This window comes from Monodon monoceros, unplaced genomic scaffold (assembly GCF_005190385.1).
Source record: "Monodon monoceros isolate NGI ecotype Baffin Bay Population unplaced genomic scaffold, NGI_Narwhal_1 Super_Scaffold_20, whole genome shotgun sequence".
Classification (NCBI taxonomy): domain Eukaryota; kingdom Metazoa; phylum Chordata; class Mammalia; order Artiodactyla; family Monodontidae; genus Monodon; species Monodon monoceros.
In genome coordinates, this window is record NW_021703777.1 from 48,992,439 (window position 1) to 49,064,527 (window position 72,089).

The window sequence follows — 72,089 nt, forward strand, 5'->3', positions numbered from 1 at the left end:
TTGAAACTACTTTCCGTGTGTAGTATTGTTGAACAATAATTATGTAGTCGATACTATATATTGTAGTAAGGAGAGCCAGGTTTCCTACTGTCAGAGAAAGAAGTTAGAAATGAGTGAAGAAGGAATGCTAGAACGCTGGAATGAACACTATGGTTTTGGATTGGAATGAGTATGAATAGATATAGATATATAGATACTGTTAAAAGATAAATTGAGGCTCATTAAGTTTTCAAGACTATTTAAGCAAACATCAATTTGAATTGAGCAGTGCCAAGGTGAACATGGTTAGGAGCATTTTATCAACAGTAGCAGGAGACAGGTTTTTATAGAGCAGACATGGAAGAAAAGCAAGGAAATTATTTGACTGGCAAGAGCTTAAGTGGTGTCTTATTTGGGAAAGCCTAGCTGGCTGTTTTTTATTCTTTTTTTAACTGAAGTATAGTTGATTTACAATGTTGTGTTAGTTTCAGTTGTACAGAAAAGAGATTTGGAGATATATATATATATATTATATATATATATTCTTTTACAGATCCTATTTGGCTGTTTATGATTGGTTGTTCTTAAGCTTCATTTTCTCAGATTTGAGTGCATTGATTCCGGCTTAAGTTTTGGTTTACTTACGTAATGGCCTCCTTGCTTAGCTAGTTTAACATTATGTGTGTGTGTGTATACATATATATATATATATAAATATATATATATATATATACATATATGGCTTAAAACAACCCAAATAGGTTATCTTATTGTTCTGTAGGTTTGAAGACCAATACTGGTACCACTGGACTGAAATCTAGGTGTCCGCAGGCATTCCTTTCTAGAGGCTCAAGGAGTAAAACCATTTTCTTGCTTTTTCCAGCTTCTCGACTCCTCTCTCTGGGTCTTGCACATAGTCCCCTACATTTTTTTTTTTTTAATTTTTGAATTTTATTTTATTTATTTTTTTATACAGCAGGTTCTTATTAGTCATCAATTTTATACACATCAGTGTATACATGTCAATCCCAATCTCCCAATTCATCACACCACCACCACCACCCCCTGCCGCTTTCCCCCCTTGGTGTCCATACATTTGTTCTCCACATCTGTGTCTCAGTTTCTGCCCTGCAAACTGGTTCATCTGTACCATTTTTCTAGGTTCCACATATATGCGTTAATATACGATATTTGTTTTCTCTTTCTGACTTATTTCACTCTGTATGACAGTCTCTAGATCCATCCACGTCTCAACAAATGGCCCAATTTTGTTCTTTTTATGGCTGAGTAATATTCCATTGTATACATGTCCCACATCATCTTCATCCATGTGTTGATGGGCATTTAGGTTGCTTCCATGACCTGGCTATTGTAAATATTGCTGCAGTGAACATTGGGGTGCATGTGTCTTTTTGAATCATTGTTTTCTCTGGGTATATGACCAGTAGTGGGATTTCTGGGTCATATGGTAATTCTATTTTTAGTTTTTTAAGGAACCTCCATACTGTTCTCCATAGTGGCTGTATCAATTTGCATTTCCACCAACAGTGCAAGAGGGTTCCCTTTTCTCCGCACCCTCTACAGCATTTGTTGTTTGTAGATTTTCTGAAGATGCCCATTCGAACTGGTATGAGGTGATGCCTCATTGTAGGTTTGATTCGCATTTCTCTAATAATTAATGATGTTGAGCAGCTTTTCATGTGCTTCTTGGCCATCTGTATATCTTCTTTGGAGAAATGTCTATTTAGGTCTTCTGCCCATTTTTCGAATGGGTTTTTTTTTTTTAATATTGACCTGCATGAGCTGTTTATATATTTTGGAGATTAATCCTGTGTCGATTCATTTGCAAATATTTTCTCGCATTCTGAGGGTTGTCTTTTCGTCTTGTTTATGGTTTCCTTTGCTGTGCAAAAGCTTTGAAGTTTCATTAGGTCCCATTTGTTTATTTTTGTTTTTATTTCCATTACTCTAGGAGGTGGATCAAAAAAGATCTTGCTGTGATTTATGTCAAAGAGAGTTCTTCCTGTGTCTTCCTCTAAGAGTTTTATAGTGTCCGGTCTTACATTTAGGTCTCTAACCATTTTGAGTTTATTTTTGGTGTTAGGGAGTGTTCTAATTTCATTCTTTTACATGTAGCTGTCCAGTTTTCCCAGCACCACTTATTGAAGAGACTGCCTTTTCTCCATTGTATATCCTTGGCTCCTTTGTCATAGATTAGTTGACCATAGGTGCGTGGGTTTATCTCTGGGCTTTCTATCTTGTTCCATTGATCATTGTTTCTGTTTTTGTGCCAGTACCATATTGTCTTGATTACTGTAGCTTTGTAATATAGTCTGACGCCAGGGAGTCTGATTCCTCCAGCTCCATTTTTTTCCCTCAAGACTGCTTTGGCTATTCGGGGTCTTTTGTGTCTCCATACAAATTTTAGAGATTTTTTTGTTCTAGTTCTGTAAAAAATGCCATTGGTAATTTGATAGGGATTGCACTGAATCTGTAGATTGCTTTGGGTAGTAGAATCATTTTCACAATGTTGATTCTTCCAATCCAAGAACATGGTATATCTCTCCATCTGTTGGTATCATCTTTAATTTCTTTCATCAGTGTCTTATAGTTTTCTGCATATAGGCCTTTTGTCTCCCTAGGTAGGTTTATTCCTAGGTATTTTATTCTTTTTGTTGCAGTGGTAAATGGGAGTGTTTCCTTAATTTCTCTTTCAGATTTTTCATCATTAGTATATAGGAATGCAAGGGATTTATGTGCATTACTTTTGTATCCTGCAACATTACCTAATTCATTGATTAGCTCTAGTAGTTTTCTGGTGGCATCTTTAGGATTCTCTGTGTATAGTATCATGTCATCTGCAAACAGTGACAGTTTTACTTCTCTTTTCCAAGTTGTATTCCTTTTATTTCTTTTTCTTTTCTGATTGCTGGGGCTAGGACTTCCAAAACTATGTTGAATAATAGTGGTGAGAGTGGACGTCCTTGTCTTGTTCCTGATCTTAGAGGAAATGCTTTCGGTTTTTCACCATTGAGAATGATGTTGCTGTGGGTTTGTCATATATGGCCTTTATTATGTTGAGGTAGGTTCCCTCTATGCCCACTTTCTGGAGAGTTTTTATCATAAATAGGTGTTGAATTTTGTCAAAAGCTTTTTCTGCATCTATTGAGATATGGTTTTTATTCTTCAATTTGTTAATATGGTGGATCAAATTGATTGATTTGCATATATTGAAGAATCCTTGCATCCCTAGGATAAATCCTACTTGATCATGGTGTATGATCCTTTTAATGTGTTGTTGGATTCTGTTTGCTAGTATTTTGTTGAGGATTTTTGCGTCTATATTCATCAGTGATATTGGTCTGTAATTTTCTTTTTTTGTAGTATCTTTGTCTTGTTTTGGTATCTGGGTGATGGTGACCTCATAGAATGAGTTTGGGAGTGTTCCTTCCTCTGCAATTTTTTGGAAAAGTTTGAGAAGGATGGGTGTTAGCTCTTCTCTAAATGTTTGATAGAATTCACCTGTGAAGCCAACTGGTCCTGGACTGTTGTTTGTTGGAAGATTTTTAATCACAGTTTCAATTTCAGTGCTTGTGGTTGGTCTGTTCATATTTTCTATTTCTTCCTGGTTCAGTCTTAGTAGGTTATACCTTTCTACGAATTTGTCGATTTCTTCTAGGTTGTCCATTTTATTGGCATAGAGTTGCTTGTAGTAGTCACTTAGGATGCTTTGTATTTCTGTGGTGTCTGTTGTAACTTCCTTTTTTCATTTCTATTTTTATTGATTTGAGTCCTCTCCCTCTTTTTCTTGATGAGTCTGGCTAATGGTTTACCAATTTTGTTGATCTTCTCAAAGAACCAGCTTTTAGTTTTATTGATCTTTGCTATTGTTTTCCTTGTTTCTATTTCATTTATTTCTACTCTGATCTTTATGATTTCTTTCCTTCTGCTAATGTTGGGTTTTGTTTGTTCTCTTTTCTCTAGTTCCTTTAGGTGTAAGTTAGATTTTTTTTTTTTTTTTTTTTTTTTTTTTTTTTACGCGGGCCTCTCACTGTTGTGGCCTCTCCTATTGTGGAGCACAGGCTCCAGACGTGCAGGCACAGCGGCCATGCTCCACAGCATGTGGGATCTTCCCGGACCAGGGCACGAACCCGTGTCCCCTGCATCGGCAGGCGGACTCTCAACCACTGCGCCACCAGGGAAGCCCGAGGTTAGATTTCTTATTTGAGATTTTTCTTGTTTCTTGAGGTAGGCTTGGATAGCTATAAACTTCCCTCTTAGAACTGCTTTTGCTGCATCCCATAGGTTTTGGATCATCATGTTTTCATTGTCATTTGTCTCTAAGTATTTTTTGATTTCTTCTTTGATTTCTTCAGTGATCTCTTGGTTATTTAGTAATGTATTGTTTAGCCTCCACATGTTTGTGTTTTTTACGGTTTTTTCCCTGTAATTGATTTCTAATCTCATAACATTGTGGTCGGAAAAGATGCTTAATATGATTTCAATTTTTTTTAATTTACTGAGGCTTAATTTGTGACCCAAGCTGTGATCTATCCTGGAGAATGGTCCATGCACACTTGAGAAGAAAGTGTAATCTGCTGTTTTTGGATGGAATGTCCTATAAATACCAATTAAATCTCTCTGGCCTATTGTGTCATTTAAAGCTTGTGTTTCCTTATTTATTTTCATTTTGGATGATCTGTCCGTTGGTGTAAGTGAGGTGTTAAAGTCCCGCACTCTTATTGTGTTACTGTCGATTTCCTCTTTTAGAGCTGTTACGGTTGCCTTATGTGTTGAGGTGCTCCTATGTTGGGTGCATATATATTTATAATTGTTATATCTTCTTCTTGGATTGATCCATTGATCATTATGTAGTGTCTTTCCTTGTCTCTTGTAACATTCTTTATTTTAAAGTCTATTTTATCTGATATGAGTATTGCTACTCCAGCTTTCTTTTGATTTCCATTTGCATGGAATATCTTTTTCCATCCCCTCACTTTCACTGTGTATGCGTCCCTAGGTCTGAAGTGGGTCTCTTGTAGACAGCATATGTATGGGTCTTGTGTTTGTATCCATTGAGCAAGCCTGTGCCTTTTGGTTGGAGCATCTAATCCGTTCACATTTAAGGTAATTATCAGTATGTATGTTCCTATTACCATTATCTTAATTGTTTTGGGTTTGTTTTTGTAGGTCCTTTTCTTCTCTTGTTTCCCACTTAGAGAAGTTCCTTTATTTGTTGTAGATCTGGTTTGGTGGTGCTGAATTCCCTTAGCTTTTGCTTGTCTACTGTAAAGCTTTTGATTTCTCCATCGAATCCGAATGAGATCCTTTCCAGGTAGAGTAATCTTGGTTTTAGGTTCTTTCCTTTCATCACTTTAAGTATATCATGCCACTCCCTTCTGCCTTGTAGAGTTTCTGCTGAGAAATCAGCTGTTAACCTTATGGGAGTTCCCTTGTATGTTATTTTTCCTTTGCTGTTTTCAGTAATTTTTCTTTGTCTTTAATTTTTGCCAGTTTGATTACTATGTGTCTCAGCGTGTTTCTCTTTGGGTTTATCCTGTATGGGACTTTCTGCGCTTCCTGGACTTGGCTGGTTATTTCCTTTCCCATGTTAGGAAAGTTTTCAACTATAATCTCTTCAAATATTTTCTCTGGTCCTTTCTCTCTCTCCTCTCCTTCTGGGACCCCTATAATGTGAATGTTGTTGTGTTTAATGTTGTCCCAGAGGCCTCTTAGGCTGTCTTCATTTCTTTTCATTCTTTTTTCTTTATTCTGTTCCCCAGGAGTGAATTCACCATTCTGTTGTCCAGGTCACTTATCCGTTCTTCTGCCTCAGTTATTCTGCTATTGATTCCTTCTTGTGTCATTTTCATTTCAGTTATTGTATTGTTCATCTCTGTTTGTTTGTTCTTTAATTCTTCTAGGTCTTTGTTAAACATTTCTTGCATCTTTTCGATCTTTGCCTCAATTCTTTTTCCGAGGTCCTGGATCATCTTCACTATCATTATTCTGAATTACTTTTCCGGGAGGTTGCCTATCTCCACTTCATTTAGTTGTTTTTCTGGGGTTTTATCTTGTTCCTTTATCTGGTACATATCCCTCTGCCTTTTCATCTTGTCTATCTTTCTGTCTCCCCTACATTTTATAACCAGCAATGGGGCAGTATCAAATCTTTCTCATGCTACCAGCTTTCTTTGACAACAGCAGGAAAACATCCTCTGCTTTTAAGGACTCATGTGATTATATTGGGCCCACCTGTATTAATCCAGATGGTCTCCTCATTTCACAGTCCATAAGATAATCACACATGCAGCGGCCCTTTAGACATGTAAGGTAACATATTCACCAGTTCTGAGGATTATAGTATAGAGATCTGCATATGTCAGTATATGCTTTATATATTTGGGGGCTATCTTGTCATCTGCTTATACTTACGTGTCAGATCAGAATTTTTTTACTTGTCTTATGAAATACAACTTTTCTCATTATGTAATTACTGATTTTATTGTTAGTAATGCTATTTATGTCTCAACACTTAATTTGTCTCATGTTAAAATAGCTGTAGCAGCAAACTGTCAATGGTAACTGCAAAGAGGAGGAAAATTACAGGAGTGATGGAAAAAATACATGATATAAAATGTGGATCAAATCTTAGAAAGCAGGTACTCCCAAGAAGATTTAAGGAAAAAAATGAAGCAAAAGTAGTAATGAGATCTATGACATAGGAAAATTTTTCCAATTAAAAAATAAACATGTAAACACAGCCTTGAGCCTGAACACTGCAAGAATTCTGTATATTCTCATTAAAAATAATGAAAACATCATCCTTGAAATTTAAAAACAAACAAACAAAACCCTCACCTGGGATTCAGTTTAAAAATATAAACCATAATAAAGCAAATTCCAAATAAGCAACCTTGTGGCAGAAGTCAGTCTGATTAAATTTTCCCGTTCGGTGCTAACTATTGGAAATGCCGTGCTGAGGGGAAATTTACGAGGTCGTAATTTCATACCCAGTCAAGCTTTCACTCATGTGTGAAGAGAAGAAGTCCGAGATATGTAAAGTACAGCTGTTTTAGAAATCTTGACTTAACCCAGAGTAACTCCTTTTATTCCCCACCTTCTCCTTAATTATTTGATTCTTTATAAAGTGATGAGGAATGGAATTCAGAATATCAAAAAAGAGATTTTACCAAAGAAGAAAGACTTCCACTCAAGATGATATAAACAATACTGGGTGACTACCAGGTCTTGTGAAGGCTGGTTGCCCAGGCCCATTCCTGCTTTAGATTAAATGCTCATGGAGTCAGCTCCCTCCTTAGGGACAGAAAGCCACTGTTGCTCACAGTTGACAGTGCCTGTCAAATGCTTCCAGTGGAGAAGTTGTCCTAACCACCCATTTGTAATCCAAATGACTGACAGTGATTATTTCTGAGCATATATATATATATATATTTTTTTCCAGTAGGGCATTAAAAGCCAGGCCCTCTCTACTACCTAGTAGACATGTCACAAAATAGCAAGAGGCATCATTTTTTGGGGACCTAGAAGAAAAATTTGAATTTTGGAAATAATTACCCTTGGATTCTTCCATCTGTCTTTCAAAAGCTGTCTTGCAAGATTTATAAATTTGCTCCTGGGTGGGATTCCTCAGGGCCTTGTATTGTCCTTGCTGTAGAGTCATGTGGTGTCAAGAGCAAGAGCTTATCAATTCCATCTCTTCTCAGAGAAGGAAGAATAGCATCATGGTAAAAGCCCAGAGGCTCCATCAGCTTGCAAAGAGAATTTTTCAAGGCTTCCTGAAATTACCACTTACGTAAACTTCTTTTAAAAGAATACAAGATATCATTCAGCTAAGAGTTGAGTAAAGTAATGTTAAAAAAGAATGGGAAATTATTTATAAGAAATTAGTGAATAAATGAAACCAGGAAAGTAATAAATCATATTCTTAATATATGAAAAATTTTCTTATGAATTGATTTAGTAAAGTAGTAATATCTTAAAAGATGTGTCTAAAACATAAATTATGGGCTAATAGACATAGTAAGTATTGTCTCACTAATAATAAAAAATACAATTTAAAATGGTTGTTGTATCATTTTTTTGTCTGGTAACATAGAAAATACTCAAAAAATAAGAATACTTGCTGGCACGAAGGGAATGTGTTAAAGATACAGTGCAGATGGGCATACCAGCCAGTAACCCAACCAGTTCACAAAAGTTTACTTGCTGGTGAATAAGGGGCCTTTTGGGAGATAACTCAAGCTTGTTTGCTCTGTCTGACACATGGACCAGATAGGCCAAGGAGGAATCGATGTGTAGGGTATTCAGGACACTTCTGTGAGTGAGAAAACTCAGTGAGCTGACCCAGAACTTGTGATTAGCATGGCTGCTAACACTACAGATCCACGTCAGCACAAAAGGCTGGAGGAGACACTGATAGATGGAAAACTTTGCGAACCACTGAGGACCAAGCAGATCTCTCAGGGGTCTCCTCATTTACCCATTCATTCAGCCAAGGAAGTGTCCCCTACTTTCATGAGCTTATTTACTGTGCACCTTTGACAATTTGAGGGATCTAAAATACCAGTGGTGACACATGGTAGGGTGGCAGTGGTGGCCAGTGGAGACCACAGTGACCAGTGGAAAGAAGTGACATCCAAATTATATGGGGTTTTTTGAGTAGCATTCTATATGTTTTTATTTGTCCTTGCTTTACTCTCAGTTCCAAAAAGACAGTGATTTATGATAGCAATAGCATTAAACTTTATTATAGAGAACCTGATTTCTAGACCTGACTTGATTACATAATATCTGTGTGATTTTGAGAAAGTCTTTAGCTGTAAAATGAAGGCTAATTTTGATCATTATTTCTATAAAAATTTAGCCATATTGTTTTAAAGGGTTGTTAGTAATTATCAGTATACGACTGGGCCCTAACACTGTTTCTAGCTACATAGTTCTGAGCATGGCATCACTTTGCAGAGTCTTAGTTTATGTCTTGACAAAATGGACAACTATGAATCAGTGAACGCATCATCACTAAGCCTTCTATATTGTAGCAGTGCTACAAGCAGCAGTAATCAGGCAACACAAAATGAATCATGATTGAAAATAATTCCACAGTGCTCTTTCTGGGACTCAGAATCACTTATGGAACGATGCCATGTTCTGCTGCTTGTAGCACTGCTCTGTGATGGAAGGCATAGGTCACAAAGGTTTGGTTTGAGGATTGAATGGAGACAGACATGTAGAATCATTTGGCACAATGCCTGGTATGTAGTAGGTGCTCAGTAGTTGTTAGTTTTGTTCCCTCTGTGGCCTCCTTTCTCTACTACGATTATTTGGCATATTACTACTCCAGTAATTTAAAAAGTTATCTTTAAAAATAGCAACTGTCAGATCACTGGAAAGAGCATAGGTTTTAAATCCAAAGACAAGTGTTCAACTCCCAACTTGACTAATAAAGTTCTAATAGAGTTAATTTGGTTAAAACACAAAAATCCTGGAGCCTTATTCTGCTCATACTTAATAATAATTATTCTTCATAAGGGAATAACATGTAAAAATGCATTGAAATTATAAGTCCTATGCAACAATACATTTAAACCCAATTATATGAATATTATTTTCTCTCAAGTTATAGTAGCACACATGATATTTACATGTTTTACATGATTATAGTATATAGTGCATATATGATAAAGCTTTATATGTTTTCACATACAGTATCTAAATTGAAACCCATTATTAATAGTCTTGTGAGACTGGAAAGAGACAGAAAAGAGTACACACACATACACACACACACAAGCAGTATTGCATACAGGGCTACACATTTCCATTATTATTAGGAATTCTCAATTTCTGGGTGCTGATTGATCATATATTGTATAACTACCACTGGTACAAGATGTTTCAAGGGAAAAAAATTTGCAACGGAAGTGGAAACAAAGTACAAAATGAATTTTCAGTGGTAACACTCATAGGTTGATATAGGACTATTTTGCTGAGTGACAAGCTAAAGAAATTTAGTTTTATTCCAATAACATACTAAAATCATGCTAAATTTACAATCATATACTAAAATTACAGTATACCACCATACATTTTTCAACCTTATTCATTCAATCAGGAAACATTTAGCAAACACCTATTATGTGCCATGTATTCTAACTTGGAGATCAGAACATGGTTTGTCCTGAAGGAACTCTCAATCGGAAAGGGTAATGATAATAGCCCCTACTTATGTAGGGTTTAGTATATGGCTGGGCCGACTCTAAGTCCTTCACATATATTCACATATTTAATTCTCTGTAGAATGCGAATAATACCCATGTTACTGTTTTGATTGGGAATTAAATGTATATAAAGCTCTACCACATACCGAGGGATATATAAATAAGTATTGTTTTAGAATTTTTTGAATACTAGTAATAGGAAATGATTTGAACTAGGTTAAGCAAGAAAGGATGATTTTTGAAAGGATACTGTGGGTTCTCTTGGAAACCTCAGAGCAGGAATGCAGAGGGACCTCAGGAAGAGTCTGCAGAAGATAAACCAGAGCCAGAATCTCCTTCTGTTCCCTCTCTTTGCTGCCCACTGGGCATCTGGCACATCCGTCTTCTTTTGCAGACCAGCTTTCTCTTTTTTTCCTTTTATTTTCTCTGCTCCACTGTGCCCAAGATGAGTAGGTGGTGGCCACCTCACATTTTCTTTCATCCTTATCTTCTCCCCTTATTAATCCACATTGAGTCAAGGTGTACAACCCTGACCCACCCAATTATTTCCAGAAATGCAGGATCCTATGGTATAAATAGGGATGCTGGGGGCTACACCTGTGCTAAGAGTTTTTAAAAATATGGGTGTGAATTGAATAGACTCTTCAAAAGATGCCCTAAATTTTCCACGAGATACCACAGTATCCTTATTTAAAAGGCCTTAAAAATTACCATTCACAGAATAGAATCAGAAGAAAAATTGAAGTAGATTCTTAAACGTGGGTAAGGCCTGTACCACATTATGAAGCTCAAATAGGATTTACACACTCTAGTGACCGCTACAAACCATTTACTAAATTGCTTATGCTTAATCACGACATACCACCTGAAGCAAGTGAATGGCTGTGTACTATCTGTATATGGTTTTTGTGCCTAAATCAGTAAGTTGAGATTTTAGGAGTACCTAGTTCTGTAATTGTCGGCTTGTGAAAGAGACTCGACATGCTTAATGATGAACACACAGAGGAAGTAACTTTAAAATCCTGTATTTACAATTAACTGTTCTCAGATGTAGTTAAAATAGTTTAGCGCACTTCTCTCCAAGGTAGTACTGAAAGAGTGCAGAAATAAAGGAGTAGTCGCTAATTTGCATGTTAAGAATGGCAGAAAATAATTGCTTATCACAGAGTAGTAAAATTTACCATGGTGAGTTAGGATATCTCTTTATAAACATTATACTGTCAAAAAATTAAATAGGGGGCTTCCCTGGTGGCGCAGTGGTTGAGAGTCCGCCTGCCGATTCAGGGGACACGGGTTCGTGCCCCGGTCCGGGAAGATCCCACATGCCGTGGAGCGGCTGGGCCCGTGAGCCATGGCCGCTGAGCCTGCGCATCCGGAGCCGGTGCTCTGCAACGGGAGAGGCCACAACAGTGAGAGGCCCGCGTACTGAAAAAAAAAAAAAAAAAAAAAATTAAATTGGTAGTTTGTCCACAAAATTATTTAGAATTCCCTGGAGTTATTTATCTTTCACAGATGCCATATTTTTATATTAATAATGATCTTCAGAGGGAGAAAGACATCTGTACTGAATAGTTAATCATAAATTATAGAAAGACATAAAATCTTTTCTGACAATTAACATTTCTTCTTTTCTGTTAAATGTTATCCCTATTGTGTTCTGATCTTCAGAGGTATTAATAACTATACTTACATCTACATTGCCTCTAAAGTTATGTAAAGTTTCAAATAGATTTTTTAACTAAACAAAATAGGTTTCTGTGGAGATTGACTATTATTTTGCTTACATAACTTTTTCTGTATTAGAATGAAATATAGACTATCAGAAAAAGGGCTTTAGCATTCCATCATTTCCAACTTCCCTCACAAGTCAGAAAGTTATTTCTGTTTTTGTCTGAAGAGCTCTAATTACTTGAAAAGTTTTTCCTTGTTTCTGAGGTGAAATCTTCTTCTGTTAACTTCCATGCCTAATTCTTGCTTTTGTCCTTTGAGAGAAACAAACATAAGGAAGAGTTTTATAACCCACTTTGGTCTTGTATTTCCCAGATTAACTAATCTCAAAGTCCCCAAATGTGCTTCATATAATGTGGTCTCACTGTTCTCCTTGCTTTCTTTTGGATGTTCTAAAATGTGTCCATGGGACTCTTACAGTCACTGTGTGAAGTATACGTGAATCTGTTACTTTCCTTGATTGGACACTATACAGCCTCAAGTTAGTACATATTTCTTTATGGTTGAAGAAAACCTGGTCTCAACTATCCTATAGTCATGTAATTTATGTTTTCAGCATAAACCCGTCTTCCCATTCTGTCAAGTTTTTCAGTTACTCTTCAGTCATTTGAATAACAAAGCACACTAATTCTTTATTCCATGCATTATACATTCCAGCTTTTTGACTTTGTCATGCACGTATTTGGTGAACATGTTTTTCTATATTGAATCCTGGAAATGTTTTTTAAACTTGACTGATCATCTGACTTTTATATTTCCGGGGTTTATAACTGGAGATTACAATTTAATGGATCTGAGGTGGTGTGGGACACAGGGATTTTAACAAAAACTTTCCTAGATAAATATGATAATCAGTTATATTTGTCATCACAGCTACATATCAATAATGAAAGTACTGAAGACTTGTATAAAAACAATCTAGTGATCATTAATTCATTCCTTTTATGTAATAAAGGAGAAAACTGCAGTAAAGAGAAACATTGTAACTTGTCCTAGAACTGATATGAGAGGAGTGAAACTAGAGCTCAGGATCCCTCCCTTGGTCCATGGCCCTCGTCACCACATCACCTGGACTCTCATATTAGCCACTGCCTTCGTATATGGTTTGTTTAACTAGATATCCATCTATAGTATCAAAAAGGCTAATCTTGTTCACAATGATATTATGATACATCTACATATTTTTGGCTCACAAATAAAATTTCCCTATCTCCAAGCATTATTGGATGACTTCAACTAACAGATTTAGGATGACATACAGGTTTATGCTAATGCACACTTTCAGAATCATAGACTTAGATTAGAGGGATAAGAAGGAAATGGGTAAGCAACAAATTTGCAATCCATTTTCTCCCTTACCTAGAGAAACACTCAAGGAAAGAAACAAGGTAGTCTGATCAAATTTTCCTGTAAACGTGCTAATGTCAGATATGCAGGTAAACAGTCTAAAGTCATTGCCAACAGGAGAATCTTTCTGTGGAATCCTTCTACCAATATGACCATGGCTATTTGGGATCACTTACTCTAAAGAAAGCTAGGGATTTCAGATTTATAGTGCATCATTCCCTGGAAAATGTCACCTAGGCTACGTACATGTCTGAGTATACATGGAGACATTGTATGACCTAAATGGCTCCTCTGTGTAAGTGATATGACTACAAACATTGCTTAGAGAGCTGTATTCTAACCTTCAGCTGGAGCAGCAAGAAAGGACCCAGGGAGCTGCAATAGAGACCCTGGATTTCTCCCTGCTCCACCTGTGCTTCTTAATTATTATGCCCTTGAAATAATTAGTAATTCTTGATTCTCATCAAGGTTTCTGATTAGTGGGTATCTGATTGAACTGTCCAATCCTTTCAGTTAAATCAGATTGTCACTGTGGCACTATTGTCTTTTGGACAATCATAAATCATAATGATTTATAAATCAATCATAGTGGCTAACACACTTGTGGTAAGAAATAAAAGGATGAGATGTGTTATGGACTCAACGTTTGTGCCTCCCTCACCAAAAAAAAATTCATATATTGAAGCCTTAACCCTCAATGTGATAGTACTAGGATGCAGGGCACCTGGAAGAAAATTAGGTTTAGATGAGGTTGTGAGGGTGGAGCCCCCATGGTGGGATTAGTGACCTTCTTATAAGAAGAGGAAGAGACTAGAGCTCTCTCCATCATGTGAGGACACAGTGAGAAAGTCTGCAAGCCAGGAAGAGGACCTTCACCAAGAACCAAATCTTCCAGCACCTTGATCTTGGATTTCCCAGCCTCCAGCTCTGTGAGAAATACATGTCTGTTGTTTAAGCCTCCCAGGCTAGGTATTTTGTTATATAGCCCAAGCTGACTAAGACAGGATGTAAAAACATGATGATAACTAGCTATCAGGATGGCTGCCTACCCATCCCTGGACTGAAGTAGGAAAAGCCTTGGGGAGAAAAATCTTACTCATGGAAGTTGAAGGAAATAGACTTAGATCTGGGTGAAATACCTAAGGAGAGAAAGAGAGTGGCAGGCAGAAAAAAATCAATGAAAAATTTAATAGCCCTTTTTAAAGCAAGTCCACTAAAAGATGCAGCAGTTGGAGAAAAAAAATCAGTAATATCATTTTTTCCCTGTTACTGGGAAGCCTTCTAATGCTTTTCTGGCAACCTGGGAAGATGTTATATTTACTTACCAAGTAATTCAAGTGATTGATCAAACTCTAAACAGGTAGGTGGAGGCCAAGACTAGATGACTACAGAATCCAAGCGTGTTCTGTTAAGATGAGGTCACTTTCCAGAGATTACCAGCAGAAGGCTGGCAAATCATTACTGGCCTGTTGTAATGATGGATACTGAAGAAGAGAAGAAATTGTGTTTGATGACTGATCTCCAAATGGCTAAGAACTTTTATGAGGAGACATTTCCAGATGGTATGACGCCTGACTGCCTACGTTTGATGAAGGTGGGAGATTGGCCAAATTACTCTGAAAAAGGTATCTGACACATCTCCATCTCAACCCACAAATTAAATACTCTTCCTGAAGCGGTAGGCATTGTCTGTGTGTATGGGAAAATATAATTAAAAATAAAATCTCCTGCTAAACCAGAAAATCTCTCAAAAAAGGTAGAAGAGAAAGAAAACAGTTTTATTACTGAATAAACATTAAATCAGAATGTGATATGTGTTACAGGTAATTCGCTCCAGAGATTGCAAAGACAGAAAGAAATCTCACCCTCTTATATAGCCAAGCAGATAGAACTTGTTTCAGACATACCCTCAAGAGGAACGATACCTAGTTCTCAAGTAAGAGGATTCGACAGCACTATTTGTCATAGATAGTTCATCTTAAATACACTTGTTAATTGGGGTGGCCATCTGGGTTTGGGTTAGCTAACTGGCTTTATCCAAAAAATAAACAAACTTCTTACATTTTTATGACAAACTTTTGGATTTGGACTCTTATGAAGCAAAGGATTGTATTAGAGCCAAAATATCCATTTTGCATTGCTCTCTAGTTTCTGCCGCACTGGCAAATCATTTGCATTTTTAATACTTTTACATCTTTTGGGTGAGACCAATTTCTCTACTTTTTTTTTAATAACGAGAAAAAATACTAGAAGAGTCGTGAAACCCTTGAGGAATCCTTTGACCTAAATATTGGACACCATAAGGAAAAGGAAACAAAAATTTAAACTCATCTGCTAGAGGAAGAGAAAGTAAAAAAGAGAGAGAGAGAGAGAAAGAAAAAGAAAATGCAGAACATAGGTCAGTTACAGAGAAACAACTTTGCAGATAAGTGTACTGAAGTTAGAACAGTTGCATGGTTAGGAACTACAGGGATTAATGGCTAAAATCTTGTACAAATCTATAAAATGGATGACCATGTTTATCAAGTTTACCTCTTTCATTACTGGCACTGTGGGAGTGTTAAGGGGGATTTTTCCCTTGCCATAAACCGAATGTGTCCCCCCAGATTCATATGTTGAAATCTAACCCTCATATGATGATATTTGGAGGTGGGACATTTGGGAGGTGCTTAGGTCATGAGAGTGGAGTCCTCGTGAGTGAGATTAGTGCTCTTACAAAAGAGATGCTAAGAGAGCCCTTACCCCTCCCACCTTGTGAAGTCGCAGCAAAAAGACCACTGTCTGACCCAGGAAGTGGGTTCTTACCAGACACCTCATCTGCTGGAGCCTTGACCTTGGGCTTCCCAACCTCCAGAACTGTGAGAAATAAGTTTCTATATTTATAAGCTACCTGGTCTATGATATTCTGTTATAGCAGTCTAAATGGACCAAAACACCCTTTTAACAATTATTTATTTTTCTAATTCTTTTATAACTGGTTTTATTCCTTTTAATTGGCGCTTGACAAAGGATACTGTTTTACACAAGGGCATGGATTATCTCTCTGGTAAACAATTATTATTGGTTCTATTACCTTGAATTAAACCAGCATCATTATTCCCTAGGGCTCTAAGTGATGCATCAATTTGTTTCAGCTCAGGGTGCTTGTCTAGTAAGACTGCCACTCTTTCCTATACTCCTTTTTACCAGAAAGCACAGAGTAACCAACTCAGGGGGTCTTTTCCAAGGAGCTCCACAGACAGTCCATCCAGAATAGACTATGGTAGATTTTAAATTGTACAGCATGTCTCTCCCCAACAGGAGAATCAGGAGAAAATGAGAACACGTGTTCCTAGTAAGAGGCTCTGCCTGAATGATGGAGGGAAAGGAACAAGTAGAGAGCTGACCTAAGATACCAACAACCTGTATTGATCTATCATCAAATAGAAAATGAGAACTTCCCAAGGAAACTACAGAATAAGTAGCAAAAGTATCTATCAGAAAAGGCAAGATTGATTACCCTGAGGAAAAGGTATTGACACATATGGTTCACTGATTTCCACCTCTAAGATTTCCCCAGTTGAGCTATTTTGCCGAGTATTTTCTCAGAGTTTTGTCCTCCAAGACTCTCCTGATTCTCCTGTCCCTGCAATTCCTGCATCCTGCAGGTGAATCTTCTCACAGAGGCTCTCTGCCATCCCGTCTTCTCGCAATAAGGACATCATCTCCCTTCTTCCTTTTATGGGCTGTCCAGAATAGGGGTTATTCCCTTTCAGTAAACAGTTCTAACTGGTTTCTCTTCCATGTTGACATCCATCAGCTTAATGTTTGTTTGCCTTTTCCCAAATAACTAGTGCAGCTACTACTTACCCTGTTGCCTTCATCTGGGGGCACAGTGTTTTATCGAAGTTCTCAGTTATTCCAGATCAAGTCACTTTTTCATGTCTGCTTTTCTAGCTACAGGGTGTGTGACTGTGTGATGAGAAGAGGTTCCTGGAGGTGGAATGTGGGCTGAGACAGGAAGGGGACCTAGGGGTGAGTCATGAGGTACACAATCCCTTGTCCTCCAACAGAGCAGCGAATTTGTTAACTGATTAAAGAGGTTGTACCCTCCTCCCTCTTTGCTAGGAAATCCACTAATCAAGGGAACGACTAGTCTAAAAGATCATCACACCTTTCCAGGAGTCAGTGTGAGGCAGAAAAGAATAATGAGATGCAGTGAGAAGCAGAGGAAGCAGGGACAGTAAAGAAAGGAGTTTCTGTGAAAGGGACCATGCCTTTAATTCTTCCATTTTTCTTCATTTTTTTTTCTGGCTACCCAAATGAATTCATTTATTTTTTTCCTTAGACTAATATTTATCTCATAAATTCCAGAAATTTATTTGCTTGCAATGAGGTCTGTCTAATACCCCAGCAAATTCATAATTTAGCCACATCAAAAGAAGTATCCTCAGGCAACAGCAAGACTGGATTCTTATATACCCCCATTCCAAATATGACAAAGATTTTAGCTTTGTAAGAGAGATACCTGCAGGCAACATTCCTTGCTTCCCATATTTTCCAACCATATAGTGATCCTGAATGGGATTCTATCAATGCTTATTCAATTTAAAAAACCCTTAAGTTTGGAGAGGGTGTTTTTTGTTTGTTTTGTTTTTTAGTATTATTTTAAAAGAGGAAACAACTAGAAGGGAAACTTTATTATTCAGGGTCTCAGATCTGATTGTTGTGTGGCCATGAGACTGTTCTGGTGGCCCATTGAATTCAAGAACTTCGGGACTCATTCCCCTTACCAGAATTGTCGAGGAAATGTAATCAAAACTAAAATCTCCTGCCAAACCAGAAAACCTCTCCAAAATGGTAGAAGGGAAAGAAAACAGTTTTATTATTGAATAAGTATTAAACCAGAATGTTATTTGGTCGCAAGTAATTCACTAAAGACACTGCAAAAACAGGAAGAAATTTCAGCCTTTTATGTAGCCAAGCACATATAATCCATGACATACATGTTCTCACAATAAACATTATCTAGTCCTCAATTAGGAGGACTTAACAACACCTTTTGTCACACAGTTCATCCTAAATTCTCTTGGTAATTGGGGTGCCCAACTGGGTTAGCTAATTAGCTTTATCCGGTGGAAGAAGCAGCTTCTCATACCTTCATGATAGGAGGCAGTATTGAGTGAGGCACCTGCATAAGTTCAGCCCCTGCCCTACCACAGAAACTGGGAGATAGGGGCCCTTTCTTCCTTGATGGTTACATTTCAAAGAGATGACTCCCAGGCCCTTGAAAAAGACATTCCTTAGTTATAAAGCAGACAAGAAGTTAATTAACTTTTAAAGTGATTTGGGTACGTTTCAAAGAGACAGAGAAAGAATTTTCATTGTAAAGTTTTCTAAAGGAAATGCTCTAAGAAAAGAAAGTGGGGAGAAGTCTCTTCTCTTATCTTCTACAAGGAGGATTAAGCCTCTTATTTTAAATTTGTATTTGCTCTTCTATTTGCAAGAAGCCCTAGAGGAGATAAGCTTTATAACGGTCAGGGGGATACAATTTAATCTTGGGTGCTTTATGTAATAATGTTCTAGGGAAGCTAAAATAATATTTAGGAGGCAATGACTGACCTGCTGGCTCATGTGGACAAAAAAAAAATGTTGTCTGCCATTCTGGTAAATGACAAATGTTGCCTGCCATCAAGCCATCAACCACTGTAGCTGCCCCTACTGGTGCACCCCGGGGGAATTCAGGATGGAGAAAAGTAGAATACTGGCCCTAGATAGTTAAGATGCTAAAGGATCTTAACGATCTTAAGATGCTAAGAGATAGTAAAGGAATAATTTCAGTAGGCCCAGACTCTTGCATCTTCCCATACATAGAAGAGTACTAAAATCATTAATTGGAGGTGTCTGTTTTTTCGTGATTAGCAATTATATTTTGATGTTCAACCACATGGTTTTTAAAAATTTTTTGTTTGGTTTTTCAGCAAAAACTCCTATATCCTGGCTACTCCCTTACCTCTTTGGAACATTTATAGTTCTGAGAACATGCACAGTTTTAATCAGCCATGCTAAATCTTGGAATTGTCTGAGTCTTCTTTGTAGTAAACATTAAGAATCCCAAAAGAGCAAGTTATATAGAGATTTAGGGAAATAATTAAAAGGATCAAGTAAATGCTGCTTAGAGGGAGATTGGAGGGATGAGTCAGATGCTTTGGTCAGACCCCTAAATCACTGCTCTGATTAAGGAAATGAGTGAGGCTAGAGTTTGATTCCCACTAATTCCCTTTTTAATAGCCTGTCTGGTCATACCTCAGGTAACTCTCAGTATCTCCTGGAGATTAACAATGGAACATACCGGGTGATTCGTCCTATTGCTCCAGCAATATCTGATATGGTAAAGACTGTAGAAGTACAGCATGTTATGGGTCGGGGGGGGGGCGGTGGAGGGAGAAGTGTGGTCCTATAGACTCTAGGGCCTTCTTTGTGACCCCAGTATTGGAGTGCAGCCAAATATTATTTGCAACCAGCAGGTACAGGTAGAAAGCAAATGACTACACATGGAGACCACCGGGTTCACACTCAGAGGCTGCCTGAGACATCTGCTCCTTATAGCCCATTGGAAAGACAATTTCTAGCTTGATTCCTGGATATTTGTGGAAACCTTCCCCACTACGGAAGACTATCAGAGAATCTGAGGCCAGAAAAACTGAACATATCTTGGGTGATATCAGAAGGACATTTGAATATTGATAGAGCAGCAGAGCAAAGTTCACTCAGTAGAAACAAAATAATCAGCAGCACAGTGGGGAGGGGTAACTGGGAGGAAGGGGTCTACCACAAACAGGAATGTAACCGAGCAGGACCCTTGGGGTCTTCCTGGGACAGACCCCTCCTCCGTATCCTCTGCTGTAGCTCCTCTCTGAAGTACCCAGATCGCAGATAATGGTATCTCATGCCTAGTTCCTGAGTTTTTCAGATGCTAAAACCCACCACCAAATGGAAGAATTTAACTACTTGATGATCAAGAACATGTAGCTCCCAGACCTTGTGGTGCCTAAGGATTGTTGATGTTAACTGCCCTGTTACCTCACCATCAACCAGTCAGAGAATTGTGCATGAGCTGATCATATACCCTGGAACACCCTGCCCCCTCTGCCCCCCCCACCCACCCCCGGCCTTCAAAAATGCTTTGCTGAAACCCTTCAGGGAGTTCAGAGCTTTTGAACACGAGCCGCCAGGATCTCCTTGCATGGCCCTGCAATAAAACTTTCTCTGCCCCAAACTCTGACATTTCGGTTGGTTTGGCCTCGCTGTGTGTCAGGCACACAAACTTGTGTTTGGTAACAGGAACAGTTTGCTTCACTGCCCGAAGAGCTGAAACTAGACCCCTCTGTTTTCCTACCAATCTCATTGTTCTGTAGGCTGTACCTTATGATCCCTCACAGCTGAGGCGAAGCTGGCTCCTGGTTCACAGATGGGAGTTCTCAGATTGGGGGTTATATTGCTGTTTGGAAATCAATAGCATACATCCCACAAATGGGAAAACCTTAACAGGAGAAGGCAAGGCCACGTCTACACAATGCTGAGAACTGCTTGCGGAAGGTACTTCTGGCTCCAACTCTCAGAAGAGTAATTACATATTCATGGTATCTTGGGCTGTAGCCAATGGCCTTGCTTTAAAGTCAAGTAAATGGGCCCTAGATGACTTAATAAGCCATTAAAGAACACCTCCAGATGAGCATTCAGCTATGGAAATTCCTGTGAAGATTTAGGGAAGGAATTAAAGTGGGTCCAGGAGATACTGGCTCAGAAAAAGATGGGAACAATAAGCAAATGCTTTGGGCAGAACCCTAGAGCTCACTGCCTGGATTCACAAAATAAGCAGAAAATGTGTGTTCTCAGGCCATGAGCTAATGGGCAGAGAGGGAACATGTTCCCTTTGCACCTGATAGAGGGACTAATGTGATAAGAAAGTGGACACAGTATGGGTAGAAAAAAAAATTGCTTGAAAACGGATATGGGAAAAGTTCTTCAAGGACAAGTGCCAGTGTTTAAGTGGATTAAACTAAACCTTTACCACAGCCCCAGGGGTCTGCAGTGCTCTTCTATTCTACTTGAAGCTTTCTTTTCCTGCAATAGAAGTAACCTCAGAGATTATAACCTAAATTTTGGAAGAGTGGATTTCCTTTTAATTTACCCACCTTCAGATGTCTTCTATAAAGTATGCATTTCTGAACAAAGTTCAAAATACAGAGTACAGAGATAGGTGAAGAAACAAAATAATATATGAGCATACCGTATTCTTTACCATCTTCAAGGCAGTGGTCTCACTGAAAATTGGAATGCATAATTAAAACACTTACTCAAAAAAAGTGACATAAAAGTTTTTAAGGTTGGCTGAGCTATTTAAATGATCATGTCAGATTAAAAATGAGAGTAGATAAGGTAGGAGCCCAACTGGAAAGGTTTCAGGGATCAACAGTAGGAATTGGGAGATGAACAGTAGGAACTGGGGGATAGGTTAGAGGATGAGAAAGGATTTATCTTTCCTACACAACAAAGCTTTTGTTTTGCCTCATCCTGTTGTCCTAGGCCAGGGTTTAAATTTACATAGCCCCCAAAAGATTATATAAATACAAAAGATCCAATATCCATATCACTAACTTTGATGGTATATATTCCCCAAGATACCCCAATTATAGAATTGGTCATAAATTCACCCCATGTTGCCAAATTATGGCTAAACTGAATATGGCGCCATTACTAAGTGGTAGAAGTTCTGTGTTTCTCTGCCTGTTTAACCTACAACTGCTGTAAGTAGGGCCAAGGAAAAGCATTAGTAAGAATGATACTATAGCTGGTTCTATGGCTAAACAGTACCATGGAGGAAAAGATATTTCAGGACGTGTTATAACTGGACACTAAAGATTATAGCTAATGGAAGGGTGCTCATAAGTAGATCAGTGGATCATGCCAGATGGTGGGGCGAAACAAAGTCAGGAAATTCCAAGAGAGCACCTCAGAACAAGAGATCATACTAGTATCTTTATTTAATGATTGATAGGTAATTTACTTATTTATTGGTATAATTAAATAATAATATATATTTAGTTAACATTTGCTGTATATTAATAAATGTAGTTTGCATAAGATTGTTGTATTTATTTGTAACAAATCTGAATGGCGACCAATGGCTAGTGTGGAGGAAATCTCTGAAACTGTTTTCTCCAGCGAAAACTTTTAAAGCTCTATCTATAGTTTCCATCTCAATTATCTGGATAAATGTAGTGACATGAGGCTGCCTCATGGCTCATCATTTTGATAGTCGACCCTGTGAATAAATGGACCAAGTGCTGGGAGAGGGCTTGTACCCTCACAGACGATAGGCTATTCTGAACACTGTGGAATCTGATGTCTTTAAAATTTAATGGCTAGGAGTCTAGAAGGCCAGGCTACTAGGTATATATATAGGAACCCTACAGTAAGCCTAAATTTTGACAGGATATCACTGAACAGTGAGGCCTCTAGGATTTTTAACTAGTAGCCTAAGTAATACAAAGTTGCTACCTTTGTGGTTAACAGACAAATGAAGGGCTGACAATGATGCTTCTATGATATGTATAGTTATGTCTACAAAAAACATATGAGTATAGAAATTACTGAACAATGGCTTCAGGTTGCTACTCTAGTCACTGTGGATATGTGATACGTGGAACTTGTTTATTTTGGGAAGGAATGGGTACTTTTAATTGATGTATGGTACCTAAAGTATTATTTTAATCTCTCTGCTACAGCTCTATAGTGAAACAGAAGCTTGATAAGCTCACAGGTGAATAAAGAAAGAGACAACTCCCAAGAAAAGACAAAATTTAGGGAAGTTGATTTGAAGTTTCAGTGCATGTAATACCCATAGAAACTAGTCAGAAACAGAAGTGAATTTCGTATTGAAAAAGTTACACAGATGATAAGCCATCTCCAACACACATGTAAAAAATTTTCAATTACTGTGGATCATGAAGGAAAAAGAATTATTGAGCTAAGAGAATATCAAAAGATTTGTGAAGAGATATGGCCATGGTTATGCTTTGTAGAGGGAATCTAATTGTAATAAAATATTGTAGAAGATGTTGTAAGAGAAATAACAAAAATATACCTGAGAAATGTGTAGCAAAGAGATATTTACACAGGTCAGAGTATGAACTGGGAATTAGATGGTTAAGAGGCAAGTCTGAATTCCATTTTCTCCCATTATTAAGTGTACTGGATGGAATAGCGTCAACCCAAAATTCATGTTTAATTGGAACCCGTGAATATGCCCAGATTTGGAAATAGGGTCTTTGCAGATGTATTTAAGATGTAAGTTAAGATGACGTCCTACGGAATTTGGGTAAGCCTCAAAACCAGTCGTTGGTGTTTTTATAATGAGAGACACAGAGACACACAGAGAGGAGAATGCCACATGAAGACGGAGGCAGGTATTGGAATTATATTGTCACAGCCAAGGAATGCCAAGGAGTGCCAACAAACACCAGAAGCTAGAAGAGAGGCATGGAACAGATTCAGCTTAGAGCATCCAGAAGAAGCCAACCTCACCAACACCTTGATTTCAGACTTCTAGTCTCCAGAACTGTGAGGCAATAAATTTCTGTTGTTTTAAGCCACTCAGTTTGTGGTAATGTGTTGTGGCACCCTAATACACCATGAGACACATCAAGGGAAAATGAAGGTAAACTTGTTAAGTCTCCTTGTACATATAGTAATGACAGATGTCCTCTTGAATGAATGCTAGCTAATGAGAGATTTCTTCACTATAGAATGTTTTAGCAGGATGTGCCTGATTGTCTAGGATTGCTTATGGTTAACAAACCTGAAATCTATGGATTTATGGGGCATGGAAAATGTTATATAAGACATGCAAGTCTCTGGTTATAAAATGGAGATGTTTCATGACTTAAATAGCTCCCTCTGTGTAAGTGATATGGTTGCCCACATCATTTAGTGGTCTTATGTGTTTATCTGGGGCCATGGCATACCCAGATATTGCATTGGAGGTTCCAGACCTTTCTTGCTTCACCTGGGTCTCATAATTACTTTCATTTTTGAAACTCTTTGTAAAGCCTGATACTGGAGATCTCTGATTCACAGGTAGCTGATTTGACAGTCTAGCCCTTTGTTATCTGATATCATGTCTCAGAAATTACTAACTCATTTACTTTGTTACAGATGAAGAAATAGAGCAATAAGTTTTTTTTGTTTTATTAGCAATTTTACTTTCTTAACCATTACTTATTGTTGCATGTGAATAATTTTATTCATTATGAACAACCTACTTTTGATCAATGATCATATTGCCATTTTAATACCAGTATTACCATCTCAGTGATGCCAATGACCTATTTGTCACCAGGAGTAACATTTCAAGTTCAGGTTTGTTTATCACCCACATTCTATAAACTGGCATATAGACCTTTAGATTCTAAATTGTTGCTCATGATTCTTGGCTCCTTTGATGTGCACTGAGAATTACTTGGAATCTTTTTTCCCCTGTGCTGTACTTGTTGTTCTCTATATTCGTCAAAGTTCTGCAGAGAAATAAAACCAACAGGGTGCGTGTGTGTGTGTGTGTGTGTGTGTGTGTGTGTCTGTTTGCGTGTGTTTGTTTTAAGGAATTGGCTCACGTGATTATGGAGGCTAGCAAGTCCAAAATCTTTTGGATGGGCTGCCAGGCTGAAGACCCAGGGAAGAGCTGATATTACAGTTTAAGCCGGAAAGCCATCTGCTGGCAAGAATTTGTGATTGCTCAGGGGAGGTCAGTCTTTTGTTCTATTCAGGCCTTCAACTAACTGGGTAAGGCCAACCCACTTGGTGGGCAACTGCTTTACTCAAAATCCACAAATTTGAATGATAATCTCATCCAAAAATACCCTCACAAATACACACAATAACGTTTGACCACATATCTGGGCACTGTGGCTCTGCCTAGTTAACCCCTAAATTAGCTATCACGTTCTCCAAAGTGCCCATCTTACAGTTTTGCTTGGATATTTTCATCTCTTTTTTAAAGATTTCATTTTGTACCTTTATTGATCATTTTGATAATTCTCCAAACAAATGTATTTGTTAAGCAAACACTGGAGATCACACACATCCAGTCCTATGGAATATACTTTTGTGAGGAAATGTGCAGAGAGTAGCAATATCAGATGTGTGTGGGTATACTGTTGCTCATAGAATTCTGAAATAGTGCACAGGGATCTAGTCACACAAGACATCAGACTTGAGGGATAGGGATCCTGTCTTCCATGATGTGGAATTTTAGCTGCAAGATCAGAGAAGCAAGAGTCCCTGCCCTGTTGTAACTATGGGTTAGGATCAAGTCCAACTCTGCCACTTTACATTCACTGGTTGAAAGGTCACCAACTCCTCTTCTGGTGTGAGGAAAAGTCTAGGATTTGTCTTGCTTATTTAGCTATATAGCATTGTGGGCCAGTGGCCTGATCTGCCACCTCAATGTTCTTCTTGAATTAATTGCCTAAAGGATTTGGCTATAGTTGGTTTCCATGGAGCTCTGTTGGAAGCCAACATCTTCTCTGAGTCAACAATGTGGACAAATTAACCCTTACCTAACTTAAAAATTTTTTTTTCATTTATGAGATGCACTTTGTGAGATGCACTTATCTATGGCTAACAGTGAGTGCATTTGTTTTCATAATCTATGATCTAAAAATTAAAATCCTTTGAAACTGTCTTAATAAGCCATCTATATCTTCATTTTTCATAGTTAATGTTTTTATATCTCTGTCTCCACAAGACTCAGCCATCCATTTGTCAGGTGAGGTTTGTCATCTTCAGATACTTGCTTCGGAATGCCAGCACACATACCTTTGAGGGTTGTCAGATCACTGATAAGTGACATGTACCCCTTTCAGCAGAGTGTCTCAGTCATTAATCACAATGCGTGGCTCTTCCCGTGGAGGCTGGATTGAAACATGTCTTCTGTTTGGTTATGTCTGGGAGATTTTCCTAGTTTCTTGAGTAGGGTTCTACTATTTACTTAGAATTGTGTTTTTCACCCCTAGCTGCATATTTAAATTACCTGGAAGCTATAAAACTAACAATGTCCCACTACAGACCAATTAAAAGAGAATGGGGATGGTGATCAAGTATCAGTGTTTCTTTAAAACTTGCCTGGTGATTCTGATGGACAGCCAGAGTTGAAAGTCATTGCATCAGCAGAGTGCTCCTCAAACGCTAAGATAAAATGGGTCATCTATCCATCTTGCTAAAATTCAGATTCTGATTCAGTATGTTTGGGGCAGGGCCTGAGATCCTGTATTTCCTGCTGGTGCAGCTCTGGGGACCATACTTTGAACTGCAAGGTGAAGTTCTTGGTTTCCTCTTAATGGTTTTAACCTCACGTTGAAACCTGTCTTTTCTTTATTAATCAGCATTAATCAAGTGCAGATGTTATGGACAATATTTTTTTCTTTCTTTCATGTTAAACAGCAGCAATCCCTTGTGAGCTGCAACTTTGGGCTTCCTGTTTCTGTTCCATCTGAATGTTACAGCCAAAAAGAACCTTAGAGAAGATCTAGTCTGGTAGTTTCAGAAACGCTTCCAGAGCCGGGGGGCCTGATGGACACACTTGGGAAGTGTGGAGGAAAAGGGGGTGGGTGCAGAGGAGCCTGAAAGTCTTGTATCCATTCCAGTGAGGAAATTCCACTTTTTTGACTTGTTTTATCTTCAATGTGTTATTTCAGTTGAAAGGTTTTTCAGTTGAAAAAATAGAAAACCACTCACTCTGTCATTTCAAAGATTAAAAACCTGAGGCACAGATGGTAAGTTATGTACTTAAGTTCATTAAATATTCAATAACAAATTCATGAAGTTTCTGAGAATGAAAAAAATCACTTGCAACACTAAGTTATAGCACCTGTTAACTTTACAGTGTGAAATGGGATAAAACTATCTCATGGTAATTTTGCTTTTCATGTCTATTAATATTGCATGTCACATTGGTGTTTATGCACAGGTGAGTCATCAAATATACAATGGAAGAAATTCACAATAATACTTGCATGGCTCCAAGCATAAAGGAGATAATACAATAAACCAGGGAATGAAAGGACTAAATCATCTATAAATACCCAACAGCTCAGCTAATGAGCACAAAACAGAGCACATATTGTCATTCCCTTCCCATTATTTCTCCCAGCTGTTCTAAGAACTTACTTGTATAGTAATCAGACGTTACTGTATACAGCATTTTTCTTAAACTTATAATTAACCTTGATTTTCTCTTCTTTTTGGAGGGGAGGAAAAAAATAAGACATAGAACTGCACAGTAGGGGCAAAGAGATGGCTTTGTCATCATCTTTCTGTACTTACCCCCTGTAGTGGTGGAGAGCATCATGCAGCATGGCCATTGGGCAGCACCCAGAAATGCCATACCTGAGTAAATACCATAAGCAAAGGAAACCTACCACAGTATTAGCAGGGGAAGATTTGGTATATGCTCCTCCTTGATGCCAGTCATAGGCTTTGCTTGTATTCATGTTTGGAGAAAAGGGGAAGCAAGTGCTATCTGCTGACACCTAGAACAATTCATTTGGAACCATGGTGTCAGAAGATGTATGCGTGACTTTCTAGGGAGTAGCAAATCCAGGGCAGAGTGGGCACAGGTGTGTCTACCTTCTGTGGTCCATGTTATCATTTCACATGCTATGGAATTCCAACAATTTTATGTTTCTTTTAAAAATCAGATTTTATATTTGAATTTATAAGGCATTAATCTTAAATTATCTCATTTCAACACATTTAAAACTAAAACATAATGCAATTATAGTTTAGCTGATAGGCAAATGCTTCTGGATTTGGAGGTAGGAGAGGATACGAAATATGATGAGTGGGTTGGCAGGACGTGTAAACCTTGCTTCTTCAGGAAAAACATTTCTCACTTCTCTTCAGTCTTCCTCTATGTATGTTCTGTATTCTTTTGTGGTTCATCCATCAATGTGATTCTATCTACTTCCCATCTTCTATATATGTGCAAAAATACCTTATATGCTAATTACCACTTCGTGTCCTCAGCAATGTTATGTACTTATCGCTTTTTGCATGTTTTGTATTAAAATTTCAATGTTATATGAGATACAAGGAAAATAATCAGATTTGTTCCTTCAAATACTTTAAACACTTAACGTATTTTCAATTTTTAAAAAATACATTACACATCCTTGTTTCATGTCACATGTTACATCAGCTTCCCAAGCATGAGTATTAAACAACAGCAAACTAATCACAAAATTATTTAGAATTTAAACTCAGGTTTTTACAACCTTGAAATGAATGGCGAAATGCTGTAGACATAAGTCATAAGGACAGAAGGACATAAAACTTTAAGACATTAGTGTTCCTGTAGTTTATTAGATTCTCAAGGACAAAAAAAGTTCTGGAGGATGAATAGTAGTCCAGCAAGTAGCAGTTTAACATATATTACTCTTAATTTTGAACATTGGGTCTGATCAAGAGGCAGCCCAATTATCTCACTCTTCATCTATAATCTTGCTTGGGGTGTAGTTTCTAAATCGCTGACCTTGATCAGAAGGCCCCAGGCAAACTCTTTCCTTAATTGCCCCATTTTACTTGTTTATGCCTCACAGTGAGTTCTACTTACAGCCCTTGTCTTAGACCTGCCAGCCTGAGCAACTTTGACTTGAGCACATAATTTCAAGGCTCTTCATATGCATCAAATGTTTTTCTTATGTGAAATCAGACTCCTGATAAACTCCTGTGGTTTTATGACATTTATTTAACCTAACCTTAGGAAAATTAAAAATTTCATTCCGTAGGAAACCTAATTCTCATTCTCCATCTTTCACAACAATGGATATTATTACATTGAAGAAAACACCCCAGAGAGGATATGCACAGAGAAGTTTGCATTTCTCTGATTTTAGCAGATCCAGTTCTGAAATTAGCTGTTAGGCATAATTCAATTCAGCGCATCTTGATTCCATGCTAGATACTGGTCATGGGATGGAGGAATAGGGCTGCACAAACTGTATATGCCATAAGCATTAAATCAACAAGCTTACGATTTCTCTAAGGAAAAGAAGAAAAACTCATAGAATGGTTAGGAAACAATTTAGGACAGCATATGATTAGATTCTAATATATCTGATACAATACATGCCGTAAGAATGCATAAAATGGAAGGATTGTTTGTCTCTGGGTTTCCCAGGAAACATCTCTGCCTCCTGCAGAGAGCTCTTTCCTGCCAAAAGCTGCTTACAAAATGACAGTGGTAGTAACAATACCAAATGCACCTGTTTTCCTAAAAAGGCAATGTGGGCTTCTATGAAAGTATGTATCTTTCCTTTTTAATCCAATTTATTAACAGTGTCTTCCACAAAAAATATTTCAATCCGTTTCTTCCACAAACCACCATATGCCAAGGCGCATTTGTAACTTTGATCCTGTTTGACCAAGAGATGTTCTCTTACAGATTATTTGCCCTGATCATTGTTTTATGTATTTAACGTAATAGAACATTTTCTAAAAATATTCTAAATCATGCAAAGATACTCTCAAAATAACAATTTAAATATTTCAAATTGTTTTCTCTTTTTCCTCCCACTGCCTTTCAATTTCCAAATATTATGGATTTTTCTGTCAGCTTTCAACTATTTCTTTCTCCATTTTAATAACAGTCCCCACAAAAACAATTTAGAATGCCTTTTTTTTTTCTGGCTTGAGCATTTGTCTGTTACTGTTACTGTCATATAAACGTGAAATAATCTTCATCTTCTAATCACATCATGTCCAGAGTCTACCATATCACTCTGTTAACTACCAAATAAATTTTCTTTCATTTGGCATCTGAAATTTTAGTCTCAGCAGAAATATCTGAGTTTCTGATCTCTAACAGGAGAAAGGTCCCAGAAAGGACAATGAGAACATGTAAGTACGGTAGGAGATGAACTCCTTGGGAGTAATAATCCAAAAGCTAAATGAAGAAAGTTTTCAGAAGGAAGGAATGAATGATCAGTTGGCAAAAATACTGTTGAGAGTTCTGGTAAAATCAGGCCTGATCATGACCTTATCATAGCCATTGGATAGCAACATGGTGGTCAATGGTGACCTTGACCAGAGCACTTTTGGTGGAGTGGGAGTGATAAGAGATTGATTGAAGTGGTCTCAGTGGAGATTGACTAAAGGAAGTAGAGACATTGACTTTAATAAACCTCTTGAGAATTTTTCTGTAAAGTGAAGCAGAAGGATTTGGAAAGAGGTGAGAGCTCAGGAGAAAGTTTCTGTGTTTGTTTTTAGGATTGTAGACACTAGAGTATTTTTGATTCTCAAGACATGACCCAGTAAAGAATAAGGCAGGGAATTTATGATGCATAATCGTGGGAGGAAAGCCTGTGAATAAATGAGAAGGATGACAACCAGTACACAAGTGGAAAGTTTGCCTTTAGATAGGGGAGCAGTAAATGGCAGTAAAATTGGTAAATTCTGTGGTTATTGCAGATGGAAGATATTTTCTGACCCTCTCAATTTTGCCTGTAAAATGAAAAGTAAGATTACTAGCAGAATTACTAGTCTTCAAGTATTCTAATATTTAAAAAAAACCACTTTATTATTTTTTTAAACATTTTTTGCTTGCTTGTCTGTTTGCCTGTTTGTTAGCAGAGATCACATCATGAGCAAAAATACAGGGATGAAAAAGGGCTCAAGAATGTTCAGAGAATAGATACAATGGAATATTACTCAGCCATAAAAAGGAATGAAATTGGGTCATTTGTAGAGACGTGGATGAATCTAGAGACTGTCATACAAAGTGAAGTAAGTCAGAAAGAGAAAAACAACTATCGTATATTAATGCATATATATGGAACCTAGAAAAATGGTACAGATGAACTGGTTTGCAAGGCAGAAATAAAGACACAGATGTAGAGAACAAACATATGGACACCAAGGGGAGAATGTGTGTGTGTCGGGGGTGGGGGCAGGTGAGATGAATTGGGAGATTGGGATTGACATATATACACTAATATGTATAAAAGAGATAACTAATAAGAACCTGCTGTATAAAAAAAATTAAATTAAAAAATTAAAAAAGAAAGATTGTTCAGAGAAAAGTTTATAGACTTTGGGGCAGGACTAATCTGGTACACGGCAGGAAACAGCAAGAGGTGATCTTTGGAAAGTAGGTCAGTGATGGAACAAGAGTTGCCTTTACATTTGAATGTGTGCAGAACTAGGGCTTCATTATGCAGATTATGGGGAATTATCATTAATCATTAAGCAGGGGAATAGCCTGATTAAATATATGTCTTCAAAAGGGATTTGTAGAAGATGCTTGGAAGGAAATCAGAAAGCAAATCAGATTTAATGTCTTTGATAATCTCACATTAAAGCCTTTTCAGACATAAATCACAGCAAGATCCTTTTTGACCCACCTCCTAGAGAAATGGAAATAAAAACAAAAATAAACAAATGGGACCTAATGAAACTTCAAAGCTTTTGCACAGCAAAGGAAACCATAAACAAGACCAAAAGACAACCCTCAGAATGGGAGAAAATATTTGCAAATGAATCAACAGACAAAGGATTAATCTCCAAAATTTATAAGCAGCTCATGCAGCTCAATAACAAAAAAACAAACAACCCAATCCAAAAATGGGCAGAAGACCTAAATAGACATTTCTCCAAAGAAGATATACAGACTGCCAACAAACACATGAAAGAATGCTCAACATCATTAATCATTAGAGAAATGCAAATCAAAAATACAATGAGATATCATCTCACACCAGTCAGAATGGCCATCATCAAAAAATCTAGAAACAATAAATGCTGGAGAGGGCGTGGAGAAAAGGGAACACTCTAGCACTGCTGGTGGGAATGTGAATTGGTACAGCCACTATGGAGAACAGTATGGAGGTTCCTTAAAAAACTACAAATAGAACTACCATATGACCCAGCAATCCCACTACTGGGCATATACCCTGAGAAAACCGTAATTCAAAAAGAGTCATGTACCAAAATGTTCATTGCAGCTCTATTTACAGTAGCCAGGAGATGGAGACAACCTAAGTGTCCATCATCGGATGAATGGATAAAGAAGATGTGGCACATATATACAATGGAATATTACTCAGCCATAAAAAGAAACGAAATTGAGCTATTTGTAATGAGGTGGATGGACCTAGAGTCTGTGATACAGAGTGAAGTAAGTCAGAAAGAGAAAGACAAATACCGTATGCTAACAAATATATATGGAATTTAAGAAAAAGATGTCATGAAGAACCTAGGGATAAGGCAGGAATAAAGACACAGATCTACTAGAGAATGGGCTTGAGGATATGGGGAGGGGGAAGGGTAAGCTGTGACAAAGTGAGAGAGTGGCATGGACATATATACACTACCAAACGTAAAATAGATAGCTAGTGGGAAGCAGCCGCATAGCACAGGGAGATCAGCTAGGTGGTTTGTGACCGCCTGGAGGGGTGGGATAGGGAGGGTGGGAGGGAGGGAGACGCAAGCGGGAAGAGATATGGGAACATATGTATATGTATAACTGATTCACTTTGTTATAAAGCAGAAACTAACACACTATTGTAAAGCAATTATACTCCAATAAAGATGTAAAAAAAAAAAAGCCTTTTCACATTGTGAAAATCAATGGATTTTTTTTTCTCCCTGGGAAGATGTGATAAATCCATTTTGTTCTAAATGTTTTCTTCTAGCAAAGATACCAGTAGATATTTGGGAGTTTTACAAACAACAGCAACAACAACAAAATGCATGCAAATACAAACACACACACACAACACTCTGTGTGTAATTTTGAATCAACTGGGTTCAATGAAATTGATATAATTAACTCAGCTTGTTCTGTTACAGATTCTCTGCTAGGCACAATATTTTAAAACAAAGATCTCTTTTAGTGTTTTAGCACAAGTTTGTACCTTTCCATTTCATCCAAATGTGCAGAATAGTAAAGTCAGTTTCTTGTACCATTCCTTTGAAATCTTCACTGAATGATTTTGGTTTATTGTATGACAAGAGTATGACAGAGAGAATATATACATCACCACAAAATCGGTCAAAAACTTGTAAACGCTTTTTACAATTTATTTTAAAAGCAAAATTATTTCTTTCCCAGTTCTGTTAACATTTGTTTGTGGAAGGAAAACTTGGTTTACATTATTTATTTATTCATATGTATCAAGTGCTCATTATCCTGGCACTGCTGCAGGACTGTAGTGATGGATATGCCAATAAATGATTGAAAACTAACACTTTGGAGAGGAGGAAATTGGTCCCCAGATTACTGGTTGGGGAAAGAGTATTTAATGAGGGCCAGTAAGGGGCTGGCATACCAAGATCTCTCAAGTTCCTAGTACTTTAGTAAATTTAGTTGATTAGGATAGGTTTTTGTTTTTTGTTTTTTGTTTTAATAAGTGTTATTACTCTACTTTTTTTGTAATTAATTAATTTATTTATTTTTGGCTGCATTGGGTTTTTGCCGCTGCACGTGGGCTTTCTCTAGTTGCGGTGAGCGTGGGCTACTCCTCTTTGCGGTGCGCGGGCTTCTCATTGCGGTGGCTTCTCATGTTGCAGAGCACGGGCTCTAGGCACGTGGGCTTCAGTAGTTGTGGCTCGCAGGCTCAGTAGTTGTAGCTTGTGGGCTCTAGAGCGCAGGCTGAGTAGTTGTGGTGCATGGGCTTAGTTGCTCTGCGGCATGTGGGATTTTCCCAGACCAGGGATCCAACCTGTGTCCCCTGCATTGGCAGGCGGATTCTTAACCACTGTGCCACCTGGGAAGTCCCTGGTTAGGATAGTTGTAATGAAACATAGAATGCAGTTTTGATATCTCCCAGGTAAGACCTGTGAGAGAATTCTCCTTAAAAGGCAGGGGACCAAGGCAAAGGCAAGAGTCTGGATATTTTTATCCTTTTAGTCCATAAACATAGGTTTATAACAGCAAACAGTGTATCTCATTCTGATTCAACGAATGTCTACTGAATGGCATAATGCCAAGAGGACTTTCTCCCAGTAGCAAGGCAACCTCAGAATGAAAGAGGCTGTATGTGCAGGATCAAATGCAGAAACTGAGAGTAAAAGTGCCCAGACTTTAGCCAGGGAACCGTCATCTATATTCCATGAAGAATGAGTTAGCCTCTAACTGCACATCTGTCATACAGAAGGCCCATGAAGCCAGAATACAGTAAGAACTTTTCACACATCAAGTAAGAAATTTCCTGCTTCCCCACCTCCTCTCCATCTCTAATGTGTCAATTTCCCCACGCCTGCTCCTGCAGGAGCCACAAATGGTGGGTGAAGAAGATGAAAGGAGAAATTAAGAGGCTGATCACGCTTCTCTGCCCCCTGTATGTTTCTCTGCCTTGAGTGTACGTGAGCTGGAAGGGGAGCAGTTTAATTTAAGATGGTTTTAAAATTATACTTGATTAGACTAACATTTTAATACCCAGGAAAATAGATTATTTATTAACTGAGAATAAGCAAAAAGGCCGGGGGACCTATTAGAGACACTCTCAGAGCCAAGAGGAGAATGGATCCACAGATTCGAGCCTGGAGGGCAACGAGAGAACAAACAAGATTTCTTTTATTTGAGCCCAGCTCAGTGGTTAAATGTATTCATTTTTGTTTAACTGTTGTCAGTTGGTACAGACCATGGTGATTAGCTATATAGCTAAATACATCACAAGCTCCAGCTGAGAAGGGGTTTACCTCTAATGGCTATGCCAAGGCAGCAATGTTACTTTTATTTAATCAAATCCATTCTGTAAGAAGGGTCAAAGTAAACAAAATACTGTGATTAAAAGTAGCCGTGCTTTTCTCTGAGAAGATCTCAAGAAGAAAAGGAAAGAAGGTTAGAGGAGAAACAAAGATGCTATGTATGAAAATAAGAAAAAAGAATGGAATCCTAAGACTATACTAGGAAGACCTATATGTCTTAGCATGTTATAGACAACCATCCAAATCTGGTTCCAGCTTCTTTCATCATACAAATTTCTCCCTCTTCCTGTCATGTTCCTGCCACAGTGCCTTTCTCTCTCTTGCCCAAACGTACCGGGTTCCTTTCCAGCAGTCCTGCATCCAATTCCTTGTTTAGCCTGGAATGGCTTCTCCTTCAACCTGATCATGCCTCTGCCGGTTCTGCCGTTAGCATCTGAGTTAAACGTCACCTTTTCAGTGAAAATGTCTGTATCTCCCTCAGGCTGAGTTGGACATTCTGGACTCTGCCCTCTCTGAGTTGTTATTCTTTGTCTACTTCACTGTAGATGCATCTTCCCCCACTGCGCCACAGCTATTTGTTGGCATGCTTATCTCCTCCACTAAACTCTGAGTTGCTTGGAGATAGCTCTGAATCATTTATTTTTATCCCCAGGATCTGGTAAGTTCCTCACACATATTAGATGATCTGAGGTGTTCACTTAGGTAATTAACATGATCATTAGGCAGCTGACTAATGACAGGATAAGGAAGAAATCACACTGTTGGTATATATCCTTAAGTACCAACCTCTATTTATTTATTTATTTTTCTTTTATTTTTCTTTTTTTAAATTTATTTATTTATTTTTGGCTGCGTTGGGTCTTCGTTTCTGTGCGAGGGCTTTCTCTAGTTGTGGTGAACAGGGGCCCCTCTTCATCGCGGTGGGCGAGCCTCTCACTGCCGCGGCCTCTCTTGTCGCGGAGCACAAGCTCCAGTCGCGCAGGCTCAGTATTTGTGGCTCACGGGCCTAGTTGCTCCGCGGCATGTGGGATCTTCCCAGACCAGGGCTCGAACCCGTGTCCCTTGCATTGGCAGGCAGATTCTCAACCACTGCGCCACCAGGGAAGCCCCCTATTTATTATTTTTTTAAAGGGCTCTCAGCAATAGGAATAAAGAAGAGAGTGGGATTTCCAGCCCAGAATTAGACAGTGGCACTGAGCCGTTCCCCTGCTGTCTTTCCCAGCACTGAAGACTTCCTCCAGGCAGTGAGCCTCGAGGCAGGGCAGTGCTTTAGTAAGAACAGTACGGACTAGACAACTCATAGTTGAGGAAGTGCTCTATCCCCATTAACGGGGCGACTAGAAGGTAAAGATGCAGAAATAATGAAGATGCAGTGCTGATGAAGTGGCCGCCCAGTGTGCAGCTGAAGACTATCTGCTTTGCGAGTTACTCTTTAACTATGGGAGCAGGTGCTGTCTATGCAAAGCCTTAATTATGGTCAAGGAAATCCTTAGTTTTCTAAAATTTCTCCTTAAAGGAATGCTTCTACCATTCTCTTCCTCTTCCTGTCTTCCCTCATCTATAGAATTTATCTTTCTCTGTCATTGCTTTACTCTCCTTCAAAATAAAAACTACTTTTCCCTAAAGGATATAGGTGCATTAGCTCAGATTCAGGTCTGTAAACAATTTTACACCAGCCTTGGATGTTTTTGACACTAAGTCAAATTTTTTTTGGAGTTATAAGGACATACTTGCTGTCTATGCTTCCTGCAGATTCCTATATTCTGTGACTCTTTGAAGGAAAAAAATTGCATGTCCTTATAATTAGAAAAGATTTTCTTAGGACATGCAGTTTTTTCTCCTAGACAGACTAGGTATTTGTTTTTTAGTATTTTAAATCACAAAATTAGAATAATTTATGTGTATTTTATTTCTGTATAGTTTGATGTCATTTTATTTCCATAACTTAAAATTTATTTTAAAATGCTTATACAACAGTGTGTTTTCTAGAGCAACAGAACTTCATGGAGGTGACTTGTAATTGTCCAGGCTTCCTCAAAATTGTCTTCATAAAGAGTGCGTTGGAATATTTATCTAATGACATATACTACCTACTTCCTATAGCTCATGAACTACACCATGACAATGCAATACACTCAGTCCAACTCATCTGAACATACAAAGCATCATTTCCTTTAAAGAACTGAAATCTCATAAATAGAAAGATGTAACACTTCTTTGAACGTTACAAGAAGAGATGATGAACATGGCTGATTTTAAGTACTTAAGACTGAAAAACATTTACTTAATGTTTCAGTAAGTCTACCTAAGAATTTTAAATATTGATAAACTTGATGGATTATCTTTGCACTATTGTCTCTTGTCCCTGGGCTTAAATAATGAGTTGTTACAGTCTTATGCACATACGATATCAAATATCTTGAAATTATTTGCTAATTACACTGAAATTATTTGCTACTTACACTGAAATTATTTGCCACAGTTTTCCATATGTACCCGATACTGCATTACTCCCTATAAATAATGTGATAAATACATTATTTCCCTTTCATCAATAAGGAAAGTGAGTCTTAGAATACCTTAGTAAATTTCCTTGCTAGTTATGTAGTTAGCAAATTGCAGAGTTAAAATTCCAATGCCTCAAACTCCAGTCTGTGCTGTTTATCTACATCAAAGTGCCTTGAATGAGCAATGCTATTTTTACTTAATATTTACCTGCAAATAATTCATAAAAGGGTTTTTTAAACAAATTGATTATTTTTATGGGTTTTGGCATTTGACACTCCTGAATTTAAATACTGGTTTCAAAATTATTTGTTGAGTAACCTTATTTGGCCTCTCTGGGCTTCATTTTTCTCATGTGAAATGTGGGTAGTATATACTTTGCAGTCATAGTGAGGATTAAATGCAGTAGTGAATGTAAAGTACTTGTCATGTAGTAAGATCTTAGTACAAGGTGACTATCATTATCTCAGGCTGGCCTTTCAGATTTTCTAACAGCATTAACAACGTGGCATCCTTTGAAATTTCTGTCGTCTGTTATACATTATCAAGCATTTAGAAAATACTCTTTCAAACTGGGTAATAGCCCTCACAGAATAGTATTTCCTAAGTACCATTGTCGGACTAAAATTCAATGAATACAGTTTACTAATTGCTTCAAATATGCTACCTAGTGGGATTCAGACTATCTAAACTGGTTGGGTTGGAATCTTTGGAATGGCAACAGGAATCCTGCATAGTTTGCTAAAGAATTTCTCCCTCTGAAAAGTCAAAAGCATTTCAGTTTGGGTTGCTTTGCCCATCGGTTATCAGCTTAGATTTTTGTCACCGTCATTCTAGTTAGCATTCTTCCAAAATTTCTAATAATTCCTCCCCCAAAATAAGTATCCTCTGGAAAGAGGGAAGTAGGACCATGTACATGGGTCTGCTGGCATTTCATAAGGCAGAAGACACATCAGCGCTATCATTACTGCTGGAAATGTGAAAAAATCACATTCATATTTCCCTTAAAAAAATTAACTGACTTCTGAGTTTATCCTCATTGCTTTCGTGGCCAGGAAGAATACTGAATGATGTGTGGACAAATGCCTCTAAAAGACCCCAAAGTACTATTTTTACATGGTAAATTATTATTTACCATCTTCATTACCACTGAAGGAGTATAATCCTAGAAAGATTGAGTATGAAGTTACACACGTGAACGCTATGTGTCGAGTGCATTTATTACTTGTGCCTGCTCGGCATGAGCCTTCATTTCCAGTTTTCTAGTCGTAATGTCACAATTTTTTTGGTGTTTGTGTGGTGGAGGGCATACATCTTAAGGTCCTGTGGTTTGTAAAGGGATATTATCAATATCCAGGGGTGGGAATGAAGCTGTAGCTTGGGCTGTCAATATGTTTTATCTCCCTAGACAAAATCCCTGTCACAAGGAGGATATGTACCTGGCTCCATTAAATAAGATGTAATCCTCAGATTTCTATGAAAACTATTTGGGGAAAACACAAAGTTCTATTTCCATTAACATTACCAAGATTTTTAGATTTGAATCTGGGACTCCGAGAATCCAGCTACTATAGGAAATGATGTGCCTGAGAATTCAGCTAACATGGAAAAAGTCAGAGCCAAGAGCTGGAGAGATAGGTTTTAGCCAATGTCTTTAGAGCACCTGGATCAAGTTATACCTGACTTGCCCACCACTGGATATTCAGATAATACGAGGCAATAAATTCCCTTCTGTTTGAAAGCAAATTTAAGTTCAGGCTCTATTACTCGTAACTCAAAGAGACCTAATACAGAAATTGACTGGTAGAAGTGAGGTGTTCCAAGTGGCTGGGAGGATGGAAAGAGTCTGCTGCTAAAGGCCTAAGAAACTTGACTTCATAAGACCTATGGCTTTGGCTACTAGCCCATGAAGTTGTAAAAATGTATTCTGCCAAATAAAGAGCTGAGATTGCTAAACCACTAACATAGTTCCCACAGCCCTCTCTCCAACCCATATTAATAAGAATTTTAGGGTGTTTTCATCATGCATCTCCTCAATAATGGGAATTCTTCAGATTTGGCCACAGAATATACTACAAACCAGTAATTACTATATTTTTTGCCCTTTCCCCAAACAGTAATTTTATTATGATTTATACTTTTTTTTAGTCATTGTATATCATGTGTATTGAGTATTATTAAACTTATCACAGCCATTGGTTGTGTGGCCTGAAGATCCATGATCAAGAGTGAATCACATCACTGTGAGATAAGGACCTAGAGTTGGATTCAGTAACCAAACATGAATTTGTGTCATCTCATTTTGGAAGTGGCTTAAGGATGTCTTTAGTTGTATGTGTTAGGGCTGTGTTTCATTAAGTGGAAGAATATTCATAATCAGGTGTTTGGGAAGAAGACTGACTTTGATAAACCATGGGAGAAACTGGAGTTTATTGAATTTTGCCTTTCCAATATCCGTTTCTCTTCTTTGGATAACAATACCTGTTTTCTTTAAAGGAATCCTTTATCTCAGCTCATGTGGTATATAAGGGAAGTAAAAAAAAAAAGAGAGAGAAATTAACTAAGAGGATGAACTGGGATAAGGGAGAGTTTTACTCAGAGAGACTGCATGGGGAAGAAAAGGCAGCCAAAGATGGAACTCTGTGGACAACATGGTGGAATAGAGACATTTCATATTGATTTTTATGAAGTTTCTCTTTATGGTATGTGATGTGCCCTTTTTTCCTATCTGGCTATGTGTAAGAGCCCCCATTTACACAAATGGAGTGGATTTATTTTGGGGAGTGAAGAAAAGTGTTGAATCCTGCCCCAAGGTTGGAATAAGACAAGAACAATACAATGTTGTAATCCAGATATAGCTATAAGGTCCTAGTTATATCTGGGTTATAATCATATAAATGGAACTTCAACAGAAAATAGAACACAGATGTTTGCGATTGATCCCATAACATAAGGATCTTGAGGAAAAATCACATTGGATGATGAATGGAGGAAAAGTTACTCTTGATAAATATGTGTGCAGTGTCATATGTTTCTAGAAATTTCCATACCTTGATTCAGTCATTCATCACAACACCTGTAACGCAAATGTCACTATCAAAATTGATCTATACATGAGACAACTGAAGCTCAGAGAAGTCACCTGTCTAAGTGTATGGGCATTTAGTACACAGAGTCTGAATTCTGGTCCTTTGACTCCAAAGTCTGACTCCTTTTAAAATAATAGTCGGTATAATAATAGTAAAAAGGTTATGAATTTGGGAATAAAAACAACTAAAATGTGCAATGTCATTTGCTATTTTGGATATTATTTTTAAATTATCTTAATATTTACTTCACTTTTACATTGTGTGTTACTTCACCATTTAGTTATTCGGCAGCACAATTTCATTAATTTCCCACAGTCTCTGAAGATGTATACTTGAGAACTCTCTGTTTACATGGAAAGATCTGTAGAAGAAATAGCTGTAGCTTTCTTCTTTTTGTAATGAGGTATACTCTTTTGCAAAAAGTACTGCTTGGAAAAGAAAGATAGCTAGAAATATAAAAGAAAGCAATGAAGTAGAAGAAAGTCATAATGCATGTTATATTTATTTTCTGGCACATAAGGCTCAATGAAAGATCAAGTTTTTATACTGTTGTTTGTCTTTAATGACTATTGTCCGAGCGGCCAATTTAGAACAGTCATCTTTAACCTCTGAGTTTTTATATGAGTAGTACTAAGCCTCTAAAAAATTGGTAATAGGCATTAATCTGATATGAACTGTGTTTCCTCTTGATAAATGGAAGAGTACTAGGTATAGTTCTAATGTATTTAAGTATGGTATTGCATTAAATTTTCAAATGATTTTATTATTATGTCCATTTTACAGTTGAGGAAACTGAAGTATTGAGAATTTTAGAAATCGATGTCTAGATGGCAGACCCAAGATGCAACCCCAGACAACCTGAATCCTGAATAAATATTTTAATTGCTTCCCTATGTTAATACTTAATATTTCTAAGCTTCAGCTTTTGTGTCTGTCTGAAAAGGTGAATATTGGTAACACTCACTTCATAGTATATAAGGATTCAATGAGATGATTCCTGTAGAACAGTGCCTGCCACATAATAAATACTCGTTAAATGCTGACATGGGTTAGAATATGGCTCCATGAGTCACTTTGTTATGCAACTCTGGACAGTTTCCTTTACTTCTGTGAGGTCAATTCCTCATCTGTAAAACTGCTACTGTATGGTAATAAGGTCCCCATTAAACTGGACCACTAACAGGTACAAAATTAACATCTATATCCTTTAAGCTAATGTATTTTTGAATTCCATCATAGTGGCTTAACCTTTACCCTCATATCTATGCATATACATATACATAGTCACACATCAAATAGAGTAAATGTTTGAAACATGTCTGATGGTCAGAGATTAATATCCTGAATTAGGGAGCACTTTTACAGATTGCTGAGAAGGAAAATCATGTAACCTAACTGACAAGATAGCAAAGGACATGAAGAGGGAATTGACTAAGAAGGAAATGCAAATGAACATGATGGGGTTCAGAAGAGGTCATTCCAGAACGTGCCACTTTGGCATGTGGTTATTTCAAGCTGAACGTGATTAAGGCCTGACAGACTCAAGAAGAGCTTTTTATCTCTCCCTTAACTGTCTAAAAGAATTTAGATAGGGAGCCTGTACCAGGAAGAGCGCTATTACCAAATATACATTTTTTTTACATAAGACTTTGTGTGGCATGACAAACATTTGTGTAATAAATATTTGCTCTTCCCATTTTCCTGTGAATAGTCTTCCTCTCCTTTGAAGTCTCAACCCCTACCCCCCTTCTCCTTAGCTCAGGATGACATATAAGCCGCAATTGCCTGACTGTCCAGGAGCCTCTCATGTCTTTGTGGGGCTCCCATACATATGTAATTAAATTTGTTTTTCTCCTGTTACTCTGTCTTATGTCAATTTAATTATTAGGTCAGCCAAAGAACCAAGAAGAGAAGGGAAATGTTTTCCTCCCCTACATATACAAGTGAAGATAAGTGAATACAAATGAATCAAACTGAATAAAGATTAATTTAACGTCCAGCTGCATAACAATGAAATGAAATTAAACATGGGGATACACGTTCTATCTTACCAAACTAGCAAGAAAAATTTGTTTCATAGAATATGCAATATTTGAGAGTGTGTGAGTGAGCAAACACCACTAAGGGAAGTATAAAATATTAAAACCTGTTTAAGAAATATTTGACAATGTGTATCAAAACATTAACAAATGTACATGCATTTTAGTCATGCAATTATGTTTTTTATGAGTCTATTCTAAGATAATTATAAATATGCCCAGTATTATACAAGGTATATATAACTGCATCATTTTATAGATTTAAGAAGTAGCTTATATTTTCAGCCACAAAGAAGAACTTTAATAAATTAAGGAATGGTATTAACATGAATAAAATATTTGAAGAATATTAAACAACATGGAAATGTGTTCTTGATACACAAATGAATAAAGTTATAAGTGAATAAAATCTTATAAAGTACATGCCCCAGAATCCTAACTTTGCTAAAGAAAGCATGTACACCTGCCCCAAGATGACAGAAAGAATGGTTATCACTAGGTGACCAGATAAGAAATCGTTTTATTTCTTCTGCTTTTCTAAATTATCCAGTGTTTCCATTATATTCTGAATTCTTTTCAATATCTAAAAATAAAATATAACAATTATTAATTAGAATGCAAATTATTACTGGAAAATATTTGCAACTACTTAATTAATTGGTTTAATAAATATTTATTGTGCATCCATTTTGTGCCAAACACTTGCTCAGGCAGTGGAGATACAGTGATACACAAGACAACATTCCTGCCCTTATAGTGTTTACCTTCTGGTAGGGCATATGGATAGTAAACAAGTAAATAAATGAGTTCTGAACATAATTGCAGATAATGAGAATTGCTATGAAGGAATAAACAAAGCTCAGGGGAGTTTTAGTTTGAGTCCTAAAGGATGAGAGAGCCAGCCCGTGGAGGCCAATGGGAAGAACATTTCTGACAGGAAGAAAACAGGTGCAAACCCAGAAGCAGCCAAGAACTAGGCAAAGATAGAGTAGCATACAGGCAGGCAGTGTAAATGATGAGAGTTGGGTTTGAGATGAGGTTAAGAGGTGGACGGGGGCAGAAAAGTAAAGGTGTATAAGTCTTGGTAAGGAGTTTGTTTTATTTTCCTAATTTGAAGAGAAATGATTAATGGCTTTTAAGCAGAGAAGTGACATTATTTTTATGTTTTTAAAAAAGATCTTTCTGCCTGTTATTGATGGCTGATACAAAAAATGCATAGCAATAAATAAAAGACAAAAACAACAAAAATATGACGGGAAAATGGCCTAAGAATGGGAAGAGGAATAAATACAAATTAGTAAGAGACAGAACAATGTTCAGCTACATTAGTAATGAAAACAACAAATTTAAATGATTTTTCACAATTAAGTAGCAAAGTTGAAGAAAGAAATTTAATGTGTTAATGATACTGTGAGGTAGGCAACGAAAAAATAATCATTCTTAAATAATCACTCTTGGCGAAGACATACATACAAGATGCTGATCTAAGTTTTGTTTAGAATAAGTGTTTTCACTGTTTTTTTTTCCTTAAAGAGGAATTACATGTAATTTTTGTACTATTCTGTACTTCATGAAAACTCTAAAAGTATTAGGTGTTGTTTTTATAATACCTGTTTTTACATTTTATAATGTAATTTTTATTAGTTTTATAATCAGAAAAATGGTCATTGAGGAAGTCCCAAATAAGTTCTTCATAACACATAGACCATATGCTGTAGAGGAAATAATGAAATTTGAAAAAGGTTTTGGAAATATGTAACACATACATATTCAAATATCATATAGCATAAACCAATTGAAAACTGAACAGTTATTTGCTCAAAGGCCTATAAAGTTGAAAAGCTTTTAGCCTGAACCACGTTAATGATTGGAAAAACATGATAGGTCCAGGCCCAGAGATTTATTTTTATTTGCCAAACTATTTGTTATTTTATAATTTCCAATTTTCTAAGGACTATCTCATCCTAGAATAAAAGCTAGCATTTACAACTATTGTCACTACATAATCATAACCTAGCAGAATCCAGGGGTTCACCATTCTCTTTTTAATAGTAGTGTTAACTTGCTATCCAGTAGGACTTCTGTGCCTTACATTTTGTGCCCAGTAGGAGATCTGGGATAATCAGTCTTGCTTTGTTCAAACTTTATGGGAGTCTTATGATGATTGTTGAACATCTCTGATTAAGCCCTTTAGAAGAGAGCTGCCATCCTTCTGCCACCTGCTGCATTATTAAAAGCTTTGTTTCTTTATGTCAGAGATTCTGTTAGAAAGGAGGTCTAGTTGGGATCTTGAATCACCTCTGCAAGAAACATGGGTTCAGCTAGGGCTTAAGTTCATTTATGAAAGCATTAAAAAGCCAACAATAACTCCTATGGAACAATGTTATGGCTTTACCAACTTTGTACTCTTTGAAAGGAAAAAAAATCAACTTTTAATTACAAAGAAATACAGTGTCCCTTTATTTGCTATTGCAGCTCTTATTTCTAAGAAAGCTAAGTACATTTTAAAAGCACAAACAGATAAATAGTTCTGTAGTCTAAAATTTCCAATTCAAAAGCAAAGGGAGAATTCATAAAATGTGCTCTCATGCAAAGAACTGCCCATTTATCACCATTTGAAGAAAATGTATATGTGTGTATGTGTGTTGCATACATATATATAGACATAAAACACATGCTCGATTCATACACAAATAGCTAAGTGGGAAAAGATCAGGCTTTGAAAACTGGTCCTAGAAAATTGATTTATCCAGGCAAATTTGTATATGGGTCTCTGTATGTATTTTAAATACAGTAAGATTGATTACAAACAGAAGGTCATTTTGTTTACTATTTTCCAGAGAGAGCTTCTAACATTCTTAAGAAGAACTGAAGTACAAAGCCATAAAAAGCAACAGTATTTCACCATATAACACACAGTAGAGTTAAAATCATCACACCAGCTCCTTTTACATCTCATTGCTATCGGTAAGTTCAAATTTTTGATCATTAATTCCTGTATGGGTTTTTCAGCACTTTTCCTACAAAGCACAATATCCTCATGTGTGTGTGTGTTTTTTTTAAATAAATTTATTTATTTTATTTATTTATTTTTGGCTGCGTTGAGTCTTCGTTGCTGTGCACAGGCTTTTCTCTAGTTGTGTTGAGCGGAGTCTAATCTTCGTCGCTGTGTGCAGGCTTCTCGTTGTGATGGCTTCTCTTGCTGCGGAGCACGGGCTCTAGGTGCGCAGGCTTCAGTAGTTGTGGCTCGTGGGCTCTAGAGCAAGGGCTCAGTAGCTGTGGCTCATGGGTTTAGTTGCTCCGCGGCATGTGGGATCTTCCCGGACCAGGACTCGAACCCGTGTCCCCTGCCTTGGCAGGCGGATTCTTAACCACTATGCCACCAGGGAAGCCCTCATATGGGTTTTTAATTGTAGATTCTTGAGCTGACAGATGAGATATGTTGATGACCACATTGTTTTTAGCTCTTAGGGTGTAGGCTTCCTTGGGCTTTTCTCTTTATTGGCAGAGATGGAGGCGAAAAGCATCTTGGAAACCATGGCGAAAATTCTCACTGAAGAAACCATAAATGATGGGGTTGATGCTGCTGTTGCCAAAGGCCAGCCAGTGTGCCAAAGGGTAGATGTAGGTGTTGATGACCTGCAGTTCATTCAGAGACAGGTCAACATAGTGTGAGAGCATCATGAGTCCACAGGGGCAGCCAGGAGAGAATGAAAAGCAGGGCCACAGTCAGGAGCATCTTAATGACCTTCTGCTGCTTCTTGGTCACCACGTGCCACTGTTCCTGGTTCTGTTTGCCTGAGGGGGGGCACTGTTGTCTTGGAGAGTGCAATTCCAATCCTTCCATACATGATGATGATGAGGGACAGGGGAGCCAGGTAAATGTTAGCAAACAGCACAGTGGTATAGATCTTCCTCATTTCCCGATTTGGCCAGTCTTCCCGGCACCAGTAGACTGGGCTGGTTTTATTCTGGGAGTTGAGTCTCACTCGGTAATATTTTTCTTCCTGTACATGTAACATTATTGCAGATGGGGACATAATGACGATGGCCAGGATCCAGATGATCATAATGATGACAGATGCTGTCTTGATAGTGAGCTTTGGTTTAAAAGGGTAGACGACACACTGGAACCTGTAATTAAAGGCAAATATCAGTGAAGGACTGCCTCATAACTTCTGACCAAGTCATTAATTAAATTTATTTCAGTAATTACAGTCTTCCATACATATTCCCCCTCAAATATAGAAAGTTACCATTAGTAGGGAGGCGTGCATTACCAGTTTATGTAATTAATATATGAGATAAATGTCAACTGAAAAAATTAATGAGTGGAGTATATCAGACACTATTAATAATCAAAGTACTATTGTAACTAGTCAACATTGAGCATGAGCATTTAATATTCTGTTCCAGGCTCCTTTCTATTGGTTTGCATGGATTGCCTCTGTAAGCTTTCTTATTTAAAAGATGGGGAAAAGCCTTAGAAAAGGTAAAAAATCTTGCCCATAATTACACATGATTTTTACACATGTATTTTGGCTCCAGAGCCCATGTTCTTAAATGTCCCTTCATGCCCTTCTGTGGTCCCCTCACACGTGATCTGTGTGCTTGGCCATGCAACTTGCTTTGGCCAGTTAGTTGAACATTAGCAAGCATGGCATAAGCAAAAGAGTGACTGATTTCAGCTACAAGGCACAGAGCAGGAGAACCACACAGAGGCACCCAGCCAATCCACAGAGTTGTGACAAATATTAAAAGCATTACTGTTTTAAGCCACTAAGTGTTTTGGTGGTTTGTTTCACAGCTATGAGTCTGAGAGTTCCCATGATGAGTTCTGTTTATGCACCTTCCTAGTGTTCTGTGTCCTCTGTTGAGCATGACAATGATCAGTATGTAGAGTAAGCCTGATTCATTTTACTGCTATTTTGTTATTGTGATTCTTAATTTTGTTATTACTGATATTCATTATGTTCATTATAATATAATCATACTATCATATAACTGTATAACATTTTATATTTTTCAAAGTACTATCATCTATTGAATCTTCTTTGATTTTTGTGACGACTCTATAAAATTGAAAATTAATACTTTCCAGATCTGCAGGTAAGGAAACTTAGAGCTTTTAAGTGGCCCATCAGCAACTCCAAACAAATTTATCTTATCTTTATATAGTGACTAGTTATCTTGAGCTTTGACTGCTCCACTGTCCTTCACTGACGGTGTAAGCTCTTCTGTCTTAAATTCCAAGTTTTCATCTAGTCTTCTAATCAGTGAATTCTCCCACTTACTCACCCTTAAATTATGGGTAACTTCAAAGGTGCAATTCTAGGTATTTTGCTCTTTTTGTAAACCAGCTATTGAAACTTCAAATATTATTTTTTCATTTATTCATTCAACAAATAGTCTATGATATCTTGTTAATAGCAGCCCAAACTAAAACATGCATCATCCCTAATTATTTAATCTTAAAATATGGAAACTTCAGTAGTTTTATTTTATTACTGAACCCTTAGTGTGTGTGTATATTATATATATATATATATATATATATATATATATGCCTTGCTCTTAAAGGGGTACATATTACGGCTACAATTTTAAGCAGATATAACCAAATTTAGTAGATTATACATTTTTCACTGGTTAGCTGGATTAGTTGCAGATATGCTCAATTTTCTGGATTCAGAGTTTGGTGCTGACCTACCTATCTACTGCTATTGCAACTAAAGTAAAGACTGAAGCTGCAACGGATATTCCCTGGACCAAGCCACTGATCTTGCACATTGTACTTCCAAAAGGCCATCCTGAAAGGGAAATGGGACAGTTAGTCTTTGGAAAGATCATATATATATTTTTTAATTTCACTGAAATTATGAAGAGAAAGACATGAAATTAGACAGATGCAACTGTTTCCTAAATGATATCCAGGGAACAATCAATGTTTCCCATTATTTTCATTAATACATTCAGATCTCTGTTTTTCAGTATACTAATAAGGTCAAAACTTACACAGTAGTTTCAACATTCTATACACTGTAATAAATGTTTTGCATCTATTAACATATCTAATCCCCACAACAGGCTTCTGAAGGCTTTATTATTCTCCTCATGATATAGAACATGTGACAAACACACAAATTTCACATACCTTGCCACACAGCTAGTTAGAAGCATATTAAGGATTTAAACCCTAGCAGTATGGTTCCAGAGTCCAAACCATTAACGCTTATGCAATAATGCCCTTTAAATGAATAAAACAGGAAGAATATTTTTTCTCTAATTTGGAAATGTATTCCATAAATTATGAGGAATCAGGCGTCACATGTATAACAAATAAAGTTAATATTATATATAATCTAATGACATGATTTACCTCAGAGGTACTTTGTTATGGAGTGAATGTGTTCCCTCCCAAATTCATATATTGAAGCCTTAACCCCCAATGTGATGGTATTTGAAGGTGTGGCCTTTGGGAAGTAATTAGATGTAGATGAGGCCATGGGGATTATGCCACATGATGGGATTAGTGCCCTTATAAGAAGAAGAAGAGAGCGTGAGACCTCTCCCCATGTGCATACACTGAGTAAAGGCCATGTGAACACACAGCAATCTACCAATCAGAAAAAGGACCCTCACCAAGAACCCGACCATGCTGGCACCCTCATCTCAGACTCCTAGCCTCCAGAACTGTGAAATTAAATGTCTGTTGTTTAAGCCACCCAGTCTATGGTATTTTGTTATAACAGCCTAAACTGACTAAGACATACTTGGAGAATAAAGAGCACTTTGCACAAACAAAAGTAGTCTGTTTGAATAACTTCCTAACTGAACTCCAGTTACTAGAATGTTTATAAAAGAAATTGGTAAAATTATTATATTTGATATTTAATATCAATCAAATCAAATTTAGAGTTTGATATTCTATACGCACCTCTGCTATTACAGGAAAGTAACACTATTCTTCCATTAGCAAATATTCTAGTTTCCCAAGAGATGAATGTTACATATTGCTCAGATTTTTTAAATTTATCTTTTAAAAAATATCCTATAGCTTATTTAAAAAATACTCTTATCTAATTAAAGCTATTCCCAGTAACCTAAATAAGCCAAGCATACTTAAAAAATCATTCTTTCGTCTATCCAGACCATCTTAAAATTGGTGCTTGAATGGCTTTATTGCCACAATGATTCAAGGGGATAGACTGAAAGTACATATACACTCTGCACGTGCTCCTACTGCTGGTAGAGAGACCCACTCAGCTCCAGAATGCAGCTGCCAGACTTCTAATCCCTATGGCAGTAGATTAGAGAATTTCCTTCTGGGGCAAGTGATCCTTCCAAGAACACTGACATATTTTCACTGGCAGATTCTGATAGCTGTGGATTTCCCAATGAATGACCCAGACTAGTGAAGCCGAGAGTGGGCCTAACCTCAAACCCCAGTCCTGCAGAGGTTCAAAGCAGCCACATAGTACCTCACTCTGAAATACAAGCAGCTAAATAGTAGTTGACTATTAGGGAAACCTCAACCATAAAAGAAAGAAACTAAAACAAATAGGAAGAATGAAACAGGAGAAAACTAATCTGAATCAGGTAGACAAAAAATTAAAAAACAAAGAAAATTACTACTCATAACCTCAGAGATAAAATACATTTTGTCCATGAAAAATATGTGCATGATAGTACAAGGAACACAAAGAATATAAAAATAGCTCAGAGAATTTAAAATATGATAACAGAAATGGCTGTTGACTTTATGTGTTAATACAACAGATATTTATTAAGCAGGTACTATGCACCAAAACTATACTGGGAGGTATAGATACACTGTTCCTGTACTTCCAGAGTGTATAACATAGTGCTAAAGAAGTGGTAATATGGGCCCAGAAGTACTCTAGGGTAATACCCAAACCATGACTTATGTTGCACATGTAAATTACCACTATATGAATGAAACTACTGCTTTGTGAGAAATTATTGGTTCTGTTGCTCCATCTTCCATCAAAAACTGTTGGAAATCTCTCAGCCAACCACAAGAGGGCTTAAATATCTATTTATACTAGATTGAAGACATTGCATCAGTTGAAATCACATGTTCTTGGAACTTTACAGTCCATAATAGTCTTAATATTTCTACTATATTATGTGTGCCCTGAACTGTTAAGCAAATTCAAAGTCTTCAGTAAGAAGTGTCACCATTCACTGATGACCTTCAGTGAACACTCTATAAAAATAACAGCTTCCACACTTCATCTCTGTCACTTGTTCTGTTTTTCTCCATAATTCTTTTTATTCTCTGACTACTTATATAGCTATTTGTTTGTTGTTTTTATCCTCCTTTAGCATGTAGACCCCATGAGAACAGCTACTTGGAGCAGTCCTTAGAACTCAATAAATATTTGTGAATGAATGGATGACGCTGCGATGGCTTCAGGGATATGGGACAAATATTTTCTCATAGTATGTTTGAGCTGCACGCAAATCAACATACCTGCTATAATATTGTCCAGCAGCGTGATAGGCATACAGAATATGCCAACTAGTAAATCACTTACGGCCAGGTTCAAGATGAAGAGATTAGTGACTGTGTGCATATGTGTGTTCCTCATTACAATAAAGCAAACCACTGTATTTCCCACCATGCACAGGAAGAAGGTCAGAAAGTAGGAAATAATGAAAATCGCTGCCACTTGAGGCTGGTGAAGATAGTAGTTCACATAGGTGATATTGCTATCCGCGTACAGATCATGCTTTGTGTCACTGACACTCCAAATGGGTTGTCAGTTTTCCGAAGAGTTTGATTCCCAGTTTTCACTCATGATGGACCTGAACAAAGAAGAGGCAGAAAAGAAAAACATGATTAGAAACCAGGAAAACTTAAGTTTAAGAGAGTTTAAGAGAGATGCTTTTAAAATGCTACGGAATTTTTTTTATTGGAGTATACTTGCTTTACAATGTTGTGTTAGTTTCTGCTGTACAATGAAGTGTATCAGCGATATGTATATATATTGATGGGCCTTCTGTAATAATCCATAAATTTTGCATAAAAATGAGTTATAAATAAGGCATTCAAATTATTAGGATTTTAATCAAGAGCACTTGAAAAATTCCACTTTGTGCCACAAGTAACAATTATTATTAATTGTATTTCCTTGATATACTCTATATTATTCACTTCTTTGCTATAACCTTCTATCCACTTGTGAAGTTTCAAGGGAAAAACTCCAAAACTCCTCTTCCTCCTACCTTCAGATATCATAACCTGTCAAAACTTACTTGTTCTGCTAACTAACATGCTAACTCACCTGCCATGAGCTTTCCTGATATTTGAACGAGATGAAGTATCTACATCTTCAGAAGTTCCATTGAAATAAGCTTCTTGTATTTTCCTTGTTCTGCTTTGACTCAGTTAATTGGATATTTTTTTTATACACTTCTGTATGTTGACACAGCCACAAAACTGTGAATTTCTTAAAATAGGTCTGGGTTACTTATCTTGGTTTCACATAGCATAATTCAATTCACATAATATGTGTTCAATAAATATTTATTTAAGATGTATCAATCTTAAGAAAGACATTTCAATCAATGCGTGTCAGAGGTCCCCAAGAACACTCCCAGGTTTGGTGGTTTATTAGAAGGACTCACAGGACCCAGCATATAGTATATTCACTGCTAATATTTATTATAGAAAAGGGATCCAAAGCAAAATCAGCAAATAAAAAGGCACATGGAGTAAAATCTGCAAGAAATCAGGCACAGGCTTCCAAGAGTCCTCTCTCAGTGGACATGCTTAATTCCTCCAGCAACAAGTTTGAGTTTGACAACATGTGTGAAAAGGTTTTTAATTAGAGAGTGGTCATATAGGCAACTTCTTTTTAGTATATATCAAAATTCCAGACTCCCAGATGGAAAGTAAGCATGCAGCATGAACTATGTGGTTGTACAAACAAACTAGGCACAGTGAGCCACTCTACCGTTTAAGGAAACTTTATATCAGTATAGGGAACTGTTTAGAATTTAAGTTCCCAGACTCTAACCGAGAGCCCAGCTTGCAAGCAGGCCTTTCTAAAGACAGCAGTCTCAGACGTACCTGTTAACTCTTTTTTGCATGCCCTGTGAATTGGACAGAAGGTTGGTTATACGTGTCCTTAAATGAAAATCAATTTGACAGTGGAGTAAACAAGTTTGTTACTAATATAAAATAACTCAAAGAGGATCATTTTTCTCCAACAGTTCCCATTATTTTGCCATTTAATTTCTTCCCTTTCCTCAAATTTTTTAAATTCATCTTTGCTTTTCTGTATTTCATATTCCTAAGGCCAAATAAAAACAAGAAGTTTAAAGCAAAGTGAGCAAGGGATGAGGTGAGGGCTTGGAGAAGAGAAAAAGAAAGGAATTTGAGTAGAACCAGATGTAGGCTGCTATACAAAGTCAAGCTGAGAATGCCTTTGGGGTCTAGAGACACACTGAGAATACTTACCAGTTTGAGAAAAATCATTTCAGTCAAAGTCTCCAGAAGAGAAGCCTTCACGCAAATATTTAAAGATATTTGTACCTAAGACAAGGAAGCACTTTAAATACAAATGAGAAAGGTATGAGAAAAATGTAGGTAGCTAAGAGTTACTAATAAAAACCATCTGTCTGTGGATTCAGTTAGAGCTGCCAAGCATATGGGTAGAATATATCATAAGACGTAATGCTTTATATTTGCACATTCTTTTTTCTTGTACCTGGTTGAAAGCAACCATGTGTGTCCAAAGCAGATATGCATCCACGGTATATCTGTTGCGATAAGAGTGTTAGGAGGGTTAAGATGGAATCTTCTGGTGTATTAAATTAAACTCCATGTCAGCCATTTGAAAGAGAAGTGTCTCTTTTCTTCCAATAGATTTTTGAGAAACTAAAATCGTGTTTTGTTTTGGGGGCCAACATGGGTTTCACTATTCCTATTATTGGCTTGCTAACTATGTTTGACAAGACAGCATGCAAAATGCAATACAGAGAGTCAAACAAAGAATCTGTCGTATTTAAGTGTTATTTCCTCCTGACATGCAATTATAAAACTTTTGTACGTGAGGTCATAGTGTTGGCCATTAGATTGACCTATAATAATGTGACTTTGGGGAAAACATCATCACCCATAGTATTAGTATAGTGAGGCAGAGAAAAGTTAGGTCCTGACTGATCCTAGGGAAACTCACTTATCTCAGTGTAATGCATCAAAGACAACTGCTCTTTGCTGTTCATACATCTGGCATCTTTCTCACTGGGCACTTAAAAGTTCCATACAGTTGATTAAAAAGTTTTAAATAAAATGTACCCCTGGTTGAACACCTTTAAAACCAAAATTATTTAAAGTGTACTCTGTGAATCATATTCATTCCTAGATGAAATGATATAAGGAATAAGAAAATTGAGTATACCGGTTTTAGGAAGGCAAATTTACACTCTACCCATACTGATGATTCAGTAGTTTTGGAATATTTCATTGAAAATGTGTGATGTCCTTTTAATAACAGAAAGTCTGAATTTTACAAGTTAGTATTTACATGTTAAGTAACTAAATTGTAAACATAAGCCATTTTACCATGAATTAGTCTTATATTCTTTATTTCTACATGGGAAAATATGTGATAAATAAAATACTTGTTTGTGAGATTTCTTTACCATTCATTCATCTTCAACTCTGGAGAGAAAACAGATATAATAGGACAAACTTCATGAGCTCCATTTAGAACCCCAAGTTACCACAACTTATTCAGACTCCTATCTATAGGAAGAGAGTCTAGGACCTCAGGAAGAGAAGTCAGGGGAAGAAGTTATTCAAAATTTTTTTTCTTCCTGTAATTGTACTTGCCAAAACACTAACAGTAGATTACTCTGGGAGATGGAATGGTTGGATATTATCTGTTTTTTTTTTTTGCTTATATATTTCTCAACTTTTTCTTGTTTCCAGATTTTTTTTATAGTCTGGAAAAAATGCTTCCATATTATTGTCTGAATTCAACTATACAGAATAAAACTAGATGACATAGCTTAAGCTCTTCTTATAAGTTCAAAATAGTAATAGGTCATATACTGGCTAGAAATGATATTATTTTACCCCAAATAGTTGTATCTTCCAAATTTCAATTAGGAAAGAATCCATAAAGACTCTAATTTATTAGGCTTAAATGTACTGTAATATACTGTCTCACACATATCATAGAAAGAATTGGTCATCTGAAAGAACAGTCTATATTCTTTATTCTTGTATCAAAGACTCATTAAAGGGACCAAGTTGGCAATTGTCATCAAGCATTGGCTACTTAGACTGTCAGACACACCAAAGCCAACTATGGCCAGCACTCTCCATTTTTGTCATCCTTCTCTCTTTGGGCTTTCTCCTATTGCCTCTATTATTATTTACTGTATTCGTCATGTTTGCCTTTTAATTTCTGTTTATTTATACAAGGAAGGACTTAAGGACAGGAAGGTGGCAGTATTTACTTCTATCTATGTTGGATTTTCTAATCTAAACTCTGATGATTATCATTAAAAGGTATTACAGTTATTAAGTAACTAAGTTAATAATTCTGAACTGAGTAAACTAAATGCAAGCAGTTATGACAACTTAGATTGCTAAAATAACTGAAGAGGAGAGACAGAGAAAACAGCAAGAACAAAAATGTTGTAAACACACATGCTCAAACTAGGGGTAAGTCAATGGCAATAACTACAAGACATATAGTAATACCACCTAATATTTCAATTTTCAAAGCACTTTCAAATATATCACCCTAGGACACCAGCATCATGGAAGCGTAAAACGTCCCTCCTTTTTCCAACCCCTTTTAACAACTAGAATTTGGCATCCATTCATGAACAAAAGTGCCTCTCTGGGAGCTGTGGGATCCAGCACCAAATGCCAAGGGATTCCGGAGGAGTCTCACCCCCCTGTGCATTTCTTAATAGGCAGACAGACTTCATATGGGGCTTTGGAAGCAGCAGGAGCCCATGAACTGGCTCCAGCTCTTCTGAGCCACAGTCTGGGAAAGCGTGCATACTGAGAAGACACCACAGAAGGGAGAGCTTTTGTAGAAGTCCAGGCTGAGGAGAGATTCCAGCACTCCTTTGGACCAAAAAGAGTTTGGAAGCATCAGAGAGGGTAAGAGGAGCTTTGCCAGCATCACCCTCCCATCTGGTGCTGATTAATAGCCAATATTGGGAGAGAACCCTTGAACTTCTTTTCTCTGGAGAAAGAAGATTGGATTCTCATTAATTCATATTGTTAAAAAAAAAAGACACATTGCCCTGAGTGATACTGTAAGTTTCACTAATGTACGGTGTGTCAAATGTTACATAAATCTCTGTCACAGCTAAATGGTGTAATAGAGTGTTTGTAAGTTCAGTGATATAATTAAATGAAAATCAGATGTATGTAAATGATGCTCCCCGAGATAAAGAAATGCTTTACGAAGCTGAGTTGAAACCTCTGATTGATATAAAACGTGTTAAACTGGATTTTCCAGAGGAGGAAGTGAAGTTGACTTTAGAAACATTGCACATTCAATTAACTGTCTCCATTAAATCATATCAGAAGGTTCAAATAACTGTGCACAATTGAAAGTATCAGTAATTCAGATGGCAAAAGGATATCAAAAGAGCTTGAAAGAGTTATGGTCACTGTGAACATGCTTTATTCCTGCTCCTCATTGGGTATTTCAAATCTTGGTGGTCATCAAGGTATTAGAAACGTTATTCTTTGTTTAAAATATTAAAAAATGTAGTCAGACAAATAATAATAACTTTAGAATTTTGTGGCAAAGAAATAGTAACTGAGGTCAGAGAGTGAACTGATTGAAGGTGTTGAAGAAGCTGGCTGGTAATCCACTTTCTCCCAAACCATTGGGAGAAAGCCCCCAAAGAAAGAAAAGAAGGCTGATGATTCAGACTAATGTCCTTCTGGATGTAATAATTGGACATCCAGATATAGTAATGCTATTTTCTAAGATGATGGGCTTTGAAGAGGTATGACTCCCTAGAAAATGTCATGTAAGCTGAGATATAAAATGGAGATATTTCATGGACTGAACACTTACTCTGCTGTGATAGGTGATACCACAGAAGCTAACTTAGAGACCTCATCTTTTACTCTGGGCCAGAGAGTGAGCATCTAATGCAGGAAGAGGGGTCCTAAAGAGCCACCTTCAGTGTCCCAGACCTTCTTTGACTAGTCCCTTTAATTGTTTTATATCTTTGAAATTATTAGTAAGTCATGAAAATGAGTAAGATCTCTGATTTCAAGAAAAGTAATTCAGGTTTTGGCTATAAAATACAATATGCACAGAGAACTGAATAACCTCTCAGGGCCTTACATCTAGAAATGTACAATCTAATATTTCAGTCTGTCTCCTACCGGCATTTATACTATTTTTACATAAATGTCCTGGGGAGAATGATAATATTATTTTTAAGGAGGTAACACCTTCTACTGGGGTGAGAACTGTTTCACTTAGAAAAATACTTGGAGAAGTTCTCTTCGTGTGAGAAGGCGACTGTCCCAATAAAACCTTACCCTCTAGGTCATAATGACATTGAGTGGAATACGCCAAGATAGAGTTAACTACTTTATTATCCTTAAATTTTTTATTACCTTAGGTACTTTATTACCTTTGAGTATTTTAATATCACCTCTGTGCTGGGAACTATGTTAATTGCTTTATGTGTGTCATTTAATCTTTCCAGTATGAGGTAGCTACTAACTCTATCTCAATTTAATATATAAGGAAAGTAAGATAGGAAAATGTTAAGTAACCTGACCCAGGTTCCACAGCTAATAACTGGAAAAGTTGGGAAACATATAGAGAGAGTCTCCTAAAAGTAGAGGGTCAGCAACATAGCTGAGGGGGTGAGCCACTTGAGAGTTGGAAACTGACCAGAGAAAGGTTCAGTGAGATGAATATGACCAAGGAACTTCTAGAATCTATCATGTCTAACATTTAATTTTAAACTAACTTTTGTACTACTCCCTGCCTACAACCCCAAATTGTCAGTGAGTCTATTAAGTATAACTGCCTTTGCGGGAGATATTTTTCAATTATCAAGGGAAATGTTCTAATGTTTGGGTTAGTGTAGGGCAGAGAGAAAAGAGCAGCTATGAAGGGAAAGATAGGAACAGGATTGCTTCATATATATCCAAAGAAATCCTGGAGATACTGGGAGGGGGAGACAGGTGGATTCTGGATCTCCAAAGCACATGGGATGGAGACAATTTTATTTGAATATAACAGCTACATTGAACAAGCATAACTTGTGAGATGCAATGTAAAAGCAACTGTATTTGTTTTCTACTGACCCTTTAATTTTATTATTTGAGGCTAATTTCCCCATTGCCCCTGGGTAAAATTTGGAAGAAGTCTTAATACTTTTTAATCATTTTCTGATGATAAAAAGCAGCATAGTTCTTAATATAGCCAGACAAGTATAATAAACAAACTTTTAAAGTTCCACCAAGGATGCCTCCTTGTCTGCTCTCTTTGCTGACCTGCTCTAGCATATCTCCACCTCCATCTTGTCAATCTCAGTTTCCATCCTTGCGAGTTGTAGGTGGACAAGGTTAGGGAGATGGAAAGGAGCAGGAAAAGTCTCACTTTTCTTTCTAGGGTTGCCATGAGGTGTTCCTTGGACTGGACCAAGTTTTAAAGCTGACCCTTACTTCTGTGGGCACTTTCTTGGGCTCTTCAGAGACACAAACTATTGCCATGTATCTCTCATCGATAGTTCTCTTCATGTGAGGAAATTCATCTCTGGTGGCTGCTGGCTCTTTTCTCAGCCTCGAGAAATCCTACAGTTCACCCTGCTGTAGAGCATCAGAGTGAACCATTGTTCAGGTGTGTCAGTCACATCAGCCCACAGTTAACACTCATGATCTTTTGTCCAGAAAGACTCTAGAAGTGAAAGCTGGCCAATGCCACCAACTCTGTCATTCCACCATCAGTAAAACAACCAGCCAGCCAGGCCCTGGCACTTTGGATCTAGTCTCCAGTGTAAGGCAGGCTCAAGTCTGCTGTCTTCTCTGAAACATTAGGTGCATCTGTTAAACTCTCTGTGTGTCTCCTTTAGTCCCTTTTCTAAGCATGAATTGAGGGGCAAGCAACCCCACTCCTCCATCCTGCAAGTAGATGACTCAATACACCTCAACAAACCTCTCTCCCTATCCCTTTCTGATACCAAATTCTGGGCCTATTTATCTCCTCAACCTGAGAATAAATGTTTCTCCTGATCCTCCTTTACAAGTCTGCATGGTGGTCCCATATAATCATCTTGGGATTTTTGGCTGAAACTAAAACCGGAGCAGTTCCATTTTAACATTCTGTTATGTAATTATCAGAAGGATAAACCCCAAAGGCCTGAGGATTTGCAAATATCCTAACAAGTGGCACTCATGTTACTTAAAAGTTTCAAAATTGGAATTGTATTAAAAAGATATATTTGTATTCTTTTTTATATATAGGAAAGTTAAAAGAATAAATCCTGAGTTCTCATTACAAGTTTTTTCTTTTTTGTTGTATCTTTATGAGATGATGGAGGTTAACTAAATCTACTATGGGAATTATTTCACAAGATATATAAATCAAACCATCATATTGTACACTGTAAGCCTGATATGGTGATATATGTCAATTATTTTCCAATAAAACTAAGGGGATAAAAGGATACACTGTATTTGAAATTCCATTTGGTCCTAGGCATCCCCAGCCCACTTTATTCCACTCCCAGCTATATATGCTTTGGGGTTTATGAGGTTTCCATCTTGGATGATTTGAGTGGGAAGTGAGCACAGGAGTATTTAAACCAGGTAGTTTACCACTCTTCAGAAGTGTATTAAAACCTTTTACATTTTCAACCAGGGATTTCACCGTATATCATTTTACAACTGGAACCATGTAAAACCTGAAACTAAGTAAAGGTACTCAAAGACTTGTACTATTGACCCAGTTAATAAATGTAAAAACCATAAAAAAAAAAGCCTTGTAAGCCTTTATGAAAAAGAGATAGCTGTACTATGGGTATCCTGGAAGCTTCAAGAAATTGAGATCCTCCTACTTATTATGAAACAGGGTCCCATGCCTGAAAAAAATGGAAAAAAAAAGGCAAAAGTAACAGACTTATCATCAAAAGGAGCCTAGGACTGATGGGGCACACTAAGAGCTTTTGTTCTTATGGTAGCTTGTCTACTTCCTGTGTAGGAATGTTTTACCATCCACAGAAATGGAGAGAATTAAATGCAGCTGAAGGCTCAGGTGGCTGAAGCAGAGATCCAGCTGAGCAGAAACGAGACTTTGCTATTTACTCCATCATAGTTTTTACCATTCCAAGACCTCTTCACTGCCAGGGAGCCACAGTTAGACTGTTCATTAAATATTCCACCAACAGTGCCAATCCTCAAAAACATAATCACCTTCTGAGATTACTGCTATTTTTCTTAGAACACATGATCAGATCAACATTTGCCATTTAGGGTAGCTTTTGATTGGGTCTGCTTTAATTTCTCATATTAAATGAGATGTGTTTCTTGAATGACTTCTGATAAGATTCATTTGGAAAGTTTATTTTTTTCTGATGAAGACAAATCAACACAAATTATTAATGGGTAATATTTTCAATTAGTACAGTTTAGAAATGGCATGGCACTGTAACTTAGTGTCTCTTTGTATTTCCTAAGTCAAGTCTTCGTAGGATTTCTCTTTTACTATAAACAATTCTTAGATTTTAAATTAGTAATTGAGGGGCTCAATGAAATGGTCTTTTTAATTTTCAAAATAGTCGAGAAGGCTCCCTAAACAGTTTTTATGAATCACATTATAGAACTGGCTCTCAAGACAAGGCAACTCTTAACAAATCCTTTGTGTTTGCATCTTCTAAGTTGGTCTCAGCCTATAATCTCTTCTCGTTCATCCATCCTGTATATTAAGTTGTAATTATAGTAATATAGTTTAGTAATTTCCTAAAATAGTATATCTTTTGTGTTTTCCTACTCTTTAGCATTCTTCAAAGGCTTCTCACTCCCACCAAGTGAAGTCCAAACTCATTAATCTGACATTCAAGTTCCTTCACAAGCTAAACCTAATGGATCTCATCACCCTTATCTTCAATTCTCAATACTCAGGTTATTCCACTAGTGGAACTAAAGGACTCAAATAGCTAAGGAGAATGAACCCATACCCATTAAACTTGTGGGAGTAGCTTAAACACTTAACAAATGACTTATAAGTTTTCACTTCACAATATATCTGAATTTTTCAAAAACAAACATCATACTTTCAATTAGTTACTCCTGTAAAAATGTAATATTTCAGGAAAGTATGCTGCATGTCTTGTGGCTTTGTGGAACTCCTGGCTAGCAGCCTTACTCATGAGTATCCCAGTTGGAGAATATATGTGCAGTTCTCCTCAAGAGGAACATTCCACTCCAGCTAACTTTTTTTCCACACATTGTTCCTTGAGGGTGTCTTAGGGTTTTCCACTTCTTTGCCTTTGTACATGTTTTTACCCATTTTTTAATCTTTACCCAGGGACATGTCCCTTTTGCTCTGTCTTCTTTAAACTCACAGCATAAATCTTATCTCATCTAGGAAATTTTCATTGACTAACCTAGTGTGAAATATATATTCTTCCCCCAAATCCCTAAATCACTCTAATTTTATGCCATGTATTTGATTATTGTAAGTCCTTGACTATCATGATATCTCTTATATCATATTGTATATAAGCTGTTTAAATATCTTACTTATGTATAGCCTTCTTTAAATATCTTATGTACCTATATCCAATTCCTCTAATTTAAGTGTTATTGCCTGAGAGAAAAATGTATTGTAAATATCTGTCTCCCCTGAGGACCTACTCTATTCTCCTCTAGTCCTTTTTACAGATTGGATATTTAACATAAATATGTTTATTTTGACTTTATCTTTGGAATCTTAGATTTCATGGGACTAAGTATATCTTTATCAAGAATTAATGTACAGAAGTCAGTGAACTGCATGGTATGTGAATTATCTCAATAAATTTGTTAAAATGAAGTAATGTTCAGAACAAAGAGATTTTTGTGACAAAGTATTTAATTTTTCTTAATGGAACTTTATTATTTAATGTATAGATAAGTAGAAATAGAACAGATATTTCTTTTTCCTCTAAAGAAAACTAGCTCTTAAAAACTGTTTTCAAATAATTATATTTTAGCAACTGGATACTGTCATTGACAAGAAAATGGAATCCTTTATCTCAATATGAAGTTATGAAAAGGGAAAATGCATAGAATGCATAGAAAGATACTTCTCAGACCTCTGAGTTCTGCCTAGATTGTTGAAAATAACAGCCCTAAAGTAAACCATTTTCTTGCCAGTAGTTTTCTAACAACACTTAGGAAATTTCTGAAGTCTACATCACGTCCCATTCTTTGCTCTTTGATGTGTTCAGTTACAGCATAACTACCTTTTTGTTCAGATGCCATATTTTATTACACTTGTCAAACAAATTCAAGAAATTATATTAATAGGAAACCTCCTTTCCACAAGTTCAATATCCTAATAATGATATGCAAAGGAAAAAAAAAACAAGCAAACCTTCCTATCCTATCTGAGCTTAAAGATGACAAACAAATTGGGAAAAAAATGATACTGTTACTATTATTATTGTTTTTGTAATATTACTATTATCATTGTTATCATTATCATTATTATAGAGATAGGAATGTTCTACTAATAGCTAGAATTTTGAGTCACATATTAGCTTCTTTACATTTATTATTTCAGTTAATCATCCCAGCAACTCTGAAATTCATGTATATTATCCCTATATCATAAATGAAAAGACTGAAAATTCAAAAGAATAAGTAACTTATTCATCATCATACAGAAAATAAGCAACAAAGCCAAAATTTGAATTCGTTTGAATGCAAAGTTGATACAGTTTTATTATCAATTCTTAAGTTATGAACTTAGTTCTTGAGTTACTGATTCATCTTAGTTTGAAGTAACCAATTTCCTCACTTGTGAAATATGAATATTTTATGGATAATTAAAAACTATTAATTTTTGAAGCACAGAATATTGAATATTGAAAATACATTATCTGAGCAGCAGTAGAATGATCAAATATTAAGTTTGATATCAAATTTATATACTGTGGAAATGAATAAAGGAAAAGCCCCATTCCAAATGGAATCGGAAAGCCCTGAAGGAAGAGTGCTCACACATGTACCACACATGCACCACTAGTACCACCTGTGGCAGCATACTTTACATACCCCAGCAGGAAGAATCTTACTTTATATACCCCAGCAGGAAGAAGGAAGATTTTCTCGACGCTTAGCAACAACCCAGCCAATGAGAAACTGCTGCAACTCAGCCAATGAGAAGCCGCCACAACCCCGAATTCTTGCTCTCCTCCAGTGAACTTTCATTCAAACTACCCCTCCCAACTTCCTCCTTCCCTCTACAAAAGAACGCTCTCCTGTTCTGTGCTCCAGACTTGCCTATGGTTAGCCAGAGTTTGTCTCAAGTTGCAATTCCTCTACTATTCCTGAATAAACTCGATTTTGTTGGCTAAACCACTTAACCTTTTTATTATAAAGGTTGACAATATCAAGTATGAAATTAGAATTTAAACATAAATAACCTAAAATTATTTTTAGGGATCAAAATATTTCAGAATTTCTGAAGGAAATTCAGACGTTAGGTCTGTGTTAAGACTACTAACATTTATTTACATGTGCAGGCATGTGGAGTGAAATGGTGAAATGGGGCATCTGGTTCCTTCTTATCCCAGATTCTGGCTCTCATTAAATTATCTGTTCCTTTTTGCCTTCTTGGCCTCTCCCCTCTAAATTTTTAAAGTACACTTATGTTAGACTATTTGATCTGGGATGATGTTGGGGAATTGCAGCAGAGCCAGAAATGGAAACAACCTTAAATTGAATGTTAGATAGCATTTTCCTTAAATTCCCCAGCCATACCTACCATAATAAAAGGTTTTGCTGGGGAAATTTATTTTAACCTCAACTGGTGGGAACTTCTCTTACCCTCCCCATTCATTCCCTTCAATTTTCTCCCTTCCAGGAATCCTAGCCATCTGCTTCCAGAAAGCAAACAAATGCCCTTTTATCCTCAGTCTAGGGAAAAATCTCAAATTTTTGTTATTCAGAAAGTTAATTTATTTCTCTGACTTTTCTAGGTCCTTTACAGGGGTTTCACCTGTCACAACTGAATAAAGATTACCTAAATAAGAGAATAATTTACTAATGCTTAAATCCAAGCAACCTATATAACCAGCAAAATTTCAAGTTTTGGTTTGCTTTTCCTAGATTATATTTTTAGCCAAGTCTGTCTGCTCCTGCAACAATCTATAAGTAGAAAGTAGTAGAAAATCATATTAGCTGTCTTTCCAGGAGAAACACCAAGGTCCATGGAAACTTTTGAATGTTATTTTGTTTTAATTTTTCTTTCCAGTGCATTAGCAACAGCAGCAAACAATAAGGCTTTTAGTAAAGCAATTCACAGACTCTCTAGTGGGTCTTAAACATATTTCTAGCAAACTGCTGTGTGGACCACAACTCATATTTTTCAATTATCAATCTCTACCAATAATCATTTTTCTTTTTATTCTGCATTAGCAATAAATTGTTAATACTCTTTCAAAATGTTTTTCTTTAAGAGGATCCATTTTTGAAGAATTGCATACAGTATGAGTAATGTGATTGTAAAGTATTTTGAATACTAAACAACTAATATAATCCATCAATTTCAATTTTTTCTGTTATATAGTTTAAAATGTTCAAGTATCCAATAAAGATATATAAAAAATAGATTAAATATATCTCCGCTATGAAAAAAAATAAAATGTTCAAATAAATAGACATAAGATTATTTTCTTATAATCAGGAAAAAATCAGAACAAAAACCCATGTAGTTATATGTAAATTACTTCTCTGTATCTGAATTTCCAGAATACCCTTACCTAATTAAGATGTTTTTTAATGGTCAGTTTATCAGCTCACATGCTAAGAGGCCCCAGTAGAACATTACAGGTGACAAGAATAGCTTAAAATAATGTAGCCTGCCTATAGTCAGACTGACAGAAATAGAGTTGTTAATGACATCTGTGTTCCAAACCATCAGAACTATTTACTTAGAAGACTTTGAGGGCTTCAAAAAGCTGAAACGTTTTCCATATTGCAAAACAAAAGGGGTCTAAATCTTTGTATCCTGTCTAAGCTAGTTCATGGACTATTTTAAAAAATACTTTTAGCCTTCAGCAGAGACCAATGATTGGTACTTTGATCACTAAGCATGTAACAGGTGATACCAAGGAAAAGACATTTATTTTACACTTACTATGTCTTGGTACTCAGTAATTCTCTATGCATTATTTCACATAAAGAATGTTCACAAGGGGGCTTCCCTGGTGGCACAGTGGTTGAGGGTCCACCTGGCAATGCGGGGACGCAGGTTCAAGCCCTGGTCCGGGAGGATCCCGCGTGCCACAGAGCGGCTAAGCCCAAGCGCCACAGCTGCTGAGCCTGGGCTCTATACCCAGTGCGCCTGGAGCCCATGCTCCACAAGGGGAGAGGCCACGGCGATGAGAAGCCCACGCACCTCAGCGAGGAGTGGCCCCTGCTTACCGCAGCTGGGGAGGGCCCACACACAGCAATAAAGACCCAACTCAGCCAAAAATAAATAAATAAATTTATTAAAAAAAGAAAAAGAATGTTCACAAGGACCCTGTGGGGCACACTGATGACAAGCAGTCATTATTGAGCATCTTCTTAGTATGTATCACGCAAGACAGACACAGCTCCTGCCCTCTTCCTGTTTATAAGATGAGGAAATCCATCCTTCTACCCCATTCTTTCCTCTCTTAGATTTTGGCTTGCTATGACAATATGCATACATGTCTTAACTGGTAGTCTCAGGAATTACCAAAATGTCATTTGAGTTTTGCCCATTCATGTCATTTCAAAATTTTAGTTTTCTCTACTAAGACATCATGTACTATGGAGAGGAGTGGAAGGGTAGTCATTGTAGGGTGGTTCAGAGGCTTTCATTTTTAATTAGATAGCAATTAACAACTCTTTACATCTAAATTGTCTCCCAGATCTAATTCACTGAACCTGACATAATTCAGTTGCTCTTCTTAATCAGTAATTATGTCAATAAAAAGTGAAAAAATGTAATAGAACATCATTTGCCTAGGCAAATATGCAGAAACAAATCTAAAATTGAAACATATTTTATTCTGTGATAATCTCAACATGACATATATTTAGTTGAACAAAAGAAAAAAAAATAGATTAGGGCATGTAAGGGAAAGGGAGGAGAGTAAAAAAAAATGCTGGGAAAAAACCCCAAACAACCTCATGGCTAAATCTTGAAATGCAAAATATGAAAAAGTAAAAATCCAAGTTATTGATCCTTTGTCCCAATAGACTTTCTTTCCTCCTCTTTCATAGTTGAAGATTATTTAGTTTCCTGGAAGTTTAAGATACCAATGACATAAATAAGCTGGGAGCAAACAATAATAATAATTCTATGTTTTGCTGAGGGCCGTCCTATTGAAGTAGTATTGGGAGTACAGTTCTTTTCCGAAAACAACCACTCATCTGCTACCATAGGCAGTGTCAGCCAGTCTCTCACCCACTAAGTCTGCGTCTTTAGTCTCCAACTCATGGTGGACTTCTTAAATTCCCTCTTACCTCCATCCCACTCCCCGACTAGGCTGGATGTTGGTAGGAATATCCCTGTCTCCTGCTTATGAAGTGTGTATGTTATAGTAGTAGTCTGGGGAAACCTTAGGCAAGGGAAAATGCTATAGTCCTTCTCTAATTTTCTCCAACAAAATACCCTCTCCAAGTGTTCACTGAACTCTTGGCCTCTCTAAATTTTTTCAGAGGTGGGTAGTGGGAAGTCAGCTAAGAATTACTAAATCAATTATTAGCCTTCTCCTTTGTATGTCCTAGTCAGGTGGTATGTCAGTAAGGGTTCATCCAGGAAGGAAGAACCATATGGGACATGGGGTTATTATAGGAATTATACTTTACACCAGAGGTCAACAAACTTTCTGTAAGAAACCAGAGAGTAAATATTTTTGGCTTTGTGTGCCGAAAGTTCTCTGTAATAAACTACTCAACTCTGTTGTATAGTACAAAACAGCTGTAGACAATACATAAACAAACAAGCATAGCTCTGTTCTAATAGACCTTTATCTTTTAAAAAAAAACAAACAGGCAGTAGTAGTTTGCCCATCCTTGCTGTCTGCTCCTGGCTCCTTCTAGTGTATTTTTAATTTCAATTATTGTATTCATCTCTGGTTGCTCTTTATACTTTCTAACTCTTTGTTTAAAACTGCTCTGTGCATCCATTCTCTTGAGTTCTTTCATCATCTTTACGATCATTTTACTCTGAACTCTTTGTCAGGTAGATTGCCTATCTCCACTTCACTTAGTTCTTCTTCTAGGGTGTTATCTTGTTCCTTCGTCTGGAACATGTTCCTCTGCTGCATCATTTTGTCTGAGTCGCTATTGGTATTTTTATGTGTGTGGTAGGTTAGTTACATTTCTCGACCTTGGAGAAGTGGCCTTCTGTAGGAGGCATTTTATGCATCCCAGCAGTGTACGCCCCTCTCATCACCCAAACTATATGCTCTAGGGGTTCCCCCTAAGGGGGATTCTTGGGTCCTTCTGTCATGGCCGTCCAACTATGTGGGCAGCCTGGACAGCTTGGTTGGCCCCTTAGCCTGGTTGGTTGCCAGGTCCTGCCTTGTGCAGATGCTGGCTTCTCATTAGCGGGGCCTGGTCATGAAGCAGCTGACTACAGAACCCCGGCGGGCCCCAGGGCTAGTGCTGGCTCACTGGTGGGCAGAGTCAGGATCCAGAAGGCTCTGGGGCTGTTGCCCACCACCACCACTAGTGGGTGAAGCCAGATCCTGGGGTTAGTAGTCTCCAGATCTGGTGTCACATTGCTGGGGCCGGGGGGGGTAGTTCCTGACACAATTGGGTTTGGGGTCTGGGGTGTCCCGAGGCTTCTGTTGGCCTGCTAGTGGGCATGGCTGGGTCCCAGGTGGTCCCAGGGTAGGGTCTGGTCTGCTGTGGGCAGGCTGGGCCCAGAGACGGCAGGATTGTGGTTTTCATGGGCCTGGTGTCTGCCCCCTGGTGGGTGAAGCTGGTTAAGAGGCTCTTGCAGGCCTCCAGGAGGGCAGGATGGGTGCCTGCCCACCGGTGGGTGGAGCTTTGTCTTGGCACTCTGGTGTGCAGGGCCTTGTGTAGAAGCTTGTCTAGAGACTTCTGTGGGTTCAGAAAGTCTTTAGGCAGCTGCAGGCTGTTGGGTGGGACCAGGTGTTAGTGCTAATGAGCCAGAGGGCGGATCTCACCAGGCGCCTGAAAGCAGCGTCTTCCGGCTTCCACAGGATAGGAGTTTTTGAGTGTGGCTGCCAGTAGGCTAGAGTCTGTGTCCCCAGCGTGAGCTACAGCCACCCCCAGCCTCTCCAGGAGACTCTCCAAGACCAGCAGGTAGGTCTGGCCAAGGCTTTTATCAAATTAGTGCTTTAGTTCTGGTGAGGTGCGTGTGAGGTTTCGTGTGCATCCTTTAAGAGCGGAGTCTCTTTTACCCCTGGTCCTGTGGGGCTCCTGAAATTAAGCCCCGCTGGCCTTCAAAGCCAAACGCTCCCGGGGCTTGTCTTCCTGGTGCAGGTCCCCTGGGCTGGGGAGCCCAGCTTGGGGCTCAGAACTCTCACTCCTGCGGAAGAACCTCTGCAGTATAATTATTCTCCAGTTTGTACGTCGCCCACCATTGGGTGTGGGACTTGATTGTATTGCGAGTCTGCCTGGCTCGTTGTGGTTCCTTCCTGTTGTGTTTAGTTGTAGATGTTTTCTGGTAGATTTTGGTCTTTTTCATAGATGGTGGTTCTGCAGACAGTTGTGATCTTGGTGTGCTTGTGAAAGCAGGTGAGCTGAGGGTCTTTCTACTCCACTGTCTTTTGGCCTTATCTACGTCAGTGTGGTTTTAATTTCCATTTCCCTAATGGTAATAGTGGTGAGCATATTTCCATGTGTCTGTTATTATCGTCAGTGAGTGTTTGCTTAAATCTTTTGCCAAGCTTTCACTGGGTTTGTTTTCTTAACATTGAATTTTGAGAGATGTTTATATATTCTATATACAAGTCATTTATCAGATGTGTGGTTTGCAAATATTTTCTCCTAATCTGTCCTTCACCAGTTTTCTCCAATAAAATACCCTCTCCAAGTGTTCACTGCACTTTTGGCCTCTAAATTTTTTCAGAGGCGGGTAGTGGGAGGTCAACTAAGAATTACTAAATCAATTATTAGCCTTCTCCTTTATATGCCCTGATCAGGTAGTATATCAGTAAAGGTTCAGTCAGGCTTTTGAAGAGTTGAAGTTCTTAACTTTTATGAAGTCCAGTTTATGAATTTTATCTTTTTCTAACCAAGGTCACAAATATTTCCTCCTATTTTCTTCTAGATGTTTTTATACTGTTGAAGTTTTACATTTAGATCTCTGATCCATTTTGAGTTAATTTTTGTACCAATACCACATTGCCTTTATGAATGTAGCTATATATCAATAGGAAGCCTTAGCATCAAGTAGAGTGATTCCTTCTACTTTCTTCTTTTCAGAGTTGTTTTAGCCATTCAAGGCCCTGTGCCCTTCTATATAAAGTTTAGAATAACCTTGCCTATGTCCACACAAAAAAACTTGTGTGGATTTTAATAGAAATGAGATAAATATATAGATCAATTTGGGGATAGACGTGTAGATCAATGGAACAAAATAGAGAACCCAGAAGGAAACCCACACAAACATACACAACTGTTTTTTGCCAAATGTGCAAAAGCAAATCAACAGAATTATGCTGAGTGGAAAAGATCAATCTCGAAGTTTTTTTTTTTTTTTTTTTTTTTGGTGGTACGTGGGCCTCTCACTGTTGTGGCCTCTCCCGTTGCAAAGCACAGGCTCCGGACGCGCAGGCTCAGCGGCCTTGGCTCACGGGCCCAGCCGCTCCGCGGCACGTGGGATCCTCCCGGACCGGGGCACGAACCCGCGTCCCCTGCATCGGCAGGCAGACTCTCAACCACTGCGCCACCAGGGAAGCCCCGATCTCGAAGTTTTTTATACTATGTGGTTTCATTTATATAACATAGAGATCACAAAATTCTAGAAATGGCGAACAGATAAGTGGTTGCCAGGGCTTAAGGAAGTTGGAGAGAGGAGGTGGTTATTGCTATAAAAGGGTAGCATGAGGGATCCTTGGGCTGGAACTCTTCTGTATCTTGATTGTCATGGTGGTCAAACAAATCTGCACACGGTATAAAATTGCCCAGAACTAAAGACAAACACACATAAGAGTATATAAGACTTGGCAAAATCTGAGTAAGGTCAATGAATTGTATCAATGTCAAACTCCTGGCTGTAGTAGTATACTATAGTTACGTAAGACGTTACCATGTTGGGAAACTTGGTCAATAGTACATGGGATCTCTCTGTATTATTTCTTACAACTATATGTGAATCTGCAGTTATCTCAAACTAAAATGTTTAAAAAAAGAGGATGGAGGAGAAATGGTTTGGTCTTACTTACTTTACCTTTGTTTCTTTAGATCCTAGTGAAAAAAAAATATTGTATGCTTTCAAATACTGCTGTTTGGATGATAGTCTTTGTTAGTGGTATTATGCATGCAAATCCTCACTCTAAAATAAAACATGTAGCCAGATAGTCAACATAATCAACTTTTATTACAAATTAGCTGCAATGAAGAAATAGAAAGCATGATTTTTAAAATTATATTTTAGTGATGGATAAGACAGTCTATTACTGAAGAACTCCAAAACATTTAAAACTTGATAATTTATGCCTGATAAACTATGACATGTCTTATGAAACAAACATGAAGAGGTAACGCATCAACTATACATTATAAGGAATCAGATACCATTATTTTCCTAATTTATACGTGCTTTTTATTTTTAATATAAGAATGGTTCTATCAAAGAAAAGAGGAAATGTCACCAAGATACCACCCCAATACGTACAAATAACATAAATGACCTTTAAAATCTCTATATGGAGATGGAAAACTAAACTTAATTTACACTCACTTTATCTGAGTGAGATATCTTATGCGGCAAATCTATTTTTTATAAGAATATGTCAGTTAATACTGGCGCCCTAAGAGCTAAACTGTGTGAAAGAACTGCCATAGCCAAACAGGCAAATGGAATGAAGTGAAAATTAAAGCCTCGTGGAAGGTTTGCCATGGAAATCAGACACATCTGTGCTAAGAGATTTGATGGTTCCACATGAAGCTCTTATCTGAGCCGTGAGTTCCTTCAGGTGAGGGTTTTAAGTGGCTGCCTGGCAAGCTCTGTAACACTTCCATTTTTAGTGTTAAAGACTGGCAAAATGAACAACATTTAGGGATGCTAATTAATATTCTACCTCTTTTTAAAAGAACTTCATTTACCCCAGGACTAAAATCCTTGATGGAATATAAATTTTGTGTTCCCCTCATTAATCTGGAAAGAGAGAAGCAAGGGACCTCAGTTATGTGAGTGTGGTGAGTAGTAGAGTGGTTGAATGTTCCTTCTCTTTATATTTAATTCTACATTTTATTACAGTTAGCAGTTACTTTTCCATTTGCCTGGTCTATCACAGACCCTGGAAGAGGTAGTAGGAGTGCTCAAAGTATTCCCACAATATGTTGTACAGGGACAAAATTTTTTTCTAATGTAGTTTCTGCCCACAAACAGAAAAATGTAATAAATGTATCATGTCACATACATGGGTTACAGTGGTAAAAGCCTAGAAGAAAGGAACTCAAGAAAGGAGTATTTTTTTTTTTATTTTAAAATTGTTACTGGAGTATAGTTGATTTAGGAAAGCAGTATTTTTAAATAGCTTGAATGTGAGGATAAATGTAGGGGTAGAAGATGGAAACCTAGCACATATACAGAAGATATTATTTTAATAAAGCATTTTATTTTACATACCTGGGCAAGTCATTACTAGATACTTGGGGGTGGGGAGAACATTTTCTCATTTTGAAGAAAATATAAGATTACATTTAGATCATTTATTACTTTGCAATTGAAAGGGCAGTGTTTTACTCTTTCTTAGAAATTCTGTTTGCTATAGGCAGCATCATTGAATAAGCATTTAAAATATGTTTTGTTGACCATGCATACTGCTTCTTCAGTTACCTTTTATGATTACATTATAGATCTATGGTCTAGGAGTGCAGCAAAAAGGATGAGTGATCTTTCTCTCGGGGTGATTATCTCATGGACTCTCCCTCTTACTTGGATACATTAGGTTGTATTTGTGCCAAAATGACTCACAAGCTTGCCTATCTA

General features: G+C 37.4%; 1 protein-coding gene across 1 annotated transcript; it reads right to left on the reverse strand.

Moving 5' to 3' along the window:
* Positions 1-45,623: 45,623 nt before the first annotated feature.
* On the reverse strand, positions 45,624-51,500 carry NPFFR2 (neuropeptide FF receptor 2). The gene is given in 7 exon segments (XM_029235931.1): positions 45,624-45,652; positions 45,655-45,719; positions 46,076-46,360; positions 46,362-46,483; positions 46,485-46,809; positions 48,386-48,485; positions 51,173-51,500. Coding segments are annotated over 7 exon segments (1,254 nt in total).
* Between the last annotated feature and the right edge of the window lie 20,589 nt (positions 51,501-72,089).